Genomic DNA, 69692 nt, shown 5'->3' on the forward strand with positions numbered 1-69692 from the left:
GTTAAGGTCAAACTTACAGAATGAAATACATTTTTGGACCGAAAATTAGTTTCCGGGACATATCATTTGAACACCTTCCTATGCCTCAATCAAACTTGCACAGTTGAAAGCTTATAATGTAAGAAAGACACTTATCGATTGTAGGTCAATATCAAGGTCACATGTACTTAATGAAAAAGTCTGTTGGGTATTCTTGGGCATAACGCATTCGTAGAATTTCACGAAACCCAATATATTGATACAGTAAATTAACTTAACTTTTTATTACTAACAATCCACGAAACATCACCTTTGTTGCGAGCCGGGGTACCTGGAAAACTATGTTTATTTTTGGTCCGATTTTGATTTTTTTTTCTTTGGATTCCTCGTAGAAATCTGTACCTTGATTTTTCAATAGGCATTTCTCACCATTTTTTGAGTAACAAGGCGTCAAAAGGACCAGAAACCTTACAGTTTCAAGGAGTGTGTGATGATAACCTAGATCGAACTTCTTCCAGTTTTTATTCATCGTCCATTGTGCGACTCGTATAATGCTACCACTACCCGTTCGTCGGGGTGCCACCAACATTTTGAGCAAGTTAATCATTTTGTTCAGGATGTTTGTTAATTATGTAAGTATCCTCTTTTTTTTTAGGAGCTCTCGTGTCTGTGCTATTGGAATACAAACATTATAACATGAATTTAAATGACTAAACACGATATACAGTGTACTTGCTGAACACTGTAAAATGCAAATGAACACAGCAGCTTTATGTTTCATTAATGGTGTCCGATATGATGTGTTTGTCCTTAAAGATGTTTCATGCTCTTTATATGTATTTTTTTCTTTATGGCTTACTGATGTGGGCTCTGATAATTTCTGTACGTAAATGAAAGCAGTATAGGAATACCGCTCTATTTTTTTTTCACATCTTTTATTTTAAAAATAATCTGAATGAATATGGTCAGTAATATTTCTGAACCTTTTTTATATCCTTCTGAATAGTCCAAGATAGTTCATACTCAGTCCTCTTGGTCGAAGTGCCTCTAGTAGTTTTTTCAAAGAGGCAAACTTGAGCACACGTCTTCGTTTTTCAGGTTCTGTCAATGATCGGTATTGTGGTTGTATATTGCCATAAAGGCTCGTGTCTCCGCTGGTTGGAGCTGCCGAGACTTCTGACGATATCATAAGAAGTATACAGAATCTGTGGGAAAAATATATTAGAAGTAATTAGCTATCGAAGGAATATTATAAATTACAATGTACTTTGTGTTTTATTTTTAATAGTTTTGTATGAAGATGTAATAAAATAACGTAATAAACGGAACAAATCTCCCTTGGAAACAGTTAACATGAAAATAACGAGTGTGTTGAAAAATTATAAGGAATATTGTTTGAAAAGGTTGTACGAAATGTTTTGTTCCCGCCGGTTTACTAAGTGAAAAGTGTCGCTATCCAGGCTGAAATTTTCATCCCGATGGTGTTTCATACCATACCTACTCTCGTTACATTTCATATTCATATTTTACAAAATCTATGCAGAATGGGTATCTATACGCTCAAAGGTTTACTACAATAACTAAGACAAGAATTAATTCCTCAAATTCAAACATTCTTCTATCAGCTGACGACTGTGTATCATGCAGTGTGATCAATTGATTTGATGATTACCCGTTTATGGTAGAATAATTACAATCTAATTAGCATATGCCTTTATCGTGCATTATGATTGGCTGTTTACCTTGACTGACATAAGCGATGACAGTTACAACCGTGTAAATTCAGTGTACAAGTGTAAACAAAGTGGCTACCGTCGCCTCAACAAAAGATGGAGACATTTGGAGGCTTAAAACGGCACTATCTGCTTTATTTCATTCATTTTCGGCATTGTATATTCAAAACAACAATTTTAAGTCGCTGTAAGCGAATTAATGCACTCGTAGTTTCAGTACTGTATAATTAGATTTTACTACTCCACGTTATGCTTCAGATCTGGGCCATGTTTACCGCCACAGCGTTGAAGTTCTAGCTACATATATACGAGATAAAAATGTACCTTTTAAATACCATACACGTGTGTTCCACGTGTGTTTCTTGCTTGTATGAGAACGGGTACTTTACGTGAAATGATCGGTTAGCATTGAACATTACCCGGTTTCCGATGAAGGCACATGGGCTCGTTACAAGACTATATAGGTCATATACATTTGTAGGGCCCTGATATCTATAAATATTCATTTCCAATTGTTAGATCTGGTTCCCTGGTCAATATCATAACATACCCAAGGATCGCTAAAATGTACCACTTTTTAAAAATATCATACAAATGTCTTCGCGTGTTTTTTGCTTATATGAGAACTGAAAGTTTACATTAAAATATGAAATTATTGGTTAGCATTTAATTTATGTAACATTGTCCAATTTCCGATTCAAATACAGGGGCTCGTTACAATTCACTATATAGGTCATATACATTATCAGGACCCCGATATCTATATATAGCCATTGCCAGTTGTTAAATCTGGTTCCTGGTAACCTGTTGTTTTGACTGAAAACATTTGTGTCATCACGATTACGAAAGAGTAATCATATCAAGCGGAAGTCACCCGATTTTACAGCATATCGCATTGGTGCCATTTCGGATGTTGAAAGTAAGTCAAAATCAGTTGCAAATTATTTTTGACGATTAGCGACTTTGAAGACTTCAGTCTTTGATTAAAGAATGATAGTTATCAGAAGCACGTAAATGCTTTGGATATGAAATTGACACCCATGTTATATTTTCAACTGAATGCTGCCATTTTGATTTTGGGTGTCAATATCATTTAATGAGTTTACAAGAAAAAAACTATTGATACATTTCAGATAGTTCAGGATTCAACACTGTTTTTCCAGAATTTATGGATGTGTACAATCGGACCATTCGCTCACAAACCTGACATAAAAGAAGTGACTTTTATTTATTTTATGAGTGAATGGTCATCCTATTATAAGTAAACATTTGCATATCTATTTTGTTGTCGTTTAGAGTTTAGTATAGTTCTATCTCTTCTGATAGTCAGTTACTAGTGTATCCAGATGTTTGTACATTGGAATTTCAATTACAGTCTGTAAGAATCAGTTGAATTGTAAAAAAATGAATAAAGCTCTGACAAAAACAAATGCAATTTGATAATTTGGGCTCATTGTTTATGATCTCACTGAATATGAATTGACAGTTTATTTGTCTTGGAAGTGTCACAAATGTTCTTGCCGTGATATGGCCCTGGTCGCCGAAACGGCAATAAACAACAACAATCAATCAATCATGGAAGTGTCAGAAATTCAGAGTTATAATAGAACGATTGGTGAAAGCGAATTATCTCCCTTTGATGATAAATTTGCAATGCATTTCATATAAATAATATTAGTAGAATTACTGACACTAAAAAGGAAATGAATGCGATTTCAGCTTTTCAGATTTTCATGGAAAGATATGTACTTGTTTTCCGCCATGATTTACCGACTGGGTGATTCATACAGAGAATAACACTTTTATATAACAATTTTCTGTGCATTTCTATCATTTACATCACATTTGAATATCGGCAAAAAATTACCGAAAAATCACCAGTGGGATGATTCAAATACGTCAAAATCCGCAAACATTGCCTGAACATGAACACATGAAACGATCTACCAACACAATATATCGAACCGAATAAAAAAGATTACACCTTTAAAAGACGTTTTAAAAGAACTACTAGCATTATGAACTCCCACAAAAAAAAATAATACAAAAACAAAAAAATATTCACTGTCACTGATTTTGGCCGACTTTAAATATCCGAAATGGTACAATTGCAATATGCTCTAAAATCGGGGAACTTCCGTTGAAATCTTGGTTCCCTTGATATTATTGCCTACACTATCGTAACCATTATGACCCGAATGGCTATCTATACATATTGATGTACTGATAATGTATATGACTTTTATTTTATTAATTGTAACGAACGCCAGTGTTTGAATCGGAAACTGGGTAATATTACATAAATTCAATGCTAACTGATCAACACGCATAGACATGTTTGATATGTTTAAAAAAAAAAGTACGTCGTAGCGATCTTTGGGTCGCTTATGATATTGACCGGCAACCAGTTTATGTACCAGGTTAAGCAGCTGGCAATGAATATTCATATATATCGGGGCGTACTAATGTACATGATCTATAGAGTTTGTAACTAGCCACAATGTCTGAATCGGAAACCGGGTAATGTCCAAAGCTTACTGGTCATTTCATGTAAATTTCCCGTCCTCATACAAGCAAGAAACACACGTAGAACACACGTGTATGATATTTAAGAGGTACATTTTTATCTCGTATGAATCTGGAATTACGACGGTGTGGCTGTGATAATGGCGACGATCTGCTTGATTATGTGGCGTATGACTACACATTAAAGCAATCATATGCGAATAGTAAATACAGAGTATTTACGAGTGCAAGAAGTCGCTAACACTATTAGCGACTTAAAAACACGGAGTGACTTCAGGTACTCCTGAAGGAAAAGCATGTCCTTCTCCGCTAGCGGCTCCCGCCAATTAGCAAATTAGTAGTTTGATAATAATGCAGTTCCGCGACACGTGCCAAACACTATTCACACGAAGGCGAAATCAATCATTTGAACTAAGTATCATGATGTAAACGTATCAAATAACTTGGAAACAGAGAGGGGAATTCGAAATTGACAAAATTTAATTAAAGTAACAAAAAATCACCATAAAACATACGTCGTTATCAGTTTTGAAGACACCGGAATTTAATCTTGAACTTAATACCACAAAGGAATAAATCATCCGAATGATTGAATATGATATCAAAATGAATCAGTGAATGTTTGTATCCTAGTGAAAAAGTATACACGTTTCTTTTTCGAAATTCAAAACTGCAATATTTTTTTTAAAAGTGACAGACTATCTTGATGTTAAAAATAACCTTTATCTCTTTATGAAAACATTTGTATTTCTACTAAACCACTTAAATAATTTGGGTGATTTAACTTCTAAAACATATTTATTTGCCCCTTCACACCATAACTTCCCAGAAAGCACAATAATAATCCATTCTCATAGACAATGTATAAATTATAAAATTTGTAATACTTACATGTAGAGTGAGCACACAAGAAATATAACTGCTTTCATGACAATCTATGAAAATCGAAACAATATTCTGATTTAACCCCATACACTACATTCGACTAGTACAATAATAATAATAATAATAAAAACAAACAAAACAAAACAAAAAAACAAAAAACAAAAAAAACATACGTAAATTATTCTGATAATTTCAATCAGAATTTAAACTGGACATACGATATTATCAGCTAATTTATAAGAAAAAAGAAAATATTTGGAAAGGTAATTTTATTTGATACATATTTCTCAATTAAACTTAAAATGTTTTCTAAATTTTTATCAGATAAACGCGCGATTTCTTACCTTTTATTTCAACGTCTGCCTTTCCAGTTCTTATTACTAAATGGAAGTAAATATGACCATAGACACTTTATATAGTTTATTGGCAAACGTCAATATATATCTATTGACATTTTTGCATTGGAAACATGAAGATAGTGATGTCACAACCAATACCAGGCGATAAACATGTCATGCCGTACTTTAACAGCAATTTAGTTTAAAAACAAATTATGCGTGCCTTTTTGTATCCATTTTAATTTTTTTTTGCAAAATTAACCTTGAGCAAGGATAAATTTCGGAACCTAAAAGAAGAGATAAAATTAACCAGTTGATTTCTACATCAGCTGCTATATTAAAAAAAAATGGTATAACGAGAATAGGTACGGTGAAAAATATTCAACAACCTACCGTGATGAAAATGTCAGCCTGATAGTTTATCCTTCCGGTGCACTGGTTTTCCATTTTTTTACTCACCATCTTGCGTCCGTGGTATGAAAGCATTTGAACCTACTTTCGGATTTTTTATATCTCTCACATACCAATATCTGTTACCGTTCCGCCTAAAGGGTGTTATCGACATTAAGATAAGAAAAAAACTAGAGGGTCTAAAGAGCCTGAATCGCTCACCTGACTCGATAAGCAACATTCTATTTTTGTAAAAGTGGCCATGTTTTTTCTTGAATAAAAATTCCTAACGCTCATACCTAAGGAACATTCATACAAAGTTCTAATTGGTTTGGCCTGGGGAGAAGATATTTTAACGAATTAACATTAAGAATAGCGAAAAACGTCGTAAAAGGGTAATAACTCCAACATGGCTTAACAAATAAACCTATAAGACTATTTCACCACAGGTAGATATCATCATGCTAAATATTTTTATCCCATGTCATAATTTGCTTAACCTACACGCTTTTTGAGCTTCTGTCTGACCCCTCTGTTCTATTTTTAGTAACGGCGTGCATGTTTTTTGGTCGGATCACAAATTCTCACATTATTTCTATGCAGAACACCCTAAGGAACATACATACCAAGTCTGATTCTAATTGGTCAAGTGGTGTCAGAGGAGAAGAGTTTTGAAAAAAAAATGTTGATGACGACGACGTGTACCAAGTGATGGCAGTAGCTCACATGAGTTTTCGGGCAGGTGAGCTAAAACATTAAATGCCCTAAGGTTCGAACATTTATATTATTTGGAAACAAATGTAACTGATATTTCAGGTATATAATCGTTTATTGTGTGATATTTAGTTCATCATCAAATGCTCTTCTTCATCAGTTACATATCTGTTACTTTTATGTGACTTCCATGTTTTAACATCGCGATTAAATATTTCGTGTGCCATGACCATCGCCACTATACGTCACCTAAGTTAGATGATGTCTCAATAGATGGTCTCAATCCTTTCATACAAAAACCTCTTGTACTTCATCACATTAGAACCAAACTCTATTCTATACCTCTCACTCTACCACACTCCCTTTACAAAACAAGTCTTGACATTCCTGTTTCTGACCCTACCTCATCATTTTACTGACTTGTTGCCATCATTTTAGATATTGGTTTCCACAGACTCTTTAAACCAGTTTGTGGGAAAAGTCAAGATGAAGAAAAACGACCATTTCTTCAACTACCTTTTGTCAACAAAGGCATAGATGCAATTAATTTGGCTAACATCCTCCATCACAAAAACGTTATCAACAAAATCCCCCCATATTTCAAAGACAAATCTATACCAATTATTTCGTATTCACCCATTGCATCCAAAATTTTCAATTATAAAAGGCTATTGCAGAACCTAAAGATTGAGGACTTCAGGGCTAAACCACCTGACTGTTCTTGCAAAAACTCTCCATTCAAATATGGCCCTTCCGGTCACGTCGTTACTTTTTATGAGCAACTCGGCGGGTGTTTCTAGAAAAACAGAGAACGCTTACCCTACCGGTGCAACTGGTCCATGCTCCCAGGTTTTAGTGGAGTCCGAGATGCTCATTTGCTTTTGTTACTTTGTATGTATGATTTTATTTACTATATATTTTTTGTTGTGCGTGTCTGTTTTCCATGTCTGGTCTTTGTCCCTGGGTTACATTCTTTTGATTACCGTAATAACCTTGATTACTCTTAAACAAATCCACCCAGTGCACATTTCATTTAACTGGACATCCATAAAAACCAACTCGAACAGTTTAGAACAAAAAAGACATAAAGAAAATAAGTTGCCAAAGGCATATTAAGAAACTAAACATACATACAGAGCAAGAAATATGAAGTCCGTTTTAAAATAGGGATGATACTATATACTTTGAAAAAAAAAGGTTCTTGTTCTCTGCTTGAGTTCGTCATTATGCTTGTTCTCATGACCGATAAAACAGAACTTTGCAGAACTGATCAAACTACCGCAGAAGTTTGGGAGGATGACTAGTACTACATGTAGTAATATCCGATAAGCTTCTATGGAAACCTTGAACACTTTCCAGAAAATCGGCATTATAGTCTCAATATCTAATAAAAATGTGAGCATAATTTTTAAATGAAGTCATTTTGTTCACCGGAGAAGTTGGAACTATTAGTTGAAAAATGAAAGACTTGTTGCATTCGTTATAAGGTTTTGTTCGAAAGTTTTAAAATAAAAACAAATTTCTTGGCATATCATTATCATTTATCAGTTTTGTCAGGAAGGCATCATGCTTAATCATCATTACTTAGTACATCAATAATGAATAACACAGATAAGTATATCATATTTTAATTGTCTACGTCATTAAAAACCAAAAACGTTACTGTCAGCAAAAAAATGATATTTAAATGTGTTTACTAAGTATGTTCTTTTATATATTTAGAAACCACAGTTATAAACAGTCAGTGAACAATGCATCTCGCTTATGAACCATAACAGACAAATTCAGAAACTGTTCTGCACCGACTATCATCTTTGCAACTTGTTTGTGATCCATGCGAAGGACATTTTCTCCATTAACTGCATGTATGTATTGTCTGACCTGAAATGAGACAACTATTAAAAATATGCACTTTACAGATTTTACAGCAAGTGCATCGACATTTTCCCCTTTCATGGGCTGTCCGACACGCCATACCAATTTCCAAAACAGGCGGCTATGCCTTTGTAAACGTACATTTAAGGAGGTAGACCTAGGGTAAGGGACACAACTCATACAAACCATTGGAACGTTTGCATTCAGCATTTTCCATCAATCTCATGTAAGCATCAAATTAACTTGAAATTGAATGTGATACAAACATATCACTGATTTCATGAGTTATGTCCCTTACCCTTGGTCTACCTCCTTAAGAAGATTCACGAGGAAGAAATACATATAGTTAACAATACAAATGGAATCTACACTTAAACATCTGAACAAACAGAAGATTAATTACGTTTATTGCAATTACCAAGACTTATTCTATAATTTCCCCGCAATGAATACAAAGGGAACAATTAAAAGCTAGACAGTTTTACATAACCATAATTTTAAAACCAGAGATTCTGGTTTTTGTATTTGTTTTATTGTTTTTATAAAGATAGCTCTCCTGAAGAACTTACTTTTAGTCCTGCTGCAGCAGCTGGCCCTGATGGGTCTATTGTTTGTACATAAGTGGGCCCATCTCCTCGTAGCACAAACCCATAACCAACGGAATCACTTGGTATCTTAAGTTAAAAAGTGTGAATTTGGTAATTTATGCCATTCGAGAATTACGAGAAGTTAGAGAGTATATATTTATTTTTCCATTAAGGACTGGTTGTCCAGGCATATTTCAGTTTATTTATTTTTCAAGCATTTGTGATGTGTATCATGAATTGATTAAAATGTGTGCAAGGTGCGATTTTTAGCCGTGTTAAGTTCATCGATTTGCATTTCTATGGCGGTATTTGTTTTAGAAAAGTACTAATTATCACATTATTATCACTCGATTGTACTAGTGCTGCGGACAGATATCAAAAAGTGCCTTAGTTTTCGAGTTTAATGGGCCTAGAGGGTATACGGCTGTATCATATGTCAAGATAAATCAATGTAGTTTTGAATATTGTACTGATCGAAGTGAAATACAGTGAAGTTTTTTGATATTTTGCATTAATTAGAGGAGGGGTCAAAGATCAATCGACCCCAATACACTTTGATGAATAATTTAAGTGGAATCGTTCATTGTAGGTATAGAAAAACAAATAACATGTAAAGATCACATGTATACAATGTCAAAAATGTAAAAAAGAACTTTTTCCGACATAAGTTGACTATTAAATCAGAGAACAAAGTTGCCCCTAAACATGGTAGCGTTTTAGTGCATTTTCAATGATTAAGAGATAATAAGACACCGCAAAATATTACAATGTAAATCTGAACATTCTTTACTTCTTTTTTTTTTTTCTTCTGCGTATAAAGTGTTCATATCACAACTCATACGTTATGCCAGAGCTTGCCGAAACTACGCAGACTTTTTGTATCGCGCTAGAACTCTAACAAATAGGTTTCTGGAACAGGATTATGTTGTTACAAGATTGAAGTCATCACTACAGAAGTTTTATGGTCGTCATCATGAACTCGTGGATCGTTATGGCGTATCCATCTGCACCACGAAAAGTGATTTATTCAACGGTTCATAGTTTTCCTTTCCTCGTTTGTCTACCCCGGACTTGACTTTTTATGAGTAACTCGGCGGGTATTTCTAGAAAAGCAGAGGACGCTTACCCTGCAGGTGCACCTGGTCCATGCTCCCAGTTTTTAGTAGAGTCCGAGTTGCTCATTTACTTTTGTTACTTTGTATGTATGATTTTAGTTACTTTATGTTCTTTGTTGTGTATGTCCGTTTTCCATGTCTGGTCTTTGTACCTGGATTACCGCTATAACCTTGGTTCCCTTGATTACTCTTACTGAATAACAAATAAAATAAACACAATGTTCTCGACTCGATCTGCAACATTGGCTTTGCAAAATGAGTTAAAGTTACAAATTTTCACATATTTTAAGTACTAATTATTCCCTACTTGCGGAGCTCGGGGAGCAGCCATATTTTATTCTGTTTTTGCAGAGTTACCTCCCGTAAGAGCAGGTGTAATTTCGAAGTCTCTCTAATCGATGTTCGGATTCGGGCGCAAGAAAAAGAGGTAACTCAAATGAAAATGGAATCCCCAGCAGACAAACACAACGGTGTTTCTAAAATTTGCAGGGTGTTTCATTTTGTTGGTAGGTTACATAAGGATGATTTTCATTTGTATCCCATGTAAAGAAAATTTATGGCAGGGTCAGTGGAACGAGAAATTCCCTTTTGACTTTCGAGATTTTCTAAAGTATCGTCGATATTGGATGGAAAACCTTACGTGTTCCGAATAGACACCTGCTCCAAAGGGAGATAAACGTTGACAAAATGTTGGTCCGCAAATCGGGAATACTAAAATTGTAAAATATGAAATCAATTCCCGGACAACCTGTTCTGCTTCCGAATTGTTGGTACAACAGAAAAGCATGGATATCATCCAAAGTAATTTATTTTTTGACATGATCAAGATTTTAAGTGCTTTTTAAGCAGATAGATAAAATTTTGACATGTTTTTTTTCTGTTATTCAATAATCGAGCTCTCAACAATGTTCGTTTTCAGGAAATTGGAATGAAGAATAGGATACCCATAGTCAAGACAAAGTACTAAAAATACCAAAATAGTCATAAGAAAAACATATATAAATTTTTAAAAAATAACTACCTAGCCAGGCTTGATTAAAAAAAAACTGGAGGTTTGGACCAGGTTCATTGCTAGGATATTAATTTTAACGCCTTTTCTCTGTTTTGCCTTAAGCGCCCGTCGATCTGTCCTTATATAAATGATGTCATCTAGTATGTGACGGTGAAAAAGACAACGTTACAAAGATTTTTTTTGTAAATTGATTATTTCAAATGAAATCGGCCTTTACTATCATATAGACCGATGACAAGTTTTTTTTAATTATGAGTGGCTTATTTCCGATTCCTATATTTTACAGCATCTTCGTTGGACAAGCGCTACGGCCCTGTACCTCCCAGTGCGTGAAGGGAGGGTGCAAGACCGTAACCTTAGGGTAATGAAGGTGGCTTTACAGTTGTGATCCCATATTCAGTTTAATTCTTATTGGTATTTAGAGTATAACAAATCAGAACTAGAGTGAACCATAAAGTGGCTCACTTATTCATTCTTTGCGTGAAGCAGACGGACATGATTAGCTGCCCGAAAATTAAAACTATGATATTGTAAATGTTCAAAACAACTTTTCTACCTTGTCAAAATATGACAACAAAAGTAACGAACAATTCAATATGCACAAACAGCTACAACTGCTCTGTACATGTATGTTTACGCCGCGAAAAAAAGAGAATGTTTATATAAACTTATAGACAGTAAAGATTGTTTCCTTTGTTTTTAAACGTCTTAATCAGAGCCCCTCTCTCGTTTTAATATTCTTGATCCGCCCCTGGCCTGGACAATGATGTTTCCTTTGAACTAATATTCTATAACAACTATGATACCATTGTGTCCTATTCATACGGCTACTAAAACTGGAGTGTTTTTGAGAGGTAAAAAAATCTTAGAAGTTTTTATTGCGTCTGAACTTCTTACTTATTTTTGCGTTAGAATTTTTAGAAGGAATCTGGTTTGTTTTTATCAACTAGTTCAGTATAATCCGTTCAGAGCAGCGGCGGATCCAGAGGGGTGCATGGGATTGGCTTCCCCCTTTTTATTGAAAAATTTGTCATTTTCATGTGTAAAATTGACAAAAATAGTAAAAAATATCCTAGCACACACCCCCTTTTATAAGGAACCCCGGCTGGCACCCTCCTTTTTACAGTGTGGATCCGCCATTGCAGAGGATATTGCATTACAAGCATCAGCATGGCGCACAGGTTAACATCATAAGACATAAATGTTGTGACAACATGCATGTACATGTTTGCACATGCTTCCATGCACAGTTCAAAGTTCCCAGTTTATGTATTGTCAAATTTTTTACGAAAACCAGACCTATCATGAACCCCCGCGTCGCATTTTTTTTGTTTGAGAATCCCTGATTCATGGTTAATATTTAACGTTTTATATGAAGTTCAAACATATAAAGACAGATGCAACAACAAAAAAATATATATGATTTTTGTATGTACAAAAATAAATCTCAAAACCTTAAGTCTTATCACCAAAACGTAAGGTACACTAGATACTTTACATGTGTCTCCCTTAAAACAGTCCGGAAACGATTCCGTGTTATACAATTTTAGTACAATTAGTAGTTTGAATATGTGAAAATTTGCAGGTTCAAACTCATTTTGCAAAGCCCATGTTGCAGATTGAATCGAAAACTTCGTGTTTATTTTATTCATTACTCAGTAAAGAATACTTAGATATACATTGTAATATTCTACGGCGTCATATTATCTCTTAGTCAATGAAAATGCACTAAATGCAATCAATGTTAGGGGCATCTTTGTTCTGGGATTTAATAGTCAACTTTTGACGGAAAAAAATCATTTTCACATTTTTTGAAATTCCATACGTATGATCTTTACATGTTAGTTATTTTCCCTTACCTACAATGAACGATTTCACTTAAATCACTTATCAAAGTGTATTGGGGTCGATTGATCTTTGACCCCTCCTCTAATTAATGCAAAATAGCAGAACACTTTACCACTTTTCGGTTAAAAAAGAATGATATTCAAAAAATACATTGATCTATCTTTCCATTGACAAATGATATAGCCGTATACCCTCTAGGCCCATTAAAGTTAGAAAAATCCTCAGCCGTCCGCAGCACTATACGTAAGAAACTGATAAAACAGTATGGCGTACATAGCATCAATGAAGATATCATCCATCTAAATGGGAATAATTTTAACACCTACATATTAAGGTTGTCTTAATTGACTATAGCCTGATATGATATGAGATGTATTTAATTAGTTTTATATATATCTCCCATGACATTTGCGATAAGAAACCACATTAATGTGTTTTTTTTCAAAAAGAAACTCAGAACAACGTCAAACCCCATATAGCTAACAACTGCTTGAATGCACACCTAATTAGCTAAAGATGTCGATGCCACAGTCATCATTTTTCATTGAATTGAATTATCCACAGGATCATTATATTGTATAAATATGCTCATACTTTACTTCCATTTTTGAAAAGATATTGTCATTTCATCACAATCACTACTAACGCAATTAGTTCACTAGATAAACACACACTTAAACTGCTGTATCATGTAAACAGAAAAATTCTTGATAACAAATTCAATAAATAATATTAGACTTATGACAAATCATCAACCTTGTGCTCAGATTCACTATACTCGGCGTCACATAAATAACATACTGTTAAAATTTGAATAAAAATATTTTCTACGACTTTATTGACACCTACCGTCGTTTAAATTGTCTTAAATGACTTCCTCATTCGTTTAGCCAAACGGCTTCTCCCTAAACAAGTCGCTTATTAGCTTAAATCATGCGTAACAAATCCTTACGGGAAAATCCCATACTAATATCCGCCATGTTGGTTTCTACGGGACGATTTGTTTACAAACGAAGTTCGTAGGTTCCCGTCGAACTCCGGTGACAATCGTCTGCTTGATCAACTTCTCGGTATTGTACGTTGTTCGCGTAAAATAAATCGGAGATATCCGAAATAACGCCGAAATGCATTCTGGGTTCTTCGGTTTTTGGACAAACCATTTAAACGTAAACAACATCTCCTAGCAACCCGATCACTGTAAACATGACCGACTTTTTACAATGTAAATATTGGCACCGAGAATTAAAATCTGACCGGAATTTAACGATTCAATGTGTAGGGAGAAGCCGTTTGGCTAAACGAATGAGCAAGTCATTTAAGACAATTTAAACGACGGTAGGTGTCAATAAAGTGGTAGAAAATATTTTTATTCAAATTTTAACAGTATGTTATTTATGTGACACCGAGTATATTAACAATTAAACAAGTCCTGCAGTTCTTCATTCTAGTCTTTTCAAAATATATACAGAAATGATAAGTAAAACGAAAATTTTACAAGTACGCTTGGACTTTGATACATGTTCACAATTTTCAATTTTTGTTTTCTGAATATTGCGAAGACCTTATTTTATTATTGGTATTGACATAACCCTTCATGATAATAAATATGTTACATAAAATATGGTCGATGGAAATCTATTTAACAGTGATGAACCTGAATCTGATATATATATTTTTAGGGGGACAAGTCAATTTGTCGCCATTTCAGAAAGCAACACTCGTCAAAAATCTTTAACCATTCACATCAATGGGACACTTCGGTTTTAAAAATACAGAGAACCTTACATTATCATGACCCTTAGTTCGTGCTTTTTGTCATTCACTACTTTTTTTTTTTTTTTTTGATATTCTTACTAACAATATTATTTTATTTAATGACATTTAAGAATTTTTTAACTGCTTGAGTTAATGTTTTCATGGGTCAAATATTAAGGTAAAAATACAAAGTTGATATTTTTTGTACCGTAACACATATTCAATTTTCTAATGTCATTGAATACATACTCGTAATGTTCGTTTTATATATGGAGTTTCTGGTGATTCCAGTTCGGTAACTGTTGCATGCCGTAATAATACTGTTACAAAAAGAAAAAGAAAAGGCATATATGTTGAGTATTTGATATTTCCGACCCAGCGATTCAACCCTAAATACGATAATAAAACACCAGATTTTAAGGCATACCGCATTATTTGTTTACAAATAAGCCTCTATTAATAGGCATTTCATGATAAACGTCAACTTTATATAGTAAATAAAAATGATTCAAAGAACGAAAATTTCGATTATGCATCAACCGAACTAAATTTTACCTGATCTAGGAGATGATATAGAGCTATCACCATCGTTACTTTCCATCCCGTCACTTTCATGACCGGAAGAGTTTCCAAATGATTTCTCATTCAAAGAACCTACACGAAAGATATACAATGAATGTTTTGGACTTGGGAAGTTATACGCTAACGTTATCTATATTTGTTTATAATATTTCTAAGAATACTCTAGTGTTTATCTAGGAAATCTTACTGAAAAGGAAACATATATCGGTTCCTTATAACATTAAAATAGACTTTTTTTTATGTTAAATGCTTACAAGACAACTGTTCCGAAAACCGCCTACTCCAATGCCAGTCTGCTTCATGTGATTCTTGTGACGAGTAAGATTTATCACTGCTTGTCGATGATTTTCTAATGAAATCAGGGAGATCTATTGAGGAGTCTGATACATTTCGACTGTCGGAACGAACACAGTATTTGAAAACGTTTTGGAAACAAAACTTCTGTTCATAGTCAAATGAAAACTGATATAACAAACAATTATCATGTTTAAAGTGATGATCATCTGTAACTATAAAGAGAGAAAGACACTTTAATATTAAATACTAATAGATCATATATCTTAGATCGACTTTATTTTTTACCTTTGTGTTATATTAAAGTAAACATACAAAAATGTAAAGGGGCGTGTAAAGATTATAAATTTAAACAATTTATGTGTCAAAACAACGACAATGGGATCAGGATCAAATTCTCCAACTTAAACACGTCTTAAGATTATTTAACATCCTATGCTCGTTCAATACATTTCATCTACCACAAAGAACGATATAAAGGATAAGGTGGGCACTATGTAATCGGCCTCACATCTTAAACTACTCTTTGAAATTGATGGGAAGAAAGAACTCCTGAAGCGTATTCTACCAATGCACCGATTAATGCTCAGATTTTTTAGTGGAGTCCAGCTTGCTCATCAACTATTTTTTTCTTCCTACGTGTTATTTTGTCTTTTTAATGTTCCTTGTTGCGTGTGTCTATTTTCTTAATATAATGGTTATCCTTGGATTATGTTCTTTTTTATTATATAAATGTGGTTCCATATGCAAAACATCATATATTTTTATACTATTTTTCTATATATATTTAAAAACCAAAACACATGAAGGCATAAGTAGCACCTTTTTCTGCGCAAAAACTAACCATGTCTTATAATGTTGAAGTCTAACAGTTTCTTGCCTAATTCAACAGCATCTTCCTGTGGAACACGCTCTGTTTGAACCAACCACTCAACAAAGCAGGAGCCAATAAACGCATCTTTGTACGTATGGGAATTTAGTTTGTAATCACGTATTATTTCTTTCTTTTTGACCGACAATCTACAAACACACAAAATCAAATATATAAACAAACGGTTATCTATGGATTTAATTACCAAAATTAAATTTGAATTATAACTGATGTCTTTGACAATGTAGACTTTCTCTCTAAACATTTTGCATCACTTAACTGGTAAACAAAACTCTATTTCCTGTATGTTTAAAATGATTGCGAATATTCTTATGTATGTTTTAGGAAACCAAAGGAAATTCATTTAGGGCTAATCCTTGATATACTCGTTGTCTTTATTTCTAAGTCTCACCTTTAAATATCACAGTTTGTATTAACTAAAACGAGTAGATCAATTAATAGAGTATTGCTCGTTAAAGTTCGTTGTGATAAATGTATCATTTCAACGAATTATTATATGAACCTATATAGACATACAATCGGTATATTTGTTGGCCTTTGTAGAATATTGTCAGATCCATGTCGTTTTCAAGTGTTCCATCGTCAACTCGAAATCTATAGAAGAGCATGTCATCCTTGAAATTGTGATCATCACATACTAAAACGATATCAAATTTCAAAATTTAGTTTTAGTCAACTATCACCCTAGAAGTGCACATGACCCATGCTCCCAGTTTTTAGTTGAGTCCTGATTGCACATTTACTTTTGTTTTTAGTACGTTTGCTTTTGCTTCTTTGTTATTGTTCTTGTTATTCGTGTCTGTTTTACCTGTTTGCTCAGTATCCTTTGGTTATGTTCTTTTTGATAACTGTTTGAATCCTGGTTCCCGTAATTTTCGTACAAGTGTGTAGTTAATTATATTATAATTATTCGATCGCGCCAGTACGTTTTTAATGCTATCTCATGTTATGAAAAATTATATAAATTATACAAAAAGTGTAGTCTTACTTACCATGGTGAATTATATAGTTGTCATGTAAAATTTGCATAGCTTTTACAGCTGTCCCCCGGGAATCACAAAGCTTGCAACCTACTAACCACGATACCACTTCTTTTCCAATAAAGCATTTTTTATATGTTTTGAAATGGTATTTTCGATCCTTTATCAAGTTTGAAAAATTGATGCGAGTTCTGAAATAAAAAGAAACGGAATCAATAGTTTGCGTATATCACGATTGTTATAAAGCAGCGTTTTTGTTAATTCAATAAACTGTATTTCAAAAATATTAAATATTGGCATATTTAACACGATAGTGAGCTAGTTTGTGGTTTAGGTACTACTGGGTATTTTCTATTAATTATTTATATCAATAATTTATCATTTTAGATAACTAAACCAGCATTTATAAATATCTGTAAGGTAAAGTGTGTTATAAGTTACTACAATATAAATTGTTCTCTATTTAAACAAACGATTACCTTAATTCATCAGCAAGGAAAAAGACCTCATTTTTATCACTGAAACTTTTTGAGCGGTTTCGCGGAGTATCCATTTTGAATGTCTGTTGTTTAAACATGCATCAATGTGTGGGCACATTAAGTACAACGTGAAATATGATAAAAATGAATGGATTTTATCAAATATGAAACAGATATAAATTGATATGACGAACTACGTGATCTTTCCATCTAATTTTCATTAATGGGAGCGGGATATCAGTAAAATAAATATTTAGATGTTTTGATAATGTCAATTTGTTTTTGTTTGGTCATTTCATACAGTATGGCATGGAAACAAATGTGATGAACATACATGTGAAACGCGTGCAATATTCTAAAAGTTGTCGACAAATTACCGCGGAATATTTCACAACAATAAGAAAACTGATGAATGAATATACTTTTAGTGGTCATAAGTGTAACGTAAGGGTATACATTTCGAGTGCTGTTGGGGTGCTATAGTCAGTGTTTCTACTGGGTACATGCATCCGATTTTTTTCCAACAAAAGAAAACAGAGTTAATTTCAGATTTTATGCATATCATCAGTTGATAACTTATAACCAACTGCGCCTAGGCGTATGATTCTCCCGTCCACGCTTTGAAAATTGTTACACCAAGAACATACTAAATTAACTAAAGCGTGAGTAATCCATCAAACGGCTGGGGACCAATGATATAGTGGGGGGCAGAGACAAAGGTAATCATATATACCTAATCAAAAGCGTATTAACGATTAATAATTGATTCAAATTATTGCAGTGATTAAATATGTGAAGGTGAATAAATGGTCATGGTCCTGATTTATCACATGTAAACAATAGTTCAATTAATCACATTCTATCTTAGAATAAAGTGCTGAACATTCAAACAAATATTTATTGCTTTTTATCGGAAGGATTTGTTTTAGAATGAAATAAGACTTATTCTTCCGAAAAAGACATTTCAGGGACGTTTAGTACTGGTCTTGGCTCGACTAGTCATATATATCCTTTTTTCGTTATTACATAAGAAAACTTCAGAAACCATTACAAAATCAATGTTGTATATCTATGTATCTATGTCACTTTCATCTGATTTTTATCTTTTTAATTGTGATGCATTTTCACTACATGTTTGAACAAACTTGTTGCCAAACAAACTACTAAAATAAGTAAATGATCTTAAGGAGTACTCAAGGGAACCAAGGTTAGAGCGGTAATCAAAAGAATGTAATCCAGGGACAAAGACCAGACATGGAAAACCGACATACACAACAAAAACGATAAAGTAACTAAAATCATACATACAAAGTAACAAAAGTAAATGAGCAACTCGGACTAAAAACTGGGAGCATGGACCAGATGCACCGGTACGTTAAGCGTCCTCTGCATTACTAGAAACACCCACCGAGTTGCTCATAAAAAGTCAAGTCCGGAGTAGACGAAAGAGGAAAGGAAAACTATGACATATTGAACAAATCAGTTTTCATGGCGCAGATGGATACACCATGAGATAGGAAGTGTGGTATGATTACCAATGAAACAGTAATCCACCAAAATTCAAGCAACGAACAAATAAACTCTACAGGTCACAACACGGTCCTCAATAATGGGACAAAACACATTCCATACAGCAAGCCGTCAAAGGCCCAAAAATAAATGAAGTGAAGCTATTCATACAAGACGAAAATCGACCTAATCTATAAAAAAAACGAAAAACGAATAACAATGAACATAAAAAAACATCGACAACCACTAAACTACAGGTCCCTTGGTCGACATAGGCACATCAAGTATGTAGCTGGATTTAACATGTTTGTGGGCGCTTAACCCTCCCCTAACCTGGGACATGGTTGGAAAAACACATTGATAAACGAACAAAAAAATCTGTTGAATTCGGATTTAACTCTTGAGATCGATACAGAATACAAAAACTTTAACAAATAGGACAAAAGACGACAAGCTGTATCTACCTCGGAAGAATACTCGCTTTTTATGTTAGCAAGTTCAAATCCAAATGCAGCTGATAAGCACACTTTGTTTACGCAAACAAAAGTATTAATACAGAACAGACGTTTAATAGGATTTAGTGAAAATATATCATAAAGTAAAACAGTCTTCGTGCAAATGCAAAGATCAAAAACAGTAACGTTCACATGACAAATTAACACGATTATGTTAAGTGGGATTCGCTAATGTATTTTTTTTTATTTTTTGTTGGTATTATCCCTGAAATAGATGATTTATAGAACAATCCAATCATACCGTTTCGCCACAAGTATGGACGCCTCCCAGATGCTGCCCGGTTATTTAATTGATTAGAAATATCATTTTATTGGTTAGTTTTTTCTCATGAAAATGGAAATATTCTGTTTTGGCCTCGTCCTAATAAATGATCATAAATATCTTAATAGTTTCCACACTCATAATAAAAGTATTCTGTATTTACTTACACGCTACAAATTCGGCTAATGAGTTTTTCTGGACACACACAAGAAAGTTCAACTCAACATAAGTGCACCTGTTCTATGCCACTTTTGAAAAAGTAAACGTTTCAATCTTCAGTTCCCGGCAGACTGTTATATTATCGTTATAATATTGTTGCTTTATTTTTTAAGAATACTGCCTAAATAAAGCCGCTTAAATAAGATCTTGAAAGCAAAATTTGTTTGTTTTGGTAGCACAACTTTGATATCTCTCTTTTAAAGAGGAAGCAAGGGAACCAAAGTTCTAGCTGAAATCAAATGAATGTTATCCAGGGACAAAGACCAAACATGGAAAATAAACATACACAACAAAGAACATTAAGCAACTAAAATAATACATACAAATTAACAAAAGCAAACGAGCAACTCAGATTCCATTAAAAACTGGGAGCACGGACCAGGTGCACCTATAGGGTAAGCGTCCTCTGCTTTTCTAGAAACACCCGCCGAGTTGCTCATCAAAAGAATGTAATCTAGGGACAAAGACCGGACATGGAAAACAGACACACAAAACAAAAAATATATAATAAACAAAATGATACGTACAAGGCAACAAAAGTAAATGAGCCAGTCGAACTCCACTAAAAATTGGAGGCTAACTCGTCTGTGAGTATTTTGTGCAAAATGTTTTTGTTAAATATCATAGATATGCTTACTTTGATGTGTTTCACTGTGCTATTCTTTTTTTAGATTTCTGCTATTTTAAGATATGTTTTATAATCAAAGCTTATGATATATCAGATGATTTGTTTACTGTTATTTTAATTCATTGACATAAACATTAAAATTTGGAAAACATCAGGTACCACTTACCCTTATAAATTTTGATATATTTTTATATGGGAACGTTCTTAAAACGGGTAAAATCTACAGTGTTAAGCAGACACTTGGCAGGAATGAAATAACGCTGACGTTAAATATAATATGGTTTATATGTATATATTTTATTGTCCGATAAACATGAAAGTACAAAACAATTTGAAAGAATAAGTGATGGATTTACACATTTACATAGAGTTGATTCGAGTCCATGAAATCGTCAACCAAGTCATATATGTATTTGTATTGCTCCTGCAATAGAAATATTCATAAATATAATATCATGTGTAATATAACAATCATCGCATGGTTGGTAGTGAAAATTAATTTCAGTAAATACACCTGCCAATGAATACTTGGCACGTGTCAAATATCGTCAACAACATACTGAAGCGTCAATAATACGTCAATACAGACACATCAAAATCCTAGTATATGGTTTAAATACGAAAACGAGATTTGAAAAAGAATAAAATTCAACTGCAAAAATAAATGAGGATGACTAAAACAAAACTTCACACCAAAAGAAAATTCAATCACTACATTACGAAAAAACAGGAGTAACAACAGGACCAAGCGCCTCAAAAGTTGAAACATAATGAAGTTTGAGAATGTTTTTAAATTCCATGGTAACTCCAATCAAAGTCTTTGAAATTGATGACGTCACAGACATTTGAGAATTTTCTACGACTTAATTTTTCAAGTTACGTGGCGCTGGGGCCAGGTGCTCCGGAAGGGTAATTATGTCCTACATCGCTTTCGGCACCTCCCACAAATAATTTTTGTTTGTTAATTACGATTGCTCTTTATGGCAATTCATTAGTTTCTTACACAGAAAGAGAATGAATTTCATGAAAAGTATCACACGATGTTTGTCTTGTTTCATCGTGCCTAAAAATGTTTCTTAATATAGCGGGAGATTACTCATTATCAATATTTAATAATTGAATACGTACATATGAGTCAACAAATCGTGGTTGCCGCTGTTGAATAATTTTGACAGCTCCAAATATATCGATGTCTTTGTCCGTCAAAATTCGTTGGACGGTTGTAACCATAGTAACAAACATACCACACCTCGCTGCACCATCCCTGTGTTAGAAACGTGTTTTTATTACTCATCATGTCAATGTATTTTTTTTTTATAACAGACAATGTGAGTGAATATCTCATGTAGGTAATGCAAGTTGCAAAAGGTGATGGCTGCGTTATCGTTTGAAAATCTGAGCAAAAGATAATTCGTCATTTTAACGTGTCTATGACTGTTGTATTTAGAATTTCATCTTAAATCAACACATACAATAATTTAGGTGAACACATATTACAGCTTAAATCAGCACATATCACATATTACAGCTTAAATCAGCACATATCACATATTACAGCTTAAATCAACTCATATAATAGCTTAGATGAACACATATAGCTTCAGACAACACATATTATGATTCAAATGAACACATATTATAGCTTAAAACACACTAATTTGGCTTAAACCAACACATATCATAGCTTAAAACATCATAAAGTGAAGTAATTTCAAAATGCTACTTAAAATAATTACATTATCTTTAACATTGCAACAATGATTAAAAAAGTCTTTGATATCCAGGCAGGCATACTGTGCATAACTACATGTATTATAGTTATTTTGTTGCAGGGATATATACTGGGATTTAAGTATCTTCTTGAATCTTAAAAATCATATCCATTATGACATTGACTTACCGACATACAAACACAGCAGGGGTATCTGTAGATGTTGAACTTTTCTTGCTTTCTATATAGGATTCACAGAGACAAACAAACATCTCTGTATTCTGTGGCACTACTACTGTTTCATCTACTGAACTCATGTATATCTTTATTTTCCGGTCAGTTTCTGTCTTCTAAAAAATATCATGAAAATTAAAAAATAAATTCTTGATTCATAAAAATTCCACACATTTAACTTTGTATTTCACTACCAAATTATGTACCGAAATACCTTGTACTGTTTAATGATCTTACTATAAACATTATGTGGAAACATTTAAAAGAGCATACTTAAAATCAATGGAAACAATCAGTTTGCTAAATTTTGTGCAAATGCAATATTTATTTTTCAATAACATGGCTTTATAGGAACTGAGAGGTGATTTTAAACTTTACTGAATGATTAAAGAATGGTCTCAAAGTACAGTTATATTATGCGGATCCTCGCATTTCCTACCCGTTCCGTCGCCTCATCACATATCTTCAATAATTTTCGATGTACCTATATTGTATATATGTATATCAAATACATACGTTTTCTCTATGACTTAGTACGATATCAACGTCCGTAACAAGTCGTGTTCTTTGAAATATACGCTCTGTGTATACAACAAAGGAAGCAGCATGCATGAACTCATTCTCAGGTGGCATCAAGTTAACAGACTGCAAAATAGTACATCAATAATTAAATTTGATCTGTAATTCTTATTTGTTGGTTAGCCTTTTGTGGATAATGTTTTTTTCTTAAATTTCATTCTGTATTTGGTCTGGAATCTATTAGAAAATATAAGTATTCTTTTTTTATTATCATTATTTAACAAATTATGCTTGCGTAACAAACCGTTTAGTATCACAAGATCGATTTCATAAATAAAAATTGAATCATTCCTTTTAATATAACTTCTAAAAGGCCAATTTTAGTGGTATTAATTCAATGTCGATCCTGAAAAATTCGAAAGATCTTTTGGAGACAATCAGTTCAAAACTATTATCTGAATATGATAGCATTAAAACCTGAGACTTTTCAACACTGTATACTTCTATTCCCCATACTCAGTTAAAATCTGTCTGTTTTCCATGTCTGGTCTTTGTCCGTGGATTACATTCGTTTGATTACCGCTATTACCTTGGTTCCCTTGATTACTCTTTCGTTCACACCTTGCCGAGGCTAAATTAATAAATAGGAATGTTTCGTGAAGTTGGTGTTGTTTTGTTAGGGTACGTTAAACAGTTTGCAATCTTTGACCAATCTTTAGACCAGATTTAATTAATTTCGGAGTTCAAAATGCGATTAGTTGCTAGAAATTCTGAATAAGTGTTATGTCGTTGAATGAAAGTCACCAATCTGTCATCTTTTGTTTTGTTTATCGTAGTTTCTAGTTAAGATCGTTTTATCAGAAATAAACCACGTAATTCTATTAATTTATTGATAGTAATAAAAATGAATTTTATTCTTACCACGAAACAGGACACCAACTTTGTATTTCAAACTAGAGGCGTTTTGTCAAAATACCTCATGCATTACAATGCTACAATCGTTGCGAGTAATCAAGGGAACCAAGGTTATAGCGGTAATCAAAAGAACGTAATCCAGGGACACAGACCAGACATGGAAAACAGACATACACAACAAAGAACATAAAGTAACTAAAATCATACATACAAAGTAAAAAAAGCAAACTCGGATTCCACTAAAAACTGGGGGCACGGACTAGGTGCACCTGTATGGTAAGCGTCCTCTGCTTTTCTAGAAACACCCGCCGAGTTGATCATAAAAAGTCAAGTGCGGGGAAGACAAACGAGGAAAGGAAAACTATGACCCACTGAATAAATCAGTTTTCATAGTGCAGAGGGATACACCATAACGATCCACAAGTTCATGATGACGACCATAAAACTTTGGTGGTACATTTTGCAGATCCAGCTATGTAACGTTGTATGTGTGGATTCTCGTGGGGTTTAGGAATCCAGTACATAGATGGTAAATCACAATCGTCGTCCTTGGTAGAGAGAGACCAAAAGAGGATAGCATAGATTTATGGTTTTTCACAATCTCTTCTTTGGAGAGTGTGGTAGCAGCATATGTCTTATCACTTCTATTATGCCTACCTCTGATAATAAACATTGGATGTAAAGCGTTTTGCAGGCGAAAACAATGTTGTTCTGGGCGTTGTCTGCTGGTACGACAACATTTTTGTCATGTATAGTAGACAATGGTTTTGCTATATTGGGGTCTTTGAAAACTGATGTAGCATTGGCACTCATTGATCTACTTAAAACCTCAAGGTCTTTAACCACTCTGACAGAGGATCAATGTCTTTATCTTCTCGTTTTATCCATTTTCTTGCGTAGTCCCTCATGGGTCCAAAGGAACTTTAAGGTTATAATTCCAATTTGTGGAAAGTGGTTCAGGGTACTTGGGGCCTTTAGAAAGGATATTACGCAGAGATTCGTTTTCGATGATGGATAAATATCCAGTAAAGACGTAACCTGAAGGACCATATTTGAATGGAGAGTTTTGCGAGAACAGTCAGGTGGTTTAGCCTTGAAGTCCTCAATCTCGAGGTCCTGCAATATCCTTTTATCATTGAAAATTTTTGATGCAATGGGTGAAGTATAGGAATATGAAATAATTGGTATGGGTTTGTCTTTCTTGAAATATGGGGGAATTTTGTTGGTAGCATTTTTTGTGATGGAGGATGTTAGCCAAATTAATTGCATCTATACCTTTGTTGACAAACAGGAGTGGCAGAAACGATAGTTTTTCTTCATCTTGACTTTTCACACAAACTTGTTTAAAGAGTTTGTGGAAATCAATATCCAAAAAATAACAAGTCTGTATATTGATGGGGTTGGTTCAGAAACAGTAGTGTCAAGACTTGTTTTGTAAAGGAAGTGTAGTAGAGTGAAAGATATAGAATAGAGTTTGGTTTAAATGTGATGAAGTCCAAGAGGTTTTTGTATGAAAGGAAGGAGACCATCTATGGAGACATCATGTAACTTAGGTGACGTATAGTGGTGATGGCCATAAATTTGGTGGTATTAATTCCCGAACGATGACCGCACATTATATTGTTTAATCGTTTTTGTGTTTCACCGACATAAAAAATTTCCACTTAAGTTGCATTCTAATCCATATATTAAGTTTGTTGATTTGCAACTTAAGTCATCGTGACTTCTTGTGTGAAAGGTTTTGTTTGTAAGAGATCTGGAGAAGTAAGAGTCGGTTATAAGAAAGCTGCATGTTTTGCAATTTTTAATAAAACATTCTGATACAGTACAATGTGGTTCGTCATCGTTGTAGTCAAATATATCATTTAAAGTGATGGAACATGGTTTGATTAAACAATGCAAAGATCGTATACAGCGATAAAATGATCATCTATGTTCTGAATACGCTGACATTGCAATACGAATAACAACATTGAAAAACAGCATCCGCATCAGTACAGACTTTCAGCGGTAGCCATAAAATGAGATCTATAAATCAGAATGTTAGAAATTTAGACTGCTTTTAAAACCATTGACTGGTAATGTGCAGAAACTTATTTGATTTTCTCCCGCCACATACTTCTATTTATTTGTTGTTAACATTGATCAGGCATAATTTTCAACAAGTTTACACTTCAACGGCGAGTTTGATTTTAAAAGGACAATTTATGTACTAATTAAAAAAAAACAAATTTAAGACAAAAATAGAACTATTACATAACATGATAAAACCAACCATACCTCTGGAATTTTATCAAGGATGACAATTAGACTACAATCATGATCGTACACCATTGTCCAGAAGTCGTTGACTGTATCTGGAAAGGGTACTTGTGTTGTTATAAATTCTGTAAGGCTATGGTATGACTGAAATATTAAGTGAAATGTAAAAAGAAAAAGATTAAGTAAATTGCTGAAGAGAAGAAATAAAAACAGCACCTATTATTATTTACAACTGAACGCGATTGTTTGAAATTGTAAAACGTTTACTGAACGTATACACTACACATCAAAGAGGCGCATTATGATATTTTGCAAATTGATTATTCATTTCTAATCTCTCTGTTGTCATTTCAAACAAAATCGCGTTTGTCAAGCAGGGGTAAGAACTTCCTTGTGTGGTCTATTTCGGAATACACAACTGCACTGACGCAGTAGCAGATGAAACTGTCATGTCTAATCATCACGTACCGTGTAAATATAAAATTCTCGATAATGATCATAAGCTTAAGATAATCTATATATGTTTAAAAAATATTCATTAAGTTGCTAGCCAAAACTCATTTGTTTAGTATGCATTATTTACACGTTTGTTTTTATTTTTATTATTTTGTTTTGTGTTGTGTTGTTTTGGTTTTGGTTATTTTGTTGAAAAAAAATCGAATAAAAAACTAGATATAGTTAAAAGGCATGACTTAAAGATGGAATATAATCACATCTATCGAAAACTTGTACTTCAGTTTGTATCCGATTCACACATAGAAGATTTATATGCGTAGTCTAATTTCTAATGACAACAGTTGTATAATTGTACTTGAACATTTAGTTCAGTGTTACTTAAATATGGCTTCATTATAATGTTTATTTAATTTTTATTCAACTAAAATTTGTATCGTTAATCATCGACAGAAATACGAATGGTCACAATGACATCGTTCACCAAACCTATACTAACAGGAACAGTAACTGCATTGATATAAGCTGTGTCTGGGGAGGGGTGTGATGACAAGAATATCCGGTACTTGTTTTCTGCAAAATAAATCATTATTGTGTTGATATTTTCTACTTGTTTTCTTATAATTTTTGAGAAAACTGGTGACACACAGGATCACAGAAAGTTTTAAAAAGTGTATGTATTCTTAAGAAAAACCATCAAAAAGAAATTCTACGATTCGACATTGGCAAGAATATTGATCAACGCCGAAGGAAATACAAAAGTGAATAAAAACGGAAAGTAGTGATAGTTTTTTTAAAGGAATACACGTCACATTTTTATATCAGTTCATAAAATCTAAGAAAGCTAAATGCAAATGCACAAAAATACATACGAGAAAGCACATCTAAATTCCGATTTTTCGATTTGTTTTCTTCTTTTAATGCATCAGAGTTCTGGCTCGAATCAAACACAGGCTTGTGGGATTGAATGACCTATAATGAAAAAAAGTACGTGTATTTTCTTATGATTGTTTCTGTTACTGAAATTAAACATTAGTCTTCAAATGAAACGATACAAAGGTCAATATATTTTTTCAATTTACCGTTTCTGTAACAACTTATTTCTGTAAACAATACCAAAATGCGTCTGTTTATCCTTTTTTCAAAATTATTCCGGAACGGATACGTATAAAATACCGTAAAAAATATCCGGCTTGTTAGTTTTCCTCCCATCCGTTCATCAACTTTGTCGTGAGTAAATAAAGAATTGAAATTATTTGGTATTAATACTTGGGCTACTGTATCAATTTGTCATCTAAAAAAAAGGAAAATAATTTCAGATTTGGATTCCACGATTACTCTAAAATTGGCACGAAAAGACAAAAGATATTTTTCGAGGTGGGTTAACAAACGCATACGTCACCAATTATTTTCAAATATTTAAAAGAATAATAATTTCAAGACTAATGACTCGTCGGACGAACATTGAATCACCAAATGATATCCCAGACAAATGTCACGAAATGCATAATATGTCTTGAACGCATTTGATGCAGAAAGTACGATCCGGGAATACCTGATCGTCGTTACACCAATATTGAGGGGAAGAAGCAAGATGTCATAGTCTTGCTATTTGAGTCTGCAAACTGGAAGTCCTGATAATCGTTTCCATCCGTCCAAATTTGTTCAAGAAAGTATTTGAGACGTAACTTGTTTATTCTGTGGACATTACGTAGAAAGTCGTAATAAATAATATAACTATTTGCTATTGTTTTCAACACGACAGTAAAATGTAATTTTTGATATAAGTGTTGTTTCGTCTAGCATAATTTAAAAAGAAATGATTTGCTTCTCAAACACTATCTTATTTATAACTAGCACAAAGTGAGCTCAACAGCAACATATGTGTTCGTGAAAATAGCATTCTTGGATGGTTTCTAGTGATAGCTATTAGCCTAACCGAAATTCGTTGGGTAGTCAGCAGAAATAGCCATAAAATAGAAGTCCCACAGCAAAAAAATCAGAAATTTACTCTAATCTGGATCAGTAAACAAAAATAGAAAAGAATTCCTTTTTATCATTGAAACTATACAAGCGTTCGACTGTATGGTTCAAATCGAAGCATTATAACTTTTCTAAGATTGGGAAATCAATCATATTCATTTGGAATTTCTGTTATACTGTCAGTAGCGTTTACGTCAGAAGTTATGTGTAAAATATTCCCACTATCCGAGGAGAACTGTTATCATTCCTGACTTTATACATATTCTGTATTTGACCCGCTTAATCTTAAAGTGATATAGCCAGAGATGCTCGATTAGTTGAAAGCGAGGGTTCAAAAATGTTGAATCTCTTAATGCTCGCTTCTATAAACAATGTATATGCCTACACTATATTAAAATAATAAACCAGGAACTAAAGAAAAGGAATAAATTCCAAACATTCACACGAGTGTGCATAGAAAAGGTAGAATACGGAGAATCAATCGCAAAACACAAAATAACACTTAAATGTATAAAAAAAAATGAAAGCAGTATTCAATCTTTGCATTATATTTAATGTTGGAGATGAAGGGCTTACCTCAAATTGATTTCGTAACATGGTTTGGTTTTCGGGTTTGTCTTCATTTAGAAGCTCACTTTTGACTGTAGAAAAATCTTCACGCAGATGGACTGTATCTGAACTGTCAATAGCCTCTAACAAAGCCTCGTGAAGGAAAACATACTGTTCCTAAAAATGCAAAAAAAAAACATAGCTAAGGAGTAATTCGAGATATTTGTGTAATGAAATTATTAACATCGACACTTTAAACAAACTCTTTGCATTTTCATTTTCATTCAATAAATATGTGGTTGAAATCAAACAAAAAGAAAAGTTACAAATTAAATAATGAAACCAACACAATAAACAAAAATAGTTCATAGAGTTAGAAGTGGTCTAGTGAGGACTTTGCTTCGTGAGGATTACTTACAAAGGTTTGTATCATATTCATTCGTCCATTTCTCATAGTATTTGCATATTTGAACACGTCGATGGATTTAGCTTTTCTCTCATGTTTTGTTAATTCGTGTAAACCAATGAAAGTTCCAGTTCGCCCAATACCAGCACTGAAATGTTTCAAGTTCAGATTTGTATAGTTATACATTTGTAAACACTCTTCAAACACAATCTCTATAATTATTTATTAGCGAGGTCATTCCAAAGAATTTTTTTATCCTGATTTACTGCGTTTTTTTTCACTGGAAGAGTTAACCTAAAAAACGCGAGTTGCTCAGTTCGGTACCATTGTCATATATTATGACATTATGTTATTCTTTCTGCCTAACTTCATCTTTAGATTGTAAAATCTGTTTAGTAAGTTTTGTTTAATCATGAGCTGATTTTACAAGAGTTGTTATGTTTGTCTGTTTTTCACATTTTACATAGTATTCGAAAAAAAATTACTTTCAGTGAAAATAAACATAACATATTAAAATATGAAATATGAAATTCACAAAAGAATTCACCACACACTTCTAATGAAACCTGTATCCAACTTTTTTGTTCAATTCGATTGAACATTTTAATGTTCCTGTTTTGATTTTTTTACCTGCAATGTACAAGTAAGGGACTCAGTTCTGGGGTATGATGCAACTCTAATCTGCTGTCAAAATGAACGAGTTGAGACACATCTGGCGTTCCATGGTCAGGCCATTTAGTAAAATGATAGTGGTACACCAATCTCTCTTTGTCACTCTACAAAATGCCATGCATTCGATGGCCATTTAGATTATGTCAACATTACAACGGATTCCTGAACTTAAATTAAGTTCTCAGTATAAAAAAATAAATGAAGTAGATGCTATCATATTGGTAAAAACATGTGAAACGACAGGTTTATGTGTCACTTTATGCAAACATTTACGTATGAATGTTTTATTAATAAGTCAACTCTTCTTAATTGGCCAACATCTTTAAATTGTCCAGTGATCTATTACAGATGAAGCTATAGATATAACTAGAGAAATTCATAATTTGTAAAGTTGGTGTTGTCATCGAAATCAAAAGTGTTTTTTAATGTTAATGCATGCGTTTCGGTAAAGCTAAAAACGAAAGTTAAATAAACTATAAACTCAAATTTTGAGGGAAAAAAACAAGCTTATATCACGATACATGATTAAATGTAGAAAACAGAAATGCATGTGTCGAACTCTTTCCTATTTATACACAATTAGCATTCCATTTAATTTCTGGTAAAATATTTTAACATTCAAAGTTTGTTCTCTCTATTTTTTACTATTGAAAATCTAACCTATAACCTTTCATCAATACAAAGAAACAGTATTTCATAACGTCATTATCCCTCTACTATTACAAAAATACTTAAGGAGAAATCAAGGAAACCAAGATTCTAGCGGAAACCAAAAGAATGTAATCCAGGGAGAAATACCAGACGTGGAAACAAACACAACAAAGAACATCAAGTAAATAATACATACAAACCAACAAAGCAGATAAGCAACTCGGACAGGTGCACCGGTAGGGTAAGCGTCATCTGCTTTTCTAAAAACACCCGCCGAGTTGCTCAAAAGTCAAGACCGGGGTAGACAAAAGGGGAAAGGAAAACTTAAACAAGATATAGGTCAAGATATGAGGCTGACTTCACAGTAGTATCCTTTATCTTTGTCTTTGGGGTAGATGCCATGTATCAAGTCCCAAAAAATTAGGATTGTTTAAAGATATAAAGGGGACACTGACATTAAAGGATCTAGCTAAACGATGTTCTTTCTTTCAGATCAGTTCAGCTATAAAGTCAGCCTCATAAGAGTGAAGGAGTATGTCAGCAAGTAGAGGAGCACAATTGTTCCCATTGGTATGCCGACCGTTTGTTGAAAAACGCGTCCACCACACTGGACAAATATATAGTCGATAAAAAATTCCAGCATTTCGATATCATCTTCTTCTTTATATTTTGAAGATGATTTGGAATTATTTTTTACAACGTATGTTGAATCTCTACCAAGAATTATATATTTATATCTAAGTGTACCATTAAGATTTTGATATCATTTTAACTTCAGAATATGCCAATGGCGAATTAAAAAAAAGTTGAAATTTTCACAAAATGATAGACCTGAAACAAGTGGTAGTGAATCTACCCTATTTTTAAAAAATTCTTTTCAATATTAGCTGTAGAAATTTGATCTTCAATCCAATCTAACGATGCTTACTTGCCCTGCTTACCTTTTTACTGGTGATTCTAAGCTCCCTGATTACAAAAGCAGCATACTGTGTTTCATTTCTATTTTCTACTATCAAATGTCCTGTCGTCATTGTATCTTTAAAATCTGGCCAATATTTTTCACATTTCACCTAAAATGGCTTTATTTTTTAGCGTTTAAAGAAAAATTGAAATAAAAATGTTCACATGGCTGTTTATCGATTTTCTTTCCTATCTCATGGATAATAATGATTTTTGGGTTGATTTTGAATCAGTACAAATTCAATGGTTTATCATTCTCTCTCTGTTCTAAGACATTGTAGTTTTCGGGACATTTTACTGCACACGAACAGTTATTAAATCATGTTTTATCACGTGATATGACAGTGATAATTTGATCAGTTTGGTCAAATAATATGAAAACGTAAATTGAATTGACAATGGGGAAATGTTCTAACACATTATAAAGGTACCAAAAAGCTGGTTAGGTGAGTATAATTTTACGTCTAATACTAAATTTTATTGTGTCATGGGACAAACGATACATATGTTTGATATGACTGTGTGTACATTAACAAACCTTAAAATGTATATAATAAATAACTGTGTTTCGGTCTCCATACTTCAGACTCAACATCAGAATGATCAAAAGGAAAGAAAACAAAATTTATTTACTAAATAACTCAACCCATTAAAAATTGACATACCTTAGCACCTTCTACTAAATTGGTGACCATAACTATTTTGAAAACTTTTTCCTTCCAAACCATTCGCCAAAAATCTGATATTGTCGATTTTTTGGGACCTATATTTAAATGAATCAAATAATTTTTTCATAAGAAAATCGCAAATGCGGAAAACTACACATACAAAAGAAAATCATTAGTGCATTGCTTATCAAACCACGGCTTCATTATGAAGTATTTGGATCAACCTAAAGGTTCGAGGTTTGATACAAAGATCAATGCTGGAAATGCAATGAGCAAAGTCTTTATCGCCTGTTTAAAAATATATAAACAGACATCAGTGCCAACATCTTCGTTAAACCTTGAAAACAATATAATTGTTTTTAAGTACAGTAATAGCTTTTAACGAGCAAACATTTCATAAAGTGGAAAAGGGCAAACACCAAAATGTTATGTTTATCATATTTATAAACAATATCAGAAGAAATATTTTCTTTAAGTGTAACATAATTCATTTTAGTATTGCTGTAAAGTAACTACGTCGTTTAATAATAGGATTCATAATATCTTATAAAAACAATCACTCATACCGGAGTTCACATATACATTAAATGAATCGTTATTGCAATTGTAAAAAACAACGCTAAAATTTAACATGATATTGATGCCTGTAAATCTTTGTAATAGAGAATGATATTCTAGAAACAAATGCAAGAAGTCCTCCTATAGGCTTTTTTATAATAATTAAAAGATAATAAACATAAGTTACCCTGCGTCGCAATGTATGCGCTGTCTCTCTCCAATCCCTGTAACCAATAAAAGGAAACATGAAGTTGAAGAGGAATATTAAACTGATTTGGCTTCACGTCACTGACGAATTTATTTTGTTTCAGTTCTGTTTATCTATGGATCAATATACAAGACATTTTGATTTTTGAATCGGTTAACAAGACATTTATTCATGGGCATAATCATCTAGTAAAAACCAGTATGTTTTACACAATTTTTGTGTTAAGTGTTATGACATTTCAGACACCTACTTAAATATTAACTTACATCAATATAACTGGCATTGATGTAATCCGAATACTCCAACCCTTTAATCATAGGTAGTATTACTCTATTCTTATCGTCTGAAATTGAAAAATGAATTCGATAGATCAAGTTTAAATAATATATCCTGATATGTCAAATGTTAAGTATAAACATCAAAATGCTAACTCCATATAATAATCATTTTATTTGTTTTATTTTTTTTAAATAAAAAAAACATGCATCACATCAGCTTGTTACAATACGGTTTTTAGATACATTTCTACTGTTTCTAGAATATTTTTTTCACAGTACCTAGTAAAAGTAGTGCATATTTCAATAGATGTCTTCTAATATGATTTCTCTACGGATGTGAAAGAATTATTAAGCTTGATGTAAACTTAAACATGATTAAATTAGTGTTTATTCCGCAAATTGGGTACTGCAATTTCATTCCCTTTGAATGCAAAGACAATGCCAGACGTATAGGAAACCTGCCAAGTCAGTACAATATTAATTTTAATACAAAGTGTTCGTCGAAATCTTTTAAGAGAAAAATCATGACCATTGACACGATTCATTTATCTCATCAAATTGGGTATACCTTTACACACAAATCGCTAAACGGCCGGAATAGCAAAGTGCACTACCAAGCCTCTTTCGCATATTCATTTTTACAGTTGTCAAAAATGGTTTTCAGTATTACCACAACAATGTTAACAGAATTCTTTATTTTCAGATATAGTTTAAACAATCTTCTAAATACACCAAACATGACATTGTCCAAGTGTTCTAAATACACCAAACATGATATTGTCAAAGTGTTTGAACTTTTGATCGATAACATATTTATCTACTGCGGTTGAAATATTTTCTAACAGACAGTCGTAATATCCATCGGAACTAATTCTTAACTCAAATGTCTACTCCTGCTCGTTTATGTGTTTTTGTATTATGACCCACATTTCATGGTAGATCAGGTTAAATGACGTTGTCACATTGAATAATCCTAGAATCGGTGATTTTGTTTTAAATCTCATCTATTATAACAAACTAGAGATAAAGGATCTACAAACACTAAACGATCTATCTCTCATATTATCCAACTATTAGAGACTGGAGAAGGAGAAAAATTCGTAACTAAATTATAAGGCAAACGCGATGACTTTGTATATAAAACTGCCGACTGTTCGTCTGTGATAATGTTCTTCAGTCCATGCGTATGGACATTTGGAATTAAGATGTAAAAATTAATATTATTAGCGGGAGCTACAAGGTTATTTGTATCATGTAAACTTCATACACATTCGAACATGATTATATTGTCTCAAGACTAAGTCATTGTTTAAAAAGTTATAACTTGAAAAAATGAACATGTCGGTCGTTAAGGTGTGACCATCACCACCATAACAACATTCTTGTTCGCAGTTTTCCTATTTCGTCTTAACCCAGATTCGAATCAAATGATTAACTTATTTGGATGTTTCTATAAAAGCAAAGGGTGCTTACCTTGCAGGTTCCACTGGTCCAGACTGCCAGATTTTTTTTAATATGGCTTGCTCATTTTTGTCTATACGTTGTGTGTTTTCATTTTTTTTTATTTTGTGCTATTCAAGGTATTTTGCTTTTATTTTCATATACCACCTACATGGAAAAGTAGCTAAAAATCTGTTTTTGGTCTTATTGTTCGGATTCTCTCCAACTTCTTGAGGAAACTTAGCTCCCACTGGCAGTAGCTGTAAAAACAAAGTCCGTTACATCTTTGGTAATTAAGTAGCCCTTGGATATTTTTTTTGCATATATATACTTTGCATTGGCATTTAACAAGTCTCTTTATATCTGTAAATTCATATTATCATCAATACCAAATGAGTGTAGTAGCTTAACTATTCACGTGCCTATGGATGTTTAAATGCATCATTACTCAAAGTACATTATAGTTGATTGTTTTCCTTAGCAAATTATTTATCATATTAAGTAGATTGATTTGTATAAAGATGTGTTAGTAGTAAGTACTGTCACTGCTAACATTATACTCCTTTGCAAAGTCTCCCTCTCGTTTTCTTTGAATAACATCAGAAAAGTCTTCTATTTGAAAGGATGTGGTGGAATAGGTTTCTGCATCGAGCTCATTAGAATACACAACTTCATCTAAAAATAAAGACACCTTCACAAAAAGTACAACACAGATTGAATATGTATTTTAAGAAAATGTTGAGACAGGAAGTTTTACATTACATACTAAGGTACTGATATTTGTGTCGGATCTTATATAAAAAATGCACCATAATAAACGATCCGTTCAAGAAAACAATTAAGTAATGTATTTTTTTCTCCAAAAATTTCTTTTTGTCATTCGTTTTTAGAAGTATGGATTACAGGGTAAAAAAATTGTGTGCCCTATAATGTTGGCTGGAAAAAAGAAGCGTGTGCCCTATAGTCTCGAACGGATGAGAAAATTGTGCCCTCTGTTTTCAAACTGATAAAAAAGTTTGTGCCCTATTATTTCTGAAGGATAAGGAAAGCTTGTGCCCGGTGGTCTCGGATGGATAAGGAAAGCGTGAGCCCTATGATTTCAGAGGGATGCATAAGAAATGCTTGTGCCCAATGATTTCGGATGAGTAAGGTAAGCGTGAGCCCTATGATTTCGGACGGATAAGAAATGCTTGTGCCCAATGATCTCGGATGGATGAGGTAAGCGTGAGCCCTATGGTTTCAGACGGATGCATACGCAATGCTGGTGCCCAATGATCTCGGATGGATAAGGTAAGCGTGAGCCCTATGATATGAGACGGATCAGAAATGCTTGTGCCCAATATCTCGGAGTGAACCCTATGTTATCAGATATATGTGAAAAGCATGTGCTCTTTAATCTCTGACGGATAAGGAAACCGTGTATTCTATGATTTCGGACGGATAAGAAAAGGTTGTGCCATATGATCTCGGATTAGAGAAACTTGCATGCTATGGTATCGGATGGAAAAGAAAAGCTTGTGTCCTATTGGGCAGATAAAAAAAGCTTGTGTCCTATTGGGCAGATAAAAAAAGCTTGTGTCCTTTTACCTCGACCCCTGACAATGACATTAGGCTTTACTATACAGTACCATCACAGAAAGCAGTGTTGTCGTGTACTCCGTCCTGTAATTTCTTTTTTGGGTGGTTGGCATCAATTGATTCAGTGTGTTGTAATTGGTTAGTTTTGTTTTCGTCATCAGACTTCAACTCCATAAACGGTCGTGCATGTCTGATACTAACTGCTCTCCTTACTATTTTTCTTCTTAAACCTTTCTTCCTAAAATAAAACGTCCATGTCTTGCTAAGTGAAACCTCCTAATCAATTGGAATTTGGTATCAAGATTCAGTAAGTTTCATTAAATTCCATTTAGTGTTGTAGATGGATTAATCCCATATCCTTATATTCATAAATAGATAAATCTACGTTTTGTTATATAGTATGTAAACTGATTTTATTAATTCCATTCAGTGTTGTATAAGGATAAGAGATGAATATCCCTGTGTAACGGAAGGAAGGACAGACACCCGATCACAATATACTCTTTGATAAGGGTGCATTTCACAATTGTCACTTGGGCAAGTAAATATATATATATATAAGTACTATGTTAATATGTTATAGAAGTAGATGTTATTATGTAGGATAGAGGATCAAATTAATGATGCATGTCACAACAAATCAATATTATACAAACGTCTCAGAATGTGACGACTCTATTCGCTACGCTGCTCCATCGGATCATACAGGGAAAATACATAAACGTATAGAAAGGTCGGAAAAATTTCCAACGATGTTATAACTGTCAGATTTGCGATGCAAATTTTTGGTCGCTCCCTCCGCGGGCCTCGAACTCGTACCGTTGTGACATCTATGGCAACACCGCCTGCACTAAGTCCAGCGCCCTAGACCACTCGGCCAGCTAGGCTATAAAATATAGATTTCGCTGGCCGGGTCATTCCTCCTCGTAGGATTAATCTAGGGCTGTAACTTTTGTGCTACCATACATCGTGTACTAAGTTACAGCCCTAGCGGTGTTGCCATAGATGTCACAACGGTGCGAGTTCGAGTCCCGCGGAATGCCAAAATAAAGTCCTGATAAATAAATAGAAAATTGATCACATAATCAACAACCTCTTAATCTGCACTTAGCTAATTGTTTCACAAACTTTTATGAGTAAAACACTGATGACATATTTGTTACCTTTTCATCACGTACCTTTTAATGACAAAAATAAGAATTCCGACTCCAGCTGCCAAAATTAATAAGACTAGCACTACTGTAACAGTTGAAGATGACCCACTTTCTGGTGCTCTTCCTTGGGTAAGAGCTTCAAGTACAGAAATAAAGTACATGCATATATAGAATGAATGTACTAAAAATGTAAAAGGAGGACTTCATTGGAAGAGTAAAATAAAAAATTAACTATATGCTATAGATATGGTGGAAACTAAAGGTAAATTAAACATATTGAAATCAACAACTTCACTGTTACCACTCAAAATCTTACGAAGGAACTGTACATAGTTGCATGAAATACTTTCTGGAATGCCAATGTGCACAGTTTGCAACAAAAATAAACAAAAGAAACTTTAAGATCTTTTCTTTCCATACTTAAATGTTCTTGTACGTATTCATTTGTTTGTTAGACAAAAACCTCAGAAAGGTTAATGATATAACTTCGGGCAGTAATATACTGATAATACCTTTACATTGTCGCCCAAAAAATCCAGGCTCACATCTGAAGAACGGACAGTCACCGTTTCTGAAATCACATACTGATCTATTAAAGCAGCTGCCACACTCCTGTGAACAATTAAATCCATACATCCCTGGATTACATGCTGAAAAGGGACGTGTCTGATATAAGATTTTAACTGCCAAGAATGATTTCGAAACGGTTATAGGTAGAGGAAAAAGATTTTAGCTTAACTCACGTAGTCTTCATTTTAAAAAGAAGCTCAACAGGGGATTTCTTAATGTTCATAAGTATTTTTAATTTGGCTTTTTCTGCTTATACATCGTTACATTGGTGGTCCCTTCGAGGACAAGATTTTCATTTTTTTAAATGATTACTACACGCACTTCCTGGAAAGGTAACATTCAAACTGACATATCAAAAAGAAACCTATAGATGATAGCTAATACAAATACAAGTAAACTATTTTGAGGTTTCTCTTACAATTATTGCAATACAATCCAAACCACCCATCTGCGCATCCGTTGTCACAGAAACCAGTCGCGTGATTACATGAACGACCTTCCGCACAGTTACCACAGGTAAAGTTACATCTAAGTCCATATGTTCCAGCAGGACAACCTAACAATACAAGAAAAAGCGGATCATAGTTCAAATTATTATATTTGAAAATTATAGAAGATATCGACCTAATTGCAACGAAGCAGTCATTATAAGGTGTTCCATTCAATATCAATTTCTCCTATAAATCACTATGTATTTAGGTGTCATGAAGAATTGGAAAATGTATAAAAACTTACGTTGGCTGCATGAATGCGAGAAGTAGCCAGGCAGACATTCACCACTAGCGCAGGTTCCGTTAATAGGGTTACACTCTGTTGATTCTGCACAATTACAGATGGACGAACAAGCCAAACCAAACCTTCTGGTAGTACATGCTGAAAAAATTGTCCAATACTAATACAGTTACCTTAATTCTGAGTAATTTTATAATTTAGTTAGAATTAATCGATGTATTTGGTTCTAATGCTGCTGATGAGAGGAAACACGTGAGCAGCATATCGAAATTTGCATATATGATTTGTATTTTAATTTTTTTTTCTCTGGCACATTAACTACTTTTTTCTTATCATATGCTTAAAACTTGGTTCAACCAAGAGACTCCTGCTTCAGTTATTCTATTATTAATAATAATCTTACTCTGATTACAGTACGGACCGTCCCATCCCGCTTGACAACCACCTGGAGGACAAAGTCCCGTGGCTTTATCACAGGTAGACAAACGACAGAAACACCGCTCTGTACACCCGGGACCGAACGTTCCTTCTAAACACACTGTAAGTATAACAGTTCGTTAACAAATGTCCAGTAAAATCTAATTGTCACATTCAAATTAGCCCTTAAGATGAATAATAGAAGCAGTTCAATATATTTATAGATGTGTCTTAATCATGAGTGTTCTTTTATTTGAACTTTCGGTCTCAGGCTAAAGATATACCAAAGGCCAAAACTGTGGTCGATTCTGCTAGCAAAAGACCCCAATAATTTAGACCGTATATAATGATATCTTCGTTATGTAACGAAGCAAATACAAAAAATCAATACACGTGAAAGTCAGATATGCAGAGTACAAAATCGTACGAGTTGACAATGCTGGATCGGTCGTATAGAGGTTAAATTGTAGTTAATCAAAATAATATCAAAATTGAAAATAAATAATCTACATTGTATTGTTGCTAGTCCATTTTTGATAGTACATTTCAAACTTTGTGTATCAGTTATACTGAACTTATTTTGGTTTGTGAATGGCAAACGAATGATAACTCAGTTGACTGTGAATGTCAAAACAACATTAATTTTGATAGAAAAAAAAGGGTTCAACTCAATAAACTTTAGTCACACAACTGCCAGGTATTTTTTTGTGTTGAGATTATAACTCCGTATTTGTGTATTATATATATTTTGCATGTACCATATAAGTCATTTAAAAGAAAAAAAAACTTCTTTTTTGTTTATTCGAACATCTGTCCCTCGCAATGATAAGTTTATCATTTCAAAGGACTTATCATTTATTATTTGATGGGGGCTCCCAATCTCAAAAACAGGATTCATTTCATTCAAATAGGGTCATATTGGGCACAGAAAATGAAAAGATGATATTTTTAATCAATTCATTGGTTGAGTAACTACATCTCACGTTTAATGACGTGCACAGGCGACTAAATGATTGTAAGACTGAAAACCTGGTTACGATCGGCTCTGTATGGTATTATATGTTCATAACATTTACATACTAATGCAAAGTCACTGGCATATGGAAAATTATTGTGTTTGTATTTTATGAAATGATACAAATAGCCATACTTTGCTGACACTGGGAGCCTTGCCATCCCGGCAGACAACCACCTATGCAAGATCCGTTATCTGGGTTACACGGAGACTGTAAACAGTTTTTTGGACACTGAGTTGAACAGTTTCCACCATAAAAATTAACTGGACAACCTGTAATGTAAAAGTAATAGCTTTAGCAGTGCTTTAAACAAAGTTGGAGCTAAGGAAATCGTACGACACAGAAACATCAGTTTAGCAAACTTTACACAGTTTAGTAAATATCATTACATCCTTATTTCGTACATGAATGCATCAGATCGAGGATCACCAAACGTTCTATAGAAAATCCAAGTGATTAAAGGGAAAATGAACGTAAAAGATTACATGGCCTTGTAATTCTTTAATTACTTCCATGGTGCTAAATACCATGATATAAATTGTAGCAAACACCCAAAAAGACGTAAAAATGGGAAACTGAAGATATAATCTTTGAAAACAAAAAGTTGTAATAGGGGTGATGTAAAAAAATAATGAAGTTAATTTTGAATTATTTTCATTTTCGTAAAACTCGGGGTGTAAGTTATTTGTTTTCAATACTTCTTTTTTGTTTGTTTTGGTAGAAACAAAAATGTGGTATGAATATAAAGATAAGATATCGTTGAATTAGAAACTGAAGATTTTAATTCAATATTCGCAATACTTTTTTATTTATGATCATTTAAAGTAAAGTTGTTATTGTTGATTAGATAAGAACGTCGAGATCTCGTTCCCGGCCGCGTGTTAAAATGAGATTTCATATAGTTGCAAATCTCTATAATTTCAGGTCTGTGTTATTAGGAATCTCACCATTGGCTTCGAAGTTACATATTTCAGCGAATCCAACGTTGTTCTCGTAGCGGAAATACCGACCAGTAAGCACACAGTCATGTTGTTCTGTTACTTGAGGGTTCCCCGGGTATACGTCTTGGTAACAAACTTTTCCAACGCCAAGTGATTCGTTTGAGAACTTCAGGGTATATCCGTTCATTCTGTCTGCGCCTACGTTAAGTAACATTATCTAGTAACACTACAGTGACACGTACCTAAACGGAACCTCGTTTGTTCGGTTTAGACAAGTTTACACGGGTTCACATTAGGAAGAGACTAAATAATTTTTTGGATTACAGATGTTTTCAGGGCTCTATTTGTACAGATTTCACTTTATGTACCGGCCAGTGTCCTAGCTAGGGCAAAATGGAGGGTGCCGTGTCCCGCCCCTATCACGCCCGCGCCCCTCTGCCCCTATTGAGTACCCCTTTAGTGCCCATTTACAATTATCTGAATGGCCCTTTATGATTTCCACTCTTGTTAATAAATTACCCCAAGTCAATTAAGAAGTGTCACCTTCTTTAACTACATCATGTCGAGATATATAATTCCAGTAAAGAGTCGCAGTTACTCTTAGTAGTATTTTTCTAGTGATAAAGTTGGTAACTTTAGTGGGACCACTCGCTTGTCATTTTTCGTTAAAAAAGAAATAAAGTGCATGTGGAGCATATGAGATATTTTAGGAATGACTGTTATATTTCGTCTGACTTTGAAGACAATAACTCCAATCAGGTGGTCACGCTAAATAATCAGCGAAGCCGGTTACTTTCAAATGTGTACCACTTGCATTGTGGTTATTGTAGACAGAAAATATAAGATTCCTTATAATTTAATTTGGGTATCAAATCTGAACGATTTCAACATAAAAAAAATGCTGTTGACGTCACAGTCATATTACAAATTTTGATATTCCCGACTTGCGGACCAACGTTTTGTCAACATTTATCCCCCTTTGGAGCATGGAACTATTCGGAACACGTAAGGTTTTCCATCCGATATCATACTTTAGAAAATCTCAAAAGTCAAAAATTTTCTTTACCCAGGATACAAATGGAAATCATCCTTATGTAACCTACCAACAAATTGAAACACCATGTAAATTTTAGAAACACCGTTGTGTTTGTCTGCTGGGGATTCCATTTTCATTCGAGTTACCTCTTTTTTCTGCATCCGAATCCGAACATCGATTAGAGAGACTTCGAAATTACACCTGCTCTTACGGGAGGTAACTCTGCAAAAACAGGATAAAATATGGCTGCATCCCAAGCTCCGCAAGTAGGGAATATGAGATGGACGATTTTTTTTTATCGAATAAGAAGGAGTAATCAAGGGAACCAAGAAGGCGTGTTCCTTATAAAATTGAATTGCTACTCTTTCCACCTTGGAATTATTTGATCTGCTAATGAGTTCTCCAATAATTAACGACTTGATTTATTCACTATTTACTATTAAATTTGCAATTATTTACTTACGAGTTCGTCTATATGATATAAGAACGCTTGTTACAATACTAGATTGTCCGAGATCCACTTCCCAATAAACCACTTGTTCAGTACGCGGAGACTGAGCGTGACAACATGTACCCGCGGGCGCTTCCGGTGTCCCGAACACATTGCTGGTGTTCTCGTCAACGGCTCTGTCGGCGGTGTAGAAAATCTGTCCTGTACTTGGTACAATAAAGTTGGAACTTAAGCGTGCTGGCTTTTTAAAAGCTAGATTAACTGGAATTAATAATAAAAAAGTAAATAATAAAGATACAGTGTCAGACGTAAAGGTTAACTGTATAGTACACTGTCTCTAATATGTATTCATATGACATAAAAGTTGCGGAAATGGGAGATTCTGGGGGTTGGACACACCCCCCCCCATTGTATTGAAAGAAAAAATTGTTAATTTCTTGCCACATTTTGGCAAAAAATTTGCAAATTATAACATATAACCCACTCTTTCTGGAACACCATTTTCAAAATCTGTGGATCAGCTAATCAATAATTTAATGATACCAAATCAACACTGTCGATTAAATTTTAGATACGTATCCGTATTTATGGCTATTGGGGCATGTAGTTTATTTTCTAAATTAAACCAAAATGAACATATCATTAATTTTGAAATGCTTCGGGCTACAAAGTGGTAAAGCAAGGGAATGTATGTTATTACGATTATACATTGCTGTGATTGTTTATAACTTTGTTTATACAAACATTGTATGCTTGTCTTACACAATAACAACAGCACTTTAAAAATCATTAAACCAGAAAAACTGTAAGCAAAGATAACCTAAGAATATCCCAGATCCTCAAACCAGAAATCATATCGTCAAAATAAGAACAAGGTCGTCAAACATGAATGTCGGTCAAGTCCAAAATTAATTCTCACGATATAGCATACCTATATGAAGCTTCTGTCAAAGTGACGAAGTTGCAGAGAAAACACTGTATCGAAAGATTCCTGGCACAGACAAATAATGTCTAAATGTACTGTTCATAATCTTATTCAAAACTAAACAATGTAATTTAAGATTTTTTAGAATGACTTTCAACTTGTATTAGTTTATTAATAGATTAGTTCTTACCTGAACCAAGAATGACATGTATTCCTTGTAATAAAATAAAAACACAATTAAATTTAAGATTCTTCATGACATGAATTGTAAGTCCATTAAACTATGAATTAGTTGCTCTTTGTTTATCATTTAAGGTATTAATTTGTATAAGGATGTAACTTCAGTAATCGTATAATTGACGTCTAAATCCCCCTACTGAATCATGGTTGTGACAACATCTTACTAATTATACATGTAACAACATTATTATGAGTATAGTTGTTTTTTTTCAATGTCTCATTGAAATCTAAAAATACATATAATTGAAAGAAGGTTGTTTCGATATAATAATAATAATAACAAAAATAATACATAAAGTAACTCATTTTGGGCTACTCAAATCTCCACACATCGGTAGTAAAAAAACAATTAAGTACTTTGGAGTACAAGTGATAATCAAGCCTATACGCTTCTTCTGTCAAATGGTACTGCACTCAACTGGATGTCTAGTGGTACCGCGCTGGACTCGATTGTCTAGAAGTACCGCTCTGAACTCAATGATCTAGTTGTACTGCTCTCGACTCGATGTTCTAGTGGCACAGCGCTGGGCTCGATTGTCTATTAGGACTACGCTCGACTCTTTGGTCCAGTGGTAACGTGCTGGACTTATTGGACTGGTTGGACAGCGCTCGGTTTCGATTCAATGGTATAGTGGTAACTACGCTCGCCTTGACAGTATAGTGGTTGTAGTGCGTTCGACTCAATGAACTGGTGATACCGGATTCGATGCTGTCTTTTATTCAATGGTCTAGCGGTACCACGCTTAACTCGATGGAGTATTTGTACCGCGCTCGTCTCAATCTTCTTGAAGTACTGTGTTCAACTCTATTACAATTTTGTGGAGATTTGTTGTCGCTACCTTGTGGTGTTATTGATAGCTTTAAGAGTCTGAATAATTTGTCCAAGTGGCAGACTTTCCTTTCTGCAGAGTGCTGATTCTTTTGACTAGCAAGTTAGAATCTCACTGCAAAGCTGGTCGGGTAGCTTACTCCTTCATTATGAAAGGCACTATTTAGTATCCTATTAGATCTGTTGGTATCTCCTCACAGTGCCTGAGCCTCTTATTCGATTCACGTCAGGCACTGTTTTCTTTGTAAGGCGGATGATGAAATCCTAAATGGGATATACTGTGTGTTAGTAGTTCATTTGTAATTGGGTTAGATTAAACTTTGGTAAGTGAATGAGACATGATAAAAAGTGAGGCCATTTTACAGTTAAACTACTCAATTACCCAGTTATTTTTACCCCGTATCGTTACACTTTGATCTAATGTTACACCGTGATCATGTGCTTTATAAAGAAGTTGGTTTTAAAGCCAAAATACAATAATTGAAAATAAGCTATAGAATCACTTCGCCCGATGAACAGACGTATTTCCGTTATTAATCCACAAATTTTGAGAACAAAAGATAATTTGAACCATCTACATCCGCTAAGATTATAACAATCTTGTTCCATACATTTGAAGGAGTCACTCATCCGTACATTATTCATCCTTCCGACAATATGATGGTGTCCGTCAAAAAATCGTGTGAACTTTATGACATTTGCGAAAGGAGGCTAAGGCACGCGAGCTGAATATATTTTTGTGAGGCATGGCAAATTTATGATTTTCATATATAGATCGGCATGTAACTGTCAAGTTTATAACTTAATAAAGTGGATACAGCTGAACTTTAAATTGTGTGATACAGCCGAACTTTAAATTGTGTTTATGATAATTTTTAACAAAAATTCCAGAGGACAAATTTTTCATTCGGTTTATCATGGGTGGCGATTAATCTCAGTTATTTTACCAATAGCGATAGCGATTTTAGGTATCTGACTTCATTCAATTTGGAAGTTTCAAATATAATGCTGAATTTGTCAGAGCCGTCGCTATGGCATTACGGCTCTGGTCACTAGTTTATAACCTCAGTAAGAGGTCATGTTAGAATACCGAACTTTCGAGTATTTACTTTTTTACCGTCTAGCTGTATAAATTCTGTAATCGAATTTAGCAAATACATAACGAGTAGAAAATTATTCTTGGACAGAAAAATGTACTCCTCATCATTTGAAAAACCTTACGATACTCAATACAACACTAATAAGTAGGTCCGGTCGTAATTTATATTAATCAAATATATATCCCTTTTTCTTTTCCAATGTGAAAAGAAATATTAAAATTTGAAGTGGGACATTGTAAGCTTATGAGTCTTCTTCCTTATAGAAGGACTTTAGATAAAACAAAGCGTGAACAAGGTCTTCATCAGGAATCCATCGAACAAGGGAAGAAGGAGACATTTTATATTGTACAGCATTTCTCGTAAGTTATGGTAATATTTAAAAACCCAACGTTAAAAGTAAGTAGTTAAGACGATTAACTACTTATATAGAAAAATAATGTTAAAATTGGTGTTTTTTATTATTTGATTTCCATATGTTATATGTTGTTCTTGTCATATTTTAGTTGGTTATGATATTTAGATTTTGTTCAATTCGTTATATAGTCCATGATTGTTATGGACCTCTAGGTACAGTCGTTGTGCTAAAATAGTGAGTTTTTAAACTGATCTCTATTAAAAGTGACTGTCTTAAGTGTCGGGGTGCTACACATGATTGTTAGTAGACTCTTACTGAATTATACTCACTTGCAATATAACAGGTACCGCTGGAGGACATGCTTACCTTTCCGGAGCACCTGATGTCCTTCCCTGTTTTTACAGAAGTTCATACTTCTAGTGCTTGAGTTTTTTGTGTGGTGTCTAGTTTGCCTTATCATCAGTTTCTACTTGTCACGATTGTATTTTATTCTGTTCGCTATATTGTTTCGTGTTTCACGTTCAGGTCATGTCTTTGAATTTTGATATATCTGAAGTGTCCCATAAAGACGCTTCTGTATTGCTTTGCCGATTACTAGTTGGACTAATTGTTGTCCTTTGTGATTTAACCATGTTTTTAATGTACTATTTAATGCACTTATTTACTGATCCTGTTCTAATTATGGTTACATACCACTCATGAACTAATATAGTCCTACACTAGTTTTAGTGCACTTGTGTTATGTTGCTGTGGACAAAATTGCACATCAAATCTTCACAAGTGAGCCTGTGTTTTGCAGGGAATTATATTTACTTCATTTCTACATAAAATGGTTACTGTAACTTACTGAATAAAATTTATTTTTTTATGATTTCTGCATGGAGACCCCTTTTTGTGAAATGGAGAGGAATTCCCATTCTTGTTTTAGCTCGTTTGTAGGAGCCAGTATCGCACTGCAAGGTAGTAAACCACGCATAATATTTTAAGGGATATTAGTGTAAACATGCATCTTTTAGTCAATGTATAGTCTTCTTTGGGCTAAACTTAAGGTAAAAGCTCCATAACACATCGAACTTAGTGAAATAAGCATTGAAGCATATTGGAAGTGACATTATTGGTTTGTAACCTTTAGTGTAGCGGAAATGGCCAAGTAACTCCGTTTGCAGACCCGTAAAAACCGCTTCCTGATTTACAATGCATCATTTCGCTAACTTATAGACTCTGCTATGCAGGATGTGAGAAAAATCACAAGGCGTGATCACTCCTCGTTACATATCCGCGATGTTGTCTCGTTTCATTTTTTTGGTTATTTTTGCAAAAGAAACAAAGTGGTTGTTTTCGATTTTTCAAGAAATGAAAAGAAAAAAATGGTTGTCTAACTTAGTTCAATCTGCTTAAGGCTGTCACAGTTGCCTTTTTCACTTATTACAAAATTGAACCATTCCTTAAATCAATGGCAAAAAAAAGTAACTGTACAACTCAATATCCTGATGGATACATAAAGGGTAACTAATGACATTTCCAACTACTTAACTCATGGCATGCAATAGTAAAAAAGAAAGCCTGCATATATGACAAATGGCAATATCAAGGAAAAGAACCGGAATGTGGGAATTAAAACAAGCGCAATGATCCTGATTTAGTGAAGGCTTATCTGTTGGAAATGACGGGTTTAACCAGATAAATAGCGCTTCCGGTATAAACAGGCTGCATAAAACTGACAACGGGAAAAATATATTTAAATCAGAAGTCTGCGAATGCTGCAAAAGTCATACATGTAGTTGATGTGAGTGTAAATGTTGTAGTAGATGTTTCCTTTTGTAATCATGTTGTTGTTTGATTTGTGATCGTTGGTGAGACCCGGACATTACAGAAGTGAGTCTTCAGTGACTATAGTCGTGACATTACATATAACAGGAATAGGCATAGTGAATATGTCAAAAAGACAACAACCCCACCGGGATGGAAAATCACCCATTGATCTTCAATGAACGACGAGGAAACCCTTACACCACAGGGCAGGCCCCAAAACATCATTATACACAGGTACAGCGAAATAGTTTCCCCTTAATACTCAAGCAACATAAAATAAACTAAAGGTAAAAACTAAACAAGTATTGTGACATGGATTTTATGGGTAGAAATTTTGTTTTGGATATTTTGCTTTTGTTACTTTGTATGTGTGATTTTAGTTACTTTATGTTCTTTGTTGTGTATGTCTATTTTCCATGTCTTTTGATTCCCGCTATAACCTTGTTTCCCTTGATTACTCTTTGATTACCGCTATAACTTTGGTTCCCCTGATTGCTCTTTGATTACTGCTATAACCTTGGTTCCCTTGATTACTCTTTTCCGTGAGACTAATTTTGTTGTGTTTGTGGTAAGCTCACACCGTCAAAATATGGACTGGTATCTGTTATCCAAGGCACCTAAAATAATAATTCAAGAGAGTAGGAACCAGACTTTAATTAATCACTTATTTCTTCGTTTGAATTCATAAATATATATGATTAACTTTTATTTTAAATTTTAAACATTAGATTATTAAATTGTTGTAACAATAAAAAAATCCTAAGGATACAAAAATCCAATATTCAAAATGTAATACCATAAAACAACATAATAAGATAACTTCAATTAATTCAATATATAAAATATGATACACTTATTAGGAAAAAAAAAGAAAAAAAAACATTATTAAAAGTAAATGAAGTTTACTTTGAATTAAAATATTTTACTTAAATAATAATTCAAGAGAGTAGATGGTACCAAACGCCCGAAACGTCCAAAACTAACCATTATATGGGGACCTGACGTTTAACCTGCTGTTCCGATCCGCCCAGACACCAAATCCCCGAAACATACTCTAATTTACAATCCTTATTTGAAGACCAAAATGGAGAAAGAATAAATGTGCTTCCTCAATTTCAAGGTCACATGAGGTTAATTGAAGTTTGCCAAAGTGTCTTCATAGTCAAATTTGGACATCACTTGATCTGACGAGCATCGCTAAACCTATGTGAAGAAATCACACAAAAACAACTCGCCTATTCTATGTATATACACTCATTGATAAAGAAAACTTTCTTATTATAGAACGTGAACTTTGTCTAAGGTAATAAGGTCTGACCTTGATGATCATCACCTACATTTGAAGATGGATACTTAACCTCTTTATCGCTTATAATTTTGATCTGTAAGAACTTGGTGTTATTTCGACATACAGAAACTCCTGACTTGGGACAGGCCCAAAAAAAAATCCAGTCGACATCTTTCTGTATAACTCTTACATGTAGTCGATGTGGTTGTGAATGTTGTAGTTGCGAGTGTCGCGATGATGGACGAGTTAGTCAGAATTTCCTCTGACCCTGCATGCCTTGTTTCTCCCGATATATCAATATAGAAATAAAAATGTGGGAGGTTGCAAGGTCAAAAGAAAGTCGGTCTATGTTCCCATTGCCTAGCGAGCAGATATGTAACCTGTGATCCAACCCACCTTTCGAAGGTGGGCGCATTGAAATAAAGTCACTTTTCTAAATATAGATCGGGGAAAACCTCGATCATAGTAAATATTTGTTAACGTCACATGCGTAATTAGCAATGCCATACCTGTTGTGTGGTGATAGGAACACAACAATCAATGTGGATTTCCTATATAGTCAACAAATAAAATACGACGAAGAATTCAACCAGTAAGTATATTTCCATAATTGTGTTATTTCATCTCATCAATATCTGTCTTTCAAGTACGAGGATCGATTCACCGCTATTGTTAAATGTTTAAATAAGTTTGGAATTTTGTAAATAGATGCGCTGAGAAAAGTGACATTATATTCAGCGTGTTGAGTTCATCAGGAGATTGTAGAACGTGAAGTGTGTTTACATCTTCCGTCGATCTTCAGGAAGTAGGAACTATGAAAAACATTTTATTTTTTTAAATTTGTGTCGCACATATACACGTATACACACTATAAACTATGTACATTGGGTCGACTAGGTAAGGATTTATAAGCAAACCTCTATTTATAAAAACATAATGAAATAGCGGAAGGCGACCACATTCACACACATATCCTCAGATCAATCATACCTGAGTTTTAAGAAATGATTTTGTACGTGTATCAATTTTGATTGGAACATGTAGTAAATGTATTATAAAGTTTCATACCTCCTTGATTGACTCGCATCTCTAGTAATTTTTAGAATGATACTTAAGCATTTGATATGGAATATTTTCTGTCTTTGCTTGACCAAGAAGAGATTACTGCAGTGCTTGATTTTTAGATTTTTACTTCATTTCAGATAATGAGTGATATAGATTGTGGAGATTGTGATTGTGGAGATTGTGACTGTGGTGACTGTGACTGTGATTGTGGTGACTGTGATTGTTTTGATTGCTGTGGTGATGTCTGTAAGGTACTTACCTGCAATAGGTGCCAATGTGACTGTTGTGGTTGTGATTGCTGTGATGGTGATCACAACGGCCATGGGGGATGTGGTCCATTATATTTCTGTTGCATATCATCGGATTGGGACTGTTGTGAAGAAAGCAATCGGGAGAGGAGACGTAGAGGTGAAAGGCAAAACGCAGCGGTGCTTGTGTCATCCAATTTCACCAATATGAACAATGTCAATCAGATAGATAATAGCCGTCAAAATCAGAGGAATTCAAATGAAGAATCCATGAATGAAATAAATGGCGCCGTTACAACTCAACCGCCGTCATATGAGGAAGCCATGGCTTCTGAGAAGCCTATAGTAAGTCAACCTTCCACTTCATCAGATTAGGTGTTACCACTACTGCATGATTTGGTGTTGAGATAGTTATATATTTATGACAGTAAAATTCATAGGACTGAATATATATTATATATAAATATATATAGAAAATATATTATGATATGTTAGATGATTATACCTAAAGCATGTGAAGGTTTTATAGATACAGATATATTTTATAGATTCATTATTTCTATAAACTGTTACATTCCTTAATCTCAAATTGTTGACATAGAAACACCTGATGATTTTAAGTAGCGAAATAGCAAGCAGTGTTTAATTGGTACAATGATAGCTGTGACAGTATTGTGACATACTTGGTAAACTACTTGTAGGAATGTTTTACGCGTGAGATTCACACTCGTACACCAAATCATTTATACATTTGTTTGTGATAACGTGTACATTGAGGATTTATGTATTTAATATTTAAGATGTTTTTTATATTTGTAACTCTAAAATTTTAAAACTTTATGCGAGTTTTTGTGGCTTTTGATTTACATACATATTATAAACTATTATATTAAAGGTAGTGAAATATAATTTAGGGGACGACCATTTGATTCTGAGGGTTGGGATGGACTGGTTTGTTTTTTTAACTAAAATATTCTGGCTCTGTAATGTGGAATATAAATTATTCTGGCCCACACTTCCTAGAAAATAAAAATAATTTTCTGACCTCAGTCCAGATACTTCATACCCGTTGTGGTTGAAAATAAAATTTGATCCTCAAAACTTCGGAAGTAAATATTTTGACCCCACAAAATTTGCCAGTCTCCCCTCAGAATCAAATGTTAATCCCCTTTTTCAAGTAATGAACTTTACACTTGCAGCTGTACCACGTGAACAATGATTTTAATATTTTAAACAAATTTGTATTTACAAAATTTGATACTCATGTATATACTTTAATATTAATTAGACCATTCCTCTATTAATCTGTAACAGTTTATATAATTGAGCAAAGTTCGGAAATAAATATAATTGCTTTTTAGCTGAAATAATTTGATAATGGTAATTCAGTCGAAAGTAAGAAAAATTGATCCGACAGGAGGAGATGCTGGATTTTTAAGGGCTCTCAACCCATCCCCGATATCACTATATACGTTTTGGACCAATAAAGTGTTACTGATATATTTATTTACCAGCGCAGGTATTGTCTGAACGGCTACGGCCACATGCAACACCATAACGATAGCTTTTTATACGACGAAGATAAGTACTATGCACAGCAGATGCTACAAGACTGACCATGTGCGATTCTCCCAATCCAACAAACCAAACCTAAACAGACCACATTAATTTTAGAAACGTTGAGACACACCTATATACAACATTCTGCAATGTTGGGAGAGGTATTTTTTTATTTACTAGGTGCATGCTTCTGCTGTTGGACCAAAGGTCCTTGAGGGTATTCTCGTATTCAGTAGTTAGGCTTGTCTCAACCGATTTATGTCGTAGATTTTTTTACAGAAATTTGCTGTATCACGAAATTAAGAAGTCCTTAAACATTGAGGCTCCATTCCTTATATTGGAGACATTCTTGGTGCTGGATTTGTCTTCCTTTTCAATATTTTTGGTTTTGAGTACTTCTTAACTACAATTTGAATTTGGATATACCGGTAGATCTTCCTGTGTATTTTTTTAATGCTGTTTACGAGAGATTTCTTGAAACATTAGTAGAGGTGATAGTTTCGTATTATAATTGATAATTTTTCACAGTGGGTCTTGAAGGATATTTGGCAAGTAATATATTTGCTTAGGAAGATTCATTATGATTCCAAGAAATGTACATTTAATACCACAAAAGAGTTCATAAAGTGAAATAAATTGGTCTTAGAACAATACAACTGTGAAAAAGTCAGAAAGTGTTTGTTATCGGTGAACGGGACAAGAAAAGGAACTGAACATTCAACGAGTGACTGTTGCTTATCTTAAACCATATACTCTTACTTCAAAATATAAAGACAACATTACAAACACACAATAAAAGATTATTACATCTTAGACAGATATAAGTACTATAGACAAGAAAAAAAAAAACAAAATGTAAAGTTAAATGACGGTAGATGAAGAGTAAAAACAAAATTACCGAACTGACAAACTCAAGGCAATGGTCAAAAGAAATAGTCAAAAAGAAAAGTCCGTATAACAAATGGCAATAAATACCGGAAAGTTGGTTTCTGGCGCAATGGTCCTGACGTGGTATTCCCGAAGGAAATGGTGGGTAAACCAGGTTTCATAACGCGCTTAACCTCTTGCTTCATTACGGTTAATCATTTCCGGTATATCAAAATATAAAGGGGCAGCTACCAGTGCAATTGGTAAAATTAGTCGTCAAAACAGCAGGAAAATAAAAGGAACTTATTTAATAATAATAATAAAAAAAAACAAAGTAAGCACCGACTTCAAAATGAGTCTTGAACTTTGTGGGGAAGACGCGTCAAGTTCGAGTTGACAATAATAGGATACAAGTAGAAAGTACAAAAAGAAATTTGTTGATATTATAAAATTCCATAATCTTTTATCAGTCGTCAGAAACCGAATATTTCTCAATAAGATCTAAATATCGGAAATAAAACTTTTTGAGAGAGCGTATGAGTTGTATTTTTTATAACCTTTGTCCCAAACCCTGTCTCAGCCAACGACGACGCACTAAGAGTCGTTCCTGTAAAAATCGAGGAACGCAAGGATTCCTTTTGGAAATGGCTTGTCACGGATTTGGCTCAAATTACAATAATAGGTTGCCATGTAAACAGATGTGACCATATTTGGACCTTAAATGATAAAAATTGTAACTATTCCTTTATGTATTTTTTATATTACATTTACATTTCGAATGAAATGTTACAAATTGAATATTGCACAGGATTTTCAAAATAAATAGAAATTTGTGTACTCAGTAAATAATCATTGTTGTTTCTATTGGTATTCATGAAAAGTTACATGAAAGATATAAAAAACAAAATTTGCTCTTTTTAAGGAAAAAATGAACAAAAGTAAATAGAGAGAATACATCAAAATTTAAAGTATCAAAATATGGCCTTTTTACTTTATTTGATCCTCGAGGTCTTTTTATGGTGCTACTTGAGTTCCATTCATGTTGGTGCCCAATTTAAATCATTAACTTAGTGGTAACAAGAAAACTGTTACAAATTTATTAAGAGATCAATTTTTTTCTGACAAGATGCGTAATGTTGACAACAAATTTATGCTGAAAACAAATCCAACATCATATTGAAATAACACATAACCTGTGAATGCTATTTTAGCCATCATTAGTTTAACACTTTGGTAAAAAAAATACAAAATTTTCTTTCTTTCTTGTGAAAATGATCATCTGTATTTCTTAAATGACAACTGTTTCCTTAATACTAATGAAATTGGTATGAGAATGCCCTCGAAATGGCCTTTTCTGCTATGTATTTGTTTGATTCTGTACAAAATATACTTTTTAGCAGAATAAGGACACTAATATTTAATGTAAATTTTGAAATAAATGGCTTTGATTAGGTTTTCTAACACTTTCACATACAAAAAAAAAATGAAATATCGTATATTTTATTTGTGACCATGAAGAACATGTTTTAGTCTTGTTCTGTTCCACAATGAATTCATTAAATAAATGTTACAAATTAAGGGTATTTTATGATTTTCTTACTATTTGTTTTTCAATCAATTTGAATGGAGTAACCTGTTTTATTAACTAAATTATTAGAAAAAAAACTTCAAATACAAAGATCAAAGCTTTACACTCCATCATCATAATGGTTAATTCATAAGATATACATAAGGAAAAGTAACTTTTGTCAACGTTTTGCACACAAATGAAATAAAACGGCCTTTTTTTTAATTTGAAGATGGCTTTGAAAATGAGTTTTAGTTGGTAATGAATTATCTACACTGCAGCTTACACATTTAAGAAAAACAAAACAATTTACCATTGTACAAAATTAAAATGCTGTTATCAAAATCAAGTGCAATGCCTTCTTTGCAGAACCGATTTAGCCAAATATTGCTTTTTCAGTGAATTGCGCTTACATGTATTATCTTTCTGGTTTTTATAATATGGTCTATTTCAAGTATATTTAAGAAAACCAAAAAAAAATCCACTACTAATATAATTGATGGGGGACATTTTTCAACAAAATCAGAATGTGCTTTTCTCAAAGTTTGCCCGCTAACTGGTACAATATGTCTAATGATACAAACACCAAAATAGTTTATTCAAAGAAGGAAATGCTAAATTTTAATGCATAGAATTGACATTTGCTCCGAGTTGCTCACTTGCATTTGTTACTTTGTATGTATTATTTTAGTTACTTTATGTTCTTTGTGGTGTATGACTGTTTTCCAAGTCTGGTGTTTGTCCCTGGATTACATTCGTTTGATTACCGCTAGAATCTTGGTTCCCTTCATTTCTCATTGTGAAAACTCACAGCCATTTGTTGTGCATATGGTGTTAAAATTGGGATCTGCCCAAATAGTGCTAAGAAATTTGGCAGTTTCGTCAACATACATTTTTAGAACATAATCTGCGAACTCCATACTTTTTCATCTTCTGGGGCCACTTGTAAAATGTCAAACGCAAAGCACCCCATAACAACGCCTGGTTCTAAGTAGCTCAAGTCGAAAAATAGTTTTAGCCAGTTACCAACATCCGAATCTCGGTCGTTATACTCAATGATTTGCGGTACCAAGCCTGTCCAAGATGAAACTGATAAGTATGGCCAAATTTCATGAGCAGCATCATGAACGGCCATTTCAAAATACGAATGCAAATACGTCATGTTAAGATTTCAGGAACATGAAACAATGAGCTACCTGAACATGCTGACGTAGCACTGCTTGGATTTGTCCGGTAACAAGGAGAACATACACGGAACATATTGTCCATTTTTGAACACGTGGATACTATATAACTGATAATAAAATTTCGGACAGTATTGGAAAGTACCATCTCAAAATAAATGTACCTCATCCTGACAAAGAAATCTCAGGTTCGTGTCTGTTGTAAACATGATAATGTTGGTTTTACTATTGTTTCATTTAATCATGTTTTTAATCTTGACCCAATAGCAACTGATACTGGCTTAATGTTTTATGTGTCGCCTCCCTACTATGTGGTAACTTCGGCTGTGTCTTCCTGATTTTCCTAAAAAGATGAATGGCCGGCTCTACTTTTGCCATTCTGCCATTTGCAACTGTCTCTGATTTTCTGCGACTGGACATTTCTGTCTGACGGCTCATCATGGCTATGTTCGAATCGGTCGTCAATTACCATTAACTCTTGTAAATATGTTGTGTACATAGCCTTGCAGCTTTTAATTGTACATCTCCAGGTTTTTACTGGTTTTGATTCTCTGAAATATCGGTATTGAAAACCCTGGTACAGTATTCCTGGTTTCCATTTATTGGTATCCCTATTATCTCTGTTCGACAGATATATCAAGACTGACGTTTTGTGTTCACTGACATTTTATACTTGTTTTATTTTTAACAATACAATGAATAAAACTCATCATACAAACATATTATGAAAGCAAAATTTATGTCAGTGTGCGCAACCGTAGAAAATTTCTGAACATTGACTGTGCTCAACCGAAGAACAATTTCTCAGGTAAATTTAGGGCAAGCGTGCAAGCGTGCACAAACGTAATTCACCCAGATTTTCAATCAAGACGTTAGAATTTCACGACTTGTGATGTATATATGAGAAAAGTACTTGTTTTTTAATGCTTAAGACATACTTAAATTAATTGTTTGAGTTTGATTACTTTGTCTATTAGACTTTGTTGAATGAAATTTTCACAGAATGAATCTATAAAGATACAATTTGCAAAATTGCACACTTTGATATGGTTTCCATGATAACCAAATGAAATATGCAATTCTAGTACACTTTGATGGTCTCCTAAAATAAATTAAGATTTGTTGATTTTTGAGATCCCATATTTCAAGCTGCTTTTGATGCTTACAAAGAATGGCACCTTAGACGTCAGAATATTTGCTAGTAGCTCTGGCATGGCTTGCATAAAACCATAAAAATGGAATACATAGATATTTTAAAATGAAAGCAGCTAATAATTACATGTCCATGAAGCTCATTGACGGAAGAAAAAAAATATTACTTAGCCATGTTGAGCTCCTCTTATATAAACAGTTAAAGGAAGATACTATTGGGTTTTAAATACTTTTTCTTCTATATAATGTAGATTTAAACTGTTTTCCTTCTTTAATGGTTATATTGTGTGATATTGATGTCTCCCACATATAACGGCATTGGTGATTATTTTGTAATGACTTGATATATAAATGTTAGTTTATTTATACTTGTATAGTTCCTTTAGGTTTATTAGTTTGCCAGCTAATTTGGATAAGCGATAGGTTATTTAAAATAAAAAGTCATGGAACAACTTGACTTGTTAACAACCTTTGACTTTCCTTTTATATACGCTTCCCTGTGGGTTCAAATAATTTTCCCTTGTCCGACCTTGTAATAGAAAAACAACATTAAAGAATTCATTATCAATTTTCCTCTCATTAACTTATCTTCACCTGATATACAGTGGGAAGTTTTTTGTGATAGTTTATAAAGAAAACCATCAACTGAGAACATGTTTGTTATTTATGGAATTAAGTTTGACATAAAGATTAGATTATGCCGACGTATTATTGACTTAGAGATCAAAAAAGTAATTTTCATAGGCATCCTTATCTATTGAATACGATGTTGACCACAGTGTGTGTGTGCTTTATACTTGACAAACGTCAGGATACAACAGTTTCCGTATTTCTGTAAAGATTTTTATGTTGAAAGGTAGGACTTACATCTATAGGTGCGGTATACATTTCACTTTGAAGTATATTTAAGAGAGTAATTTATTACATCTTTATCTTGCATGTCCATTTATCACGTAATTAATGCATGATAATTAATTTTCTTTGATTATACACTGCAGAATTGTAACTTTTAACTAAATGTAAATCCATTTCGCTGAACTCCTGTTTGTTCACCGTGTTAGAATGAGAAAAGTTTTATGTGTACTTATACCATTTTTGTTCATTTCTGTGCATCACTGTTTGAATGAGTGTGGAAACGGAATAAATTTGTGTGACATAACAATGAAAATGATACCAACCAAATGCTTCGAAAATAAGTGCGAAGGAGAAACATCTCAGTACACACTAAGATGTTGTAGTAATCTGAACAAAGCAGCATGTTTAAGAGCATGTAACTTGACAGATTTTGCTGTGCGTGAACCGTGTTCGCCACGATGTGTGAACGGCAAGAGAGGTGCTGATGGGATTTGCCACTGTAACTCAGGATTTACTGGCAATTGCTGCGGTAATTTTGGCTAAAAGTTCCTTATTCCAACTCAACGAGCAAAACAGTATTTCTAAAGGAAGAAAAAAAAGAGAATGACGCAATATTTTATATATCTTGCCCTTTTTGCTAAAAAAAAAAGCTTCGTTCGTAATTAACTATAGAAATAAATAAAATTTATTTTAATGTAAAATTAATTGAGGGATAAAAAGAGTGTAAGCACTATGAATCTTGCTATGGAGAATTTACATATATTGTAAGCATCTGAATATCAAATAGATCGACCTTATTTGGTTTTAAAAACTTTATATTGTTGAAGCATTTCATACCGAAAAGATGTCGTAAAGTGTACTCATTTTCTTCAACTGTAGTTTTAGAAATAATTTTCATTGACAAACGAGAGAACTTAAAATTATTTTTAATAAAGGTTTGGAATAGGAGACAAGACACGAATATGAACAATCAACAAATAAAATATAAAATATGAAATATGAAATTATTGGAAAAAGATGGAGATATAAATCACCAGAATAAATGCATCAAAATATTCTAAATTGTAAGAATATTTGTGCTATACAAGAATCGCAATTAATTTTTGAAAAGTTATTAGACATTGTGTTTTCAATTATTTGTACTTTTGGTCCTTAAGTGAAATTTAATACTTTTGCTGTCAATGTATTCTTAAGATATTTTGTCGATCTCGTGATTGACACAGGAAATATGTGCTGTATTTAAAATCATTCATATTTTATGATTACTAAAAAGGCGAATAACTACAAATAAATCGCACAAAAGCTTCATGATATTTCCATTACTTTTTTTTATTTTCAATAATAATCTGAAAAAAAAAGAAATATCCGTATTTAACTTTGTTATACTTGGCAACCAAGTTATTATTGTAGACGACTGTCCCGGTGGAAAGAGCTTCTGTTCGGACAAGGGATATTGTGGCTTGGTGGGCAAAGAAAGAAAATGTTATTGCAAAGATGGTTTCTATGGTGACAAGTGTCAACATGGTATGTAAATGTCAATTGCAATTAAGGGTAGAAGTTCGTATATACTTTTACAAATGTCATTTATGAAGAAACTGCATTACTATGTAACACTAATATGATTAATTTAAACTTTCAAAGAAACGGTTTAAATAATTTGTTTGATATATAATTATTTCACCTGTGTTCCCTGTATTGTAGTTGCACAGAAGACCACTACCAAATCTAATAACAATTCATCGTCACAAACATATTATTTAACAGAAAAATCCAAAACAACAAACATGTATACAAAAGCGACAAGTCGTATCACAAAGTTCACGATAGAACCAAAAGCAAATAGGATTACTTTTATAACTGGACCCACAACTACGACCACCACTTCTAAAACAGAAGTCAAAACGACTAAGACCACTTCCACGACAAAATCAAAAAGAACAACGATCGGTACATCAACAAAATCCACAACGACGATCACCACTTCACCAACGGACAAAACAATATCGACCACTTCCACAACAAAACTCACAGCAGCATCGACCACTTCTACAACAGAACCCACGACGGCAATCACTTCCACGACATCGAAGACCACTTATACGACTCGGCCAACTTTTCCCAATATAGCAACTACAGCCCAGTTTATATCACCCATATTGACAACGAAATCGACAACTGGCAATGCGGCATTTAAAACTGAATTTTCTTCAATGAGCTCATCAAGGGAAAGATTGCCAAAAATCGTAACAAAGTCATTTGAGACATCTACCGGACTTGGCCGGGAAAGTACTACTGTTAAAGAAGACGCATATTTGACCATTTCGTCTAACTTAGGTTAGTAAAACTTTTTGCGAAAAGAAATTACAAACTTTGATTCAGGTTAGAAGTGCAAGTATATTGATATATTAATTTAACCGAGCTGAGATATCCTGTTAATAATAACAGGTTTAATTAAAAAGTACCATTTTAAACAAATAAAAAAATGTTTTACAACCAAGCTATTAATATAACAGTTGCTGTTGAAATTTTTGTTTTTCTAATCTTCATTTTTTTTTATATGTAATTATAATTTAATTTCTTGTCTACATTATGTATGTTGATCCACCCTGTTTCCTGCTTTTCACATTTTGGCCAGGTCTCTCTGTGTTGATGCATCAAGATTTTTTTTGCAGATATTAATTCTTCTTTTATTTTAATGGGTTATATGTCGCTCTTTCTATACATTTTGCTCTTATACTGCTGATGAGATGTTACCCGTTGTATTACGTGAACAGTACACCAAAATTGGCAGTATTTACAGGCAATTTTACGTGTAATTAATTTCATTTAGTTATCTACATTTTGTATATAGACCGTCTTTGTTTCCTGTGTTTACGTTCAGGCCATGTTTTGGGATTTTGTCATATTTAAATTCTTCTACTACTGACGCATCGGTATTCTTTGCCGATATTTATATGATTTGATTTTTTTATTGTAGCGATTTTTTTCTTTTTTTGACTTTCACAAGATCGTATTATTATTTCAGTAAAGATTTTTGCTGTTGTTTTCTTCCCCATTGCCAGTGTTGTTGTACTTTTTTCTTGCTGTTTTTACCTTGTTAAATTTTGGTGAGTATTTTTATGGTGCATGTCGGTTTACCCAGAAGTTTATTATAAATTGCATTGGTTAATAACAACAAGAAAAAAATACGATTTTGAAAGAAACTGAACAAAGTACTTACATTGGAAATATGATATGCAATTAAATGTAAACAATTTTTTACTTGATAGAAGTACCATCTTACAAATACAAAATCAAATACAATTTTTCTATTGTCAATTAAAGACGCCAGTTACGGCAAAACAATAAACAAGAATTTCATACATTGATTACATTGATTAAACTGATTTTTGCAATTAATTACAATATCAAACTTGTGTGAAAGACAGAATAAAGTAGCACAACAATCACAGTGATCACAATGTGTTCGGGTGTATGATACGAAGAGGCAGTAATTACAACATGTGATAATAACAAAGATCAATGAAAAAATAATAAAATTCTAGACTAAGACTGATAACATTTATATCTAATTCAGCTGTTCGTCTCTTATGAAAACAAGTTGTTTATTGAATTGAATAAATGATTGTATACAAAGTCATCATCGTCTCACATAAGTCATGTAAATTCATTTAAACCATCCAAATGTTTTAAATTGGCATATTCATTTTCATAGTATGTAGTGTTTTCTTCCTAGCAAGATCTAGAACAGAACATTTTGTATCTCATCTTCAACATTGTTTTTACATAATTTACAAGTTTTCTGCTGTGCTGGTATATTAAAATATCTGCCACACTCTACTTCCAGTTGATGAGAGCTTATTCTGAATTTTCTTAATATTCATTTGTAATCCCCATTTTTTACAATGGCCCTCTGAAGACTTCAAGCATTCCTGTAGACCACTTGCTGTCTCTGCAAGTAATATGACATCATCAACGTACATAAGACAGTTGAAACTAGATTGATCTAAATTAACAGGTTGACACGAAGGAATAAAATTATTTGGAAGATCGTTAAAAGATAGTTGAACAAGTTAGGAATCAAGTTGTCGTCTTGTTGTACACCAATGTGGGACTTAAATCTGCTAGTGGCATGTAAGGAACTAGCCTTAACCCAGATATCTATATTTGCATACATATTTTTTTTATGATAATATAAGAAAAATCACTTATTCCATTTTGTCTAAATTTTAAGAACATTTTCTCATGTCTAACTATATCGAATGCTTTCCGAAAATTCACAATACAGGAATACCATTTTTTTATTTAATTTGTGTATCTTTATCACAAAGTGTTTTTAGAACGAACATGTGATCGCTGGTACGCATACCTTTACCTAACCTAATTCGTTCTTCACATAAAATGTTTGCTTTATGCAAAAAGTCATTTAGACGTGTACGAAGAACTTTGGTAAAAAGTTTGCAAATATTAAGTAGTAGAATCAGCTTTTCTATAAATACTCTTTGAGCTCACTTACAAAAATGCCAATACCATATAACAAAATACTACCTCTACAAATGCCACTTCATGTTATAGATTGACATCAGAGTTAAAAAAGAACTTAAAACACAGTGTTTAAAGAAACGGATCTCTTTATATAGGTATGCATGGTAAACTGAATAACCTCCGACAACTGAAAATAGTGTAACGTTTGAGATAATTACATGAAGAATAAGATGTATGTGCATTGTTGCCAAAACTTTACATAAGGAGAACTAAGAGCATATAATCTCTTAATATAACATACATTTTGATTTTATAAACATGATAAATCTGTTTGCCCGAAATGCCTCTGTTATTATCTTTATATGTATGCAACATATACATAAAATGCAAATTTATTGTTGAGTTTAATACATCAGAATCTTATGAATTACCGAAGCAGGTTTGGGATATACTTAGTTGATTGATTCATGATATGGGATTTACACTATGTGTTAGATTAACAATATAAAGCTTTTGAATTTTATTTATTCCAGGAACAAAGATGATGACGTCAATAAGGTGATACCATTAACAATTAACCGGAAGTCAATAACATTTCATCAAAATTACGTTGGAGAAACGAATAAAAGGCGGCGAGATCAACTTCGTCCACAGATTCGGAAGTTATGACACTTCATTGGTGTTCCCTTTTTAAAATGGAATTTGATTTCACAGTCAAGTTAAGGAATACAAATATTAATCAGAATATATACCATAATATGTATGTCTAAGGTTTTTCTGCTTTTTTGGTGTTTTTGTTTTTTGATTTTTAGTTTTTTTTCAATATTTTAATAAACAGAAGCTATTACTTTCTAAGAAACTAAAAATAGTTAAATATTTTTTTCGACTAGGAGTAAACGGTTTCAGTTCTTAAGGATTATTCATAGAAAAGTAATAAATCAATCACTGAAATCCCATTATTTCCGCTGTTAAAGGCAAGTCGACAGAAATGATGTTTCCATCCACCGATTTTTCTCTGTGGTACATCATAGTTCTCTTCTGTAGCATTATACTGCACATCACACATGACATTCTGCGGTTGTATCTGGAAAATCTAAGTCCTGTAACGCAATGTAAAACTGCAGGGAAACTAGCGGTAGAGGTTTAAACGAAAAACACAATCATAAGTTTAATGTGCTATTGAATATGATAAACTGCAAAGGTACCAAAATATACTACAATGCGGTACCCACAGAATGTCATAATCGGTAGTCCGAATTTCAGTAAAATAGCATACAATATTATAAATCAAGTTCACAAATACATATGGCTTTCCATACAAAACCAACGGAAATATTCCAATTGAAAGTCTGGCAAGTACGCGTCCATGTATCTGTTTTGTGTGTATCTTATGTATGTTGTTTAATATTTTTGTTTCTGATTTCCTTTGTTGTCGGATTATCCCCTAGGGAATTATCTTTTGTTTACTTGTTGTCACATTGATGTCACTTTTTCGAACAAATATATGAGTATCCAAGGGATGCAAAAAACAAAATACAATAGGTGTTTTGATAGTCTTTGATAACAGATACATGTTAAAGATTTACAGTAAAATCTTTTCCAGTTGTATTTAAATTTAATGAAAATGATACTCCTATTACTAGCTTGAGTTACATGACTTACACCTAATTTGGAATCATATGTAAATTACATAAATTACACATTGTTTGTAACTAGTCCATTTGATTAGGCTGTCCTTTTCTTTAGTATCCAATTTTCAAAATGTTGTGTGGCATATTTTGAAAGAACCTCCAAAAACATGCAAGAAGTACTAACAAAACTGGAAAACTCAAAATCATATTTCGGAAAGAGGACTATGATTTAATAATTAATAAAATTATTTTCCTTACAGACTGAAAAAAAAAGAAAATGAGTCAGACGAAGGTGTTTTAGTTTTAGATTGATTAAACCTAGGGATCCTTGAAACCAGAGATAATACATCATCTATATACAGAAGCTGAAAGTAGAGGACAGGGTTACTCACTTAGACACATGAAGAGGGAGTAGTAACTTCATTTCTTTTAAATAGGCAATGACAAAGAATTTCAGCATTATCATGTAACAAAATGACACACAAATTATTGCCGATAAAAAAGCCGAAGAAAAAATAAAATAAATAGAAAACGTGTGAGCACTGTTCACTAACCTGATAAACCTCTTTCCTCTACCCCGGACTTGACTTTTTATGAGCAACTCGGCGGGTATTTCTAGAAAAGCAGAAGACGCTTACTCTGCAGGAGCACCTGGTCCATGATCCCAGTTTTTAGTGGAGTCCGAATTGCTCATTTACTTTTGTTACTTTGTATGTATTATTTTAGTTACTTTATGTTTCTTGTTGTGTTTGTCTGTTTTCCATGTCTGGTCTTTGTACCTGGATTACATTATTTTTATTTCCGCTATAATCTTGGTTCCCTTGATTACTCTGATACACCCCAACTCCCCATTTGATAACATGACCGTTTGACCTCCAACTCTGATGCTGACACTTTTTCATAATTGTGTCATTTGCGACAATAACAACGACAGTGTATTCAATAGTGTACAATATGAAATAGAAATAATAAAAAAAAAAAAAAACGACAATAAAGTTACAAAAAAAACCCCAACATTTCTAGACACTGCTCGGAACAATCATTCTGTTGTAGAACCAATAACGGGGATAAACACTCTAGGGACAGAACACAACACGAAGACGATGTCTCCCACAAACAGTAATCCAATCACTAAGGGTGCGCTATACAGTTACATTAAGGCGCACTGTTTCGCACACCAAGTTGCCCCCGTTAAATTTTGTAAAACTTAAAATTAAAAGTTGAAATTTTGTGGATATATTGATTAAATGTAGATAAGCATTTATACATAGACAGATGTAATATATGTTATGGTAAACAGTTGTAATTTAAATGAAAAACGGTATCCGGAATGTTTCAGTCCCCTGCCGTATTTACAAAATATGCACATTTGTATGACAAAACACGAGAAATTTCTATGTGGACTGCCTAAAAACAGCTTTATTTCAACAAAATGAGACCAAATTTTCAGAAATGACCTAATCGTTATTGTACTACCTAAGGGAAAAACAGCAAGAACTTATGAGGTCAAATCCTTTGTTTACATAAAGGTTTCAATGTGCTCTCGGGTATTTTCTGTTAGTTGATATTATCTTGTGTGTGAGAGGAAAATTTTCTTTGTGATAATTTATTTGTTTGTGGCATTATTTCCTCTCCTTTAACAATTTGGGTATTCTACTCTTTTCTAGAAAATGTATACTTTTTATAAACATTTTCAATCTGTCGTAAACAAAATTAATAAGTATGATTTTAGCTAACTAGTATATTACTTGTATGACAATGTTTGTCTTCATTGAGCACTATAGATAAATGAAAAGCAGTGTGTAGGGTACCATGATTTTCTTCATATGACCTTGACCATCGCCTTCAATATCAATATTGATTATTTCAAAACTAAATAGCAGGTTAAAGTTGTCATTTCTATTGTTTTTTCAAATGGGTTTAGTTCTTTGATATTTGATCACTACCCTAAGTTGATGTGTGTTAAATGATGCTATGTATGTGACCTACAGACATGAAGATCAAATTAATATTGCTTTAATTATTACCTAAATATTTTAACTTATTAAGATCTGGTGCCATTAACCAGTTTAATTAAGCAGTTCTGTCCTGGGTTGCGTCTCTATATTGCATTTGTAAGTTTAACTATCTGTTAAGTTTCTGTTATGTTTTTTTTTGTTTAAAGGAGGTGTATGACTTTCAGTGTCTGGACTAGATCTTGTTAATTAAAGCGATATTAATACATATTAATACACATTTATAAATTTCTTAGCAAATAGTATCATACATAAATTTCTGATATTAAGATAATAAGATTTTTTGGGTTTTCTTGGCTTTGTTTCATTCGCGTTCGAATATTGACATTGATATATGTGTATAGTTTGTTTAAATGGGACAAAACATATTTCATATTAGGAAAGTATAGTATTCGTTAGTTTGTATTATAAGTCAGGTAATGTAGCTTTACGATGTACACTATAAAACATAATCATTGGAAAAAATCTGACTATGTATAACAACTACCGGTTCCGGGGTTAGCACAATCTCTGCAAAGTCAGGAATGTCGTAAGGTCCCTTGTTAATATGCTGTAAAATGCATATCACGTACAATGTTTACCGCCATTGATCATAATCAATTTGAAAATTTTGCAAAGGAAAGTTTAAAAGAGGAAAATGAATACAACTATTGTCAGATTAGTCATAATTAATATAATTTACAATTGCGCACAATATAAAAAACCCGCAGTTTATTGAAATAGCTAGTTTGGGTGTATCGTGAATGGTGGCTTACATCAACAGCAAGTAATAAACCAGTAAGATAAATGATGTTAATTATTAAAGTCATATAAAAGTAGCACCAACTGCACATTTTACAAATGATACGTATATTTACTAATATTGATTAAAAAAATAATTGTCCAATCATTAATCACAATTAATAATGCATTTCATTTATTCAGGTTAGTATGCATCTTTTTTTCTTCTTCAAAAGTTAGTTACACTTATGTTGTAACATAAACTTTACTTTTAATACGTCCTCGGTGAATGAAAATGAAATTCATTTTGTGCCTCCTGGTAACATTTATCTGTTTAAAAGTTTCAAAATGTTTGAACGAATGCGTACATGGAATAAACTTGTGTGAAATAATAATGAAATTCTCACCGACCAAACGTTTTGAAAATAGATGTGGAGGAGAAACATCTCCGTGGACACTAAGATGTTGTGGTGATATGGACAAATCAGCATGCCGAAGGGCATGTAACTTGACAGATTTTGCCGTACGCTCCCAGTTTTTAGTGGAGTCCGAGTTGCTTTTTTTACTTTGTAGGTATGATTTTAGTTACTTTGTGTTCTTTCTTGTGTATGTCTGTTTTCCATGTCTGTCTTTGTCCCTGGATTTTATTCTTTTGATTACAGCTATAACCTTGGTTCCCTTGATTATTCTTTTAAAAGTAGTGACCGAGATTAAAGTATTTTAATTCATGACCTTTTTATTTTATTTCGACCACCACTTAGTTATTTTCTCACAGACGGGCAATCTTAATCATAACGTTATGGTCGATTCACAGAAGCAGTAAATTGCGTACCAATTTTTTTTTTTTTAATTTTTTTAATATCTGTGATTGATTTCCTGTGTTGTCATTTACCTCTGATCAATAGTTAAACATTAATTTCAAACAACTGCTTGATCATCGATTAATAAAGGCCCTTTTTTCAAAAGTACACATAGTTGAATACCGATCAAAGGTCTGTACAAGGTGAAACGTGATGCCCTCGCAAATTTGCTATTATTAATTTCCTCTTCCAATACTGTCTCTGTATTATCAGTATATATATATTAAAATTGGTATATATGTATGAGAAGCATGCATCTAACTTTTGATCACAGATGACTGCCCTACTGTTCTGACGGTGGATATTGTGGTATGGTAGGAAAGGACAAGAAATGTTACTGTAAAGATGGTTTTCATCGTAATATATGTCAACATGGTATGTAGACAGCACTTTACCTCGTAATATGTTAATTTATGTTAAAGACATAAAATTTACCAGACGTCCACTTAAAATTTACTTCCTACATGTCAGAAATAACGGTTTCGTTCAACTGAAAGACTCAGGCTCCGATACAACATTGAATATTCTTTCTTGTTTGTGACATCATAAAAAGCAAGCTTTTTATTGAAGTACAGATGTAGATTATTTTTTTTCTCGGCAGAGCTTAATCTGTTTATTCAATAACCCTGTGCAAGGATTTTTATAGTAGACTGTAATCCTTCTACATTTAACTCCTTGCTCTGTGTCATTTCACGGAGACCCTCAATTAAAATAAATCTGCCTACACCGAAGTCAAAATTGAAAGAATCATTAACACACTTACGGAAAACGACTACTATTTGGTCTTAACAAAGACGAAGTTTGAATCTGGAAAGGTTTATGAATTCGACCCTCCATATTAAATTTCATATCTGACCAGACATGGGAAACAGACACACACAACAAAGAACATAAAGTAACTAAAATCATACATACAAAGTAACAAAAGCAAAAGAGCAACTCGGACTCCAATAAAAACTGGGAGCATGGACCAGGGGCACCGGTAGGGTAAGCGTCCTCTGCTTTTCTAGAAACACCCGCCGAGTTGCTCATAAAAAGTCAAGTCCGGGGTAGACAAACGAGGAAAGGAAAACTATGACCCGTTGAATAAATCAGTTTTCATGTTGCAGATGGATACACCGTAACGATCCACGAGTTCATGATGATGACTATTAAACTTCTGTAGTGATGACTTGAATCTTGTAGCAACATAACCCTATTCCAGAAGCCTATTTGTTAGTTTTTAGCGTGATACAAAGTCTGTGTAGTTTCGGCAAGCTCTGGCATAACGTATGAGTTGTGATATGAACACTCCATACGCAGGTGCCGAAGGGATGTTCCCACAGATGAAAGGAAAGTTGACAATTCTGAATGAAAAGTCATCACGTTTGTCGTAAAGTTTGGTCAATAGTTTTCCTTTACCATCGATTTCCAAGTGTAGGTCAAAATATAAGACTGACTTCACAGTGTCTGTAG

General features: G+C 33.3%; 4 protein-coding genes and 2 long non-coding RNA genes across 14 annotated transcripts; 3 read left to right on the plus strand and 3 right to left on the minus strand.

Annotated features, from left to right (window-relative positions):
* Nucleotides 1-904: 904 nt before the first annotated feature.
* LOC148627015 (uncharacterized) lies at nucleotides 905-5497 on the minus strand. The gene is made up of 3 exons (XR_015919470.1): nucleotides 5468-5497; nucleotides 5130-5173; nucleotides 905-1184 (listed from the first exon to the last, which is right to left on the minus strand). It is a non-coding gene; the product is annotated as an uncharacterized LOC148627015 (long non-coding RNA).
* Nucleotides 2487-8481, plus strand: LOC148627016 (uncharacterized). The gene is made up of 3 exons (XR_015919469.1): nucleotides 2487-2631; nucleotides 6455-6593; nucleotides 8288-8481. It is a non-coding gene; the product is annotated as an uncharacterized LOC148627016 (long non-coding RNA).
* On the minus strand, nucleotides 8178-18143 carry LOC148627017 (DEP domain-containing mTOR-interacting protein-like). 2 transcript variants are annotated; one of them, XM_088565628.1, is made up of 10 exons: nucleotides 17985-18143; nucleotides 17518-17696; nucleotides 17042-17162; nucleotides 16478-16653; nucleotides 15594-15848; nucleotides 15313-15411; nucleotides 15007-15077; nucleotides 10783-10853; nucleotides 9010-9114; nucleotides 8306-8446 (listed from the first exon to the last, which is right to left on the minus strand). In XM_088565628.1, the coding sequence occupies exons 1-9, from the start codon at nucleotides 18080-18082 to the stop codon at nucleotides 9045-9047; spliced, it is 1140 nt and encodes a 379-aa protein (XP_088421754.1). In that variant the 5' UTR covers nucleotides 18083-18143; the 3' UTR covers nucleotides 8306-8446; nucleotides 9010-9044. The 2 variants fall into 2 exon arrangements, with proteins under 2 accessions (XP_088421746.1, XP_088421754.1); XM_088565620.1 differs by lacking the exon at nucleotides 10783-10853 and having other exon boundaries at nucleotides 8178-8446.
* A 3252-nt stretch (nucleotides 18144-21395) lies between these two features.
* Nucleotides 21396-44798, minus strand: LOC148627018 (receptor-type tyrosine-protein phosphatase S-like). Its single transcript, XM_088565659.1, has 26 exons — nucleotides 44595-44798; nucleotides 43492-43740; nucleotides 41999-42190; nucleotides 41186-41323; nucleotides 40022-40156; nucleotides 39622-39759; nucleotides 39305-39442; nucleotides 38829-38966; nucleotides 38341-38452; nucleotides 37213-37400; nucleotides 36138-36259; nucleotides 35757-35844; nucleotides 34133-34209; nucleotides 33846-33882; nucleotides 33098-33195; nucleotides 32414-32542; nucleotides 30780-30925; nucleotides 30162-30297; nucleotides 29771-29920; nucleotides 28084-28183; nucleotides 27711-27784; nucleotides 26777-26902; nucleotides 23579-23707; nucleotides 23018-23178; nucleotides 22246-22381; nucleotides 21396-21541 (listed from the first exon to the last, which is right to left on the minus strand). Exons 1-26 carry the CDS (start codon nucleotides 44659-44661, stop codon nucleotides 21470-21472), a joined length of 3276 nt encoding a protein of 1091 aa, XP_088421785.1. The 5' UTR covers nucleotides 44662-44798; the 3' UTR covers nucleotides 21396-21469.
* Nucleotides 44799-50462: 5664 nt separating this feature from the next.
* LOC148627019 (uncharacterized) lies at nucleotides 50463-54315 on the plus strand. 2 transcript variants are annotated; one of them, XM_088565735.1, is made up of 3 exons: nucleotides 50463-50620; nucleotides 51231-51686; nucleotides 52856-54315. In XM_088565735.1, exons 2-3 carry the CDS (start codon nucleotides 51234-51236, stop codon nucleotides 52955-52957), a joined length of 555 nt encoding a protein of 184 aa, XP_088421861.1. In that variant the 5' UTR covers nucleotides 50463-50620; nucleotides 51231-51233; the 3' UTR covers nucleotides 52958-54315. The 2 variants fall into 2 exon arrangements, with proteins under 2 accessions (XP_088421861.1, XP_088421869.1); XM_088565743.1 differs by lacking the exon at nucleotides 50463-50620 and adding an exon at nucleotides 50633-50833.
* Nucleotides 54316-54460: 145 nt separating this feature from the next.
* On the plus strand, nucleotides 54461-64502 carry LOC148627020 (uncharacterized). 7 transcript variants are annotated; one of them, XR_015919472.1, is made up of 6 exons: nucleotides 54461-59055; nucleotides 59937-60050; nucleotides 60228-60860; nucleotides 61552-61633; nucleotides 63102-63166; nucleotides 63545-63678. XR_015919472.1 is itself a non-coding variant. In XM_088565723.1 (5 exons), exons 1-5 carry the CDS (start codon nucleotides 58734-58736, stop codon nucleotides 63678-63680), a joined length of 861 nt encoding a protein of 286 aa, XP_088421849.1. In that variant the 5' UTR covers nucleotides 54461-58733; the 3' UTR covers nucleotides 63681-64502. The 7 variants fall into 7 exon arrangements, 6 of the variants coding, with proteins under 6 accessions (XP_088421849.1, XP_088421807.1, XP_088421799.1 ...); XM_088565723.1 differs by lacking the exon at nucleotides 63102-63166 and having other exon boundaries at nucleotides 60654-60860; nucleotides 63545-64502; XM_088565681.1 differs by lacking the exon at nucleotides 63102-63166 and having other exon boundaries at nucleotides 60291-60860; nucleotides 63545-64475.
* The last annotated feature ends 5190 nt before the right edge of the window (nucleotides 64503-69692 follow it).

This window comes from Perna viridis, chromosome 1 (assembly GCF_037379345.1).
Source record: "Perna viridis isolate PV_CMFRI_1.1 ecotype Kerala chromosome 1, ASM3737934v1, whole genome shotgun sequence".
NCBI classification, from domain to species: domain Eukaryota; kingdom Metazoa; phylum Mollusca; class Bivalvia; order Mytilida; family Mytilidae; genus Perna; species Perna viridis.

Excerpts from the sequence above, each read along its gene's own strand:
- LOC148627018 (XM_088565659.1), bottom strand. The coding sequence starts at position 44,661 with ATGAAGAATCTTAAATTTAATTGTGTTTTTATTTTATTACAAGGAATA. Across the intron at positions 33,883-34,132 it reads TCAATGCCAGTTATATTGAT|GGATTGGAGAGAGACAGCGC; the intron begins GTAAGTTAATAT and ends TATTGGTTACAG. Across the intron at positions 32,543-33,097 it reads ATTTAGTAGAAGGTGCTAAG|GTGAAATGTGAAAAATATTG; the intron begins GTATGTCAATTT and ends AAGCCATTTTAG.
- LOC148627020 (XM_088565673.1), top strand. The coding sequence starts at position 58,734 with ATGAGAAAAGTTTTATGTGTACTTATACCATTTTTGTTCATTTCTGTG. Across the intron at positions 60,861-61,551 it reads GACCATTTCGTCTAACTTAG|TAAAGATTTTTGCTGTTGTT; the intron begins GTTAGTAAAACT and ends TTATTATTTCAG. Across the intron at positions 61,634-63,544 it reads TTTTACCTTGTTAAATTTTG|GAACAAAGATGATGACGTCA; the intron begins GTGAGTATTTTT and ends TATTTATTCCAG.
- LOC148627019 (XM_088565735.1), top strand. The coding sequence starts at position 51,234 with ATGAGTGATATAGATTGTGGAGATTGTGATTGTGGAGATTGTGACTGT. Across the intron at positions 51,687-52,855 it reads TGGCTTCTGAGAAGCCTATA|CGCAGGTATTGTCTGAACGG; the intron begins GTAAGTCAACCT and ends TTTATTTACCAG.
- LOC148627017 (XM_088565620.1), bottom strand. The coding sequence starts at position 18,082 with ATGTTTAAACAACAGACATTCAAAATGGATACTCCGCGAAACCGCTCA. Across the intron at positions 15,849-16,477 it reads CTTCAACATTATAAGACATG|TTACAGATGATCATCACTTT; the intron begins GTTAGTTTTTGC and ends CTCTCTTTATAG. Across the intron at positions 8,447-9,009 it reads CTGCTGCAGCAGGACTAAAA|GTCAGACAATACATACATGC; the intron begins GTAAGTTCTTCA and ends GTCTCATTTCAG.